The sequence below is a fragment of the Hemicordylus capensis genome, chromosome 6, assembly GCF_027244095.1.
Source record: "Hemicordylus capensis ecotype Gifberg chromosome 6, rHemCap1.1.pri, whole genome shotgun sequence".
In the NCBI taxonomy this organism is placed as follows: Eukaryota; Metazoa; Chordata; class Lepidosauria; order Squamata; family Cordylidae; genus Hemicordylus; species Hemicordylus capensis.
Window position 1 is genome coordinate 62694422 of NC_069662.1, and position 70049 is coordinate 62764470.

Below are 70049 nucleotides of genomic sequence, written 5' to 3' on the forward strand. Positions count from 1 at the left end.
GATTTCAGGTGAGTAATGCCAGAGTTGATGTGAGTTAATCAGCACTATTCTTTTTCAAGAATTATCCAAGTACTCTTCCTGTGTTGGCACAACTCATCAGGACATGATATCACTACCTCAGGAAGGAGTTATAAGAAGGTAGTAGAGGAGATTGTTGCTAATGAGTATGTTAATGGACATAGGGACATAGGAAACTGCCATATACTGAGTCAGACCATTGGTCTATCTAGCTCAGTATTGTCTTCACAGACTGGCAGTGGCTTCTCCAAGGTTGCAGGCAGGAATCTCTCTCAGCCCTATCTTGGAGAAGCCAGATAGGGAACTTGAAACCTTCTGCTCTTCTTCATCCCGAGGGGAAAATCTTGCAGTGCTCACACATCAAGTCTCCCATTCATATGGAACCAGGGCAGACCCTGCTTAGCTATGGGGACAAGTCATGCTTGCTACCACAAGACCAGCTGAAGGTGCAGCAAGCTAGCTTGTTTACATTTTAGTCACTCCCAGATATTCTAAAACACACAAGATAAACTTTGATGCGTTCATTTCTCCCTACACAGGTCTTTTAGATCTTTCTCACTCTTTGTTCAAGAAGATGTCCACTCCTCAAATCTGAATAGGACCATGTTCATCTTGTCTTTTGTCCCTGTTGTCCAGCTTTTCAAGGTGCAATCAGCATAATGCCTTTGGGCAAGATTTTTCCCATAAGAGACACACTCAATCCATGTGTCTCCTGGGTCCCCCATGTCTCTACCCCAGATTCACCAGGGGTTTCTTCCTTGGATCCATCAGCTGCTTTTCACTACATCTTGGCACTGGAACCCCCATCTTGCCTTGTCTCCTGTTCCTGCTCCTGCTTTCCTTTTTGCTTCCAGACTGGCCCTCTTCCCCTAACCCAGTCTGTGCAGCACTCCTGGCTGTGAGATTCTGGTCATTTTTGGATTTTCCCTGGCCCCCAGACCTCTGCCTGGGCCTTGGGTTCCTGCTCTGGCCTTTCTGCCTATCTTGGAGGAAAGAGCCCTTCAGTAATGACCAAGCTACAAGGGTTTTGCCACACCCCTCTGGAAGGATTGAGGTAGTATTTAACTCCTGCTTTCAAACCTCTCACTCTCTTTCCTCTTTCTCCTTCTAAAATCCAAAGCCTGTTTCTCTCTTTCATGCTTTAAGTGAACTTAATTCAGAAACTCGAGCCAAATTGCTTCCTTGTGAGTTGCAACATAGTTTTTTTAAGCTTAGTCTTGCTAATTAACCATTATTTTCTCTTCCTGTACCCCCTAAACCCCTTCAAAAGCCTCATTTTATTTTTGAACTTTAACCTGTCTGTTCAGTCTTTCCATGACCATAATTTTGAACAAACTTATACTGAAGGTGGGCTGCTTCATTCAAGCTCGCTAATTCCCCCCACACAAGCCACAAACATAGCAAGGGATATTTTTCCAATTCCCTGGGAGCAGTACTATTCCCACCCACCCCTCTCTCTCTATATATATATTTATTACATTTTTATATTGCCTTATCCATACAAAGGCTTTCTTAAACATAAATTGTTCCATTACCACCACCATTTAAAAAGATTTCCCATTACTCTCCCTGTTACTGAAATATTTCCAATATTTTCTCTCCCTTTATTCCTAGGACTTACTCTGGGATGAACATACAAGTGACATAATGACATACTGTCAGGAAGCTGCTAAAGACACAATTGAGGTTCAGTATGCCAGCCCAGCAGTCTATGTTCTGAACAAAGGCCAAGTTAAACACACAAGTCAATTTGCTATGGTGTTTCAGCTGGTCCACACAGCTAAGGAGCTCTCAAACAAATGGTACTCTGTTAATTGGCACACTTTCATCTAAGCTTGTGCTCTGCTAGTACACTGTTGTGCCAGAGCCTGATAGAAATGCTTTTACTAAATGAGACTGAGTACTTCAGTGCCACATGGTGGCAGTAGTCCTCTAACAATCTTTAAAAGCTCAGCATTGTGTGGTGTGGTGCTTTAGCTAGACTTCACTGTAGGGTACCTGTAAAGTAAAGTAAAGTGTGCCCTCGAATTGGTGTTGCCTCCCAGCGCCCTGTGGTTGTTTTTGGTAAACTGGAGGGGTTTACCATTGCCATCTCCTGTGCAGTGTGAGATGATGCCTTTCAGCATCTTCCTTTATTGCTTCTGCCCAATATAGGTGTTTCCCAAAGTGGTAACCTAATATTTCTCCATGATCAATCTAAGAATGCCTAAATAGTTACTAGTCATTTAGTAATGCCCTCGGGAGGCCCCTTTTTAATGCCAATAGCATGAACTCCCATTCAGGTGTAATAGATGAGGGACTTCTTAAAATGACTGGGAAACAATACTCCTAAAAAAAGAGAGGTCTGGCTAGATCTTACCTATCAGTCATGCTGACTACTTGTCACTTCCAGGTTCACAGGCAATTGCTTCTGAATATCAGTTGCTGAGAATAGGTGTGTAGCCTCACCGGCTGTCCAAATTTGGTACAGATCCATTGAGAAATTACCATCTTAACATTACTCTTTCTCATGAAAGCAACCTAAATTATCCTACCTATCCTTATTTTTTAAGTTTCCCTTTTACATGTCCCCAAAGTATGGTCCATAAGTCACCATTATAATGAGATAGTAAACTGAGGACACATGTTCAGAACATGATTTTACCATGATATGAGAATTTCAGAGGCTAAGGGGAACACCAGAACTTTTAAAAACACAGGATTATGCTTCAGCAAATCCCTGAATTTCTTTTGAAAAATTCTCTCTCTATATATATCTAGATATGCTCTCTAATCACAGAACAGTTGCCAACACCTGTTTCCTACCATTTAAAGGTCAATATTTAATTGCTGCCATCCATTTTACATCAGATCTGCACCTTATTTATTTGTTATTTCTCTGTGTAAACCGCCTTGAGCCGTTTTTGGAAGGGCAGTATAGAAACCAACCAACCAACCAACCAAACAAACAAACACTCTCATCAAGCCCAGCATAAAATAGCTTGGTCCTTGTTTTTGGACTGCTGCTCAGATCCTGAGGAGGAGGTTAAACACTGGAAACTTTGAGTCAAGCCTTGAGACTAGCCACCCTAGCTGCCAGGCCAGGACCTCACCCATCTCAGCAAAGTGAACTATTAGCAATTCATGCTGCCACAGTCCTCACTCCTTCCTCTTGCATCTGCTTAGCCTTTGGAGCAACAGTGTACTTAGTACTCCTCAGAGAGCCTGATCTGACTTTGAGGCCAGCTGTTAATCCTTATTCTCAGGTTCCCCATATTCTGGCAAGTTCTTAAGAATTTCTTTTTTGCTGGGGGAAAAGGGCTAAAGATAAAGGCTGCCTTATGGAATAGCAAGCACCTCCCATAGGAGGTTCCCAGACTGGGGAGCCTAACACATAATTAGGAGATTAGCTACATATAGATATAATATTAACGACACAGGAGTCAGGGATGTCTGTGGAGGAGTAAGCAGTTGGAGACAGCTGGACTATCTTTAATCACTTGCTTCTTCAGTCCAATATTTCATTTGGTTGCTGTGGACTGGCCTTAAAGAGGGAATAGTTGTGAATGAGAGTGATGGAAAATTTCCTCAGAGGGTGTTAGCCGTTTGGGCATAGGCACCTTGGAATTTCGAGGTTCTTCTGGAGAAAGCCAGGACCTCTCAGCTGTTCTGATCTTTTCCTCTGCTGCATGAGAATTTCCATGGTGCTAACTGGAAGGTTGGAGGCTTGCCATCTTCTCCTCCATGCTGACATCTCTCTGCTGTTTTGACTTGCTCTTTGGCTCACCCAAATTTTGCATTTCAACACGCTGCTGGGTGTTGCACCATAAACATCCCAATGAAGGACCTTCCATTAACAGCCTATCCTGCCAGACGATGTGACAGCTGCATATTTCAGCAACATTCTCAATGTGTTCATGATTTCATCCAAACTGGGTCTGGAGCCCACATTGTCTACCAAAGTTATCACCATGGGCCTTGGGACTTGCAGAGGTAGGTATCATGATGAGCTCTATTTGATTCATGAATTTTTCCAAGGAATGCTGGTTGCAAGGGTACTAAATTTGTGAAATCTGAGTGGATCTAACGCTGAAAAAATAGATGCTCTCGGCCACCCTTTCCTTGGATCCCAAACTGTTCTGGGTAAAAATTGTGAATTGCTGATGTGAAAGGGGGCTTCTGTTTCACCTACAGCATCAGGCCCAGGAGACATTCAGAAGAAGGTACACCTTTTTCTATAACTGCAGTCTTGTGATGAAAAAATCAGTTCCTGCCCAGTAGATATGTAGAGAGCTAGATAGCTCTCATTTGAGCTATTCCACAGTATTACAAACTGATCAGATCTGATAATATGAGTTTAATAGAAAGAAAGAGGATGTATTTGTGAGGTCACAGATGGAAAGATAGATGGAAAAGGCTTCTGGGCTAAAGAAGTAAGAAACAAGATTTACTGGAACAGGAGATGTCAGTAGGTGAAAGTGGGAGATTCAAAAGTTTAACTTTGTTAGGTCTGACCAGCATCAATACTTTGAATATTAAGCCTGAAGAAACAAAGGAGATCATTTTTATTTGTACGTGCAGTGCTTCAAGCTTTGTGAAAGTCCTGGAGCTTTATGGAATGAAGATGGGGGGGGAATGACTGTCATAGACATATGATATTCCCAGTGCTCAGATCCTTTAAAAGGGAGGTGCTAGGGCATCGGAAACTTGCCTAAAAGGGAAAAAGTTGGATCTAGTATGTTTCCCCCTATGTAGCTGAGGGGTGTGGGCTGTGCTTACTGAGTGCTGAAGGGAAAACACTCTGTACATGTTCAGAGGCGCTCCTTACTTTTTAAACATATTGCTAGTTGTAGTTTTGAAAGGAAGAAATAGGGTTGAGCCCTGACTCAGATTAAATGCTGGAGACTGCCTATGGATTACTGAACTGCAATATTCAGCATTGGCAATCACACTGGTGTTATTAGGACTGAGTTCTTAGCTGGCAAAGTTAAATCTGAAAATAATTATGGTTTAATGAAAGGAGCCTAATTCTAAATAGCAAATGACTAAAACAGTGAGGTTGGCGGGGGCGGGGGATTAGTATTATCACCTTTTAGGTGGATGTATTGATGCTTATTTATTAAAGTGGGTTTATTGGTCTGGTCCAGTAATGGAAATGTAAATATCCCACTGGGTAACATTTTTATCTTCACTAAAATAGATGGAGGAAGGGATGGAGGAGCATGAGTTTTTTAAAAGTGCAAAGAGCAAAAACCCTGAATTTCCCCAAGAAGATAAGAAGAAAATGCAAGCACAACTTTTGACCTGACTAAACGTTTGGCATTAGCCTTTCCTACTATTTTCTCAGTAATAAGTGCATATGTAAAACACAATGATTTGCAATTCATTGTAAAAACAAAGCACTGGTGTAATCTTGAATAATGAGAACATTATGGATTTTACATAATTAGGGAATGGTGTTGTACTGCTGCCTGTCAGGGCAATAAAACAAACAATGTACCAATACTCTTAAATACTGTCAACATTTCCAACAGAATTGTTGCCAGGGAGCCCAGGTTTTCTGAATGACTGGGCATAATAGACCCTGTATTCTTAGAAAGGAAACTGGTTGTATGAAAACTTTACAATACCTCCCCAAAATGGGCAAGTCTCTGGGTTAGACAATTAAAATACTTGTTATTGGGGCTGATGCAGGGAGGCACTGTGATATCAATCTGTTTACAGAGTGATGTTTGCCATCTGTAAGCAGAATACAATTCTCAAATTGTAAATCTTTCACAATAACACTAGATAAATCCTGATAGGGAGGGACTGTGATGTTTATCAATACAGGCAAACCTCGTTATCCATGGATCCAACCAGAGGCGTAGCCACCGTTGGGCGACTGGGTTCAAAGAACCCCGGCCGCCGCCCCTCAGGGGCCACACCTTACAGCCCTGACATGCCCCCGACATCTGATGTCAGATGCGGAGGGGACTGGTTTAGCTCCTGAACAGGGCTGTGCGGCACTGTTCAGGAGTTAAATGGCTAACGCTGCATTCACAGCATGGCCAGGAGCAGCTCTCCCTGCACTGCGAATGCAGCACTGGCCTGGATCTAACTCTCAAACTTGGCAGCACAGCCTTGTTTGGCAGCCAGACCACACACCCCATGTCTGATGTCAGGTGTGGGGTGTGTGGCTAGCCTCCGCATCTGATGTCAGATGTAGGGGTGGGGAGGGCAGGGCTGCGGTGGCGGCCAGACATGGACCACCTCAGGCCTGGCTCTGCTACTGGATCCAACATCCGTGGTTTTGCATATCCGTGGTCATGTAATTGACACCCAACCTTGGCATACACAGAGAAAAGGGGAGCCAACAAAGGGTTAATTCTGGGGTTTGGGATGGCTGGAAGTGACCTTGGAGGTCATTTCCATTTTAGGAAAAAGAGCCATTTTGTGGCTATGTTCAAAAACAAAACGGGAAAAAGCTGCATGTTTTCCAGCCTTTGGGACATTTGGGGGCATTGCTGGACACCTGAAGGCTTGCAGAGCATGGTAGGGCAATGATTTTTCAATTTCCAGGACCCTTTTTTGCTGGTTTTGCCCATTTTCCACACTTCCAGGGACCTAACCTCCACCCCCTAAGTCCCATTAACTCAATGCCTCATTATCACAGTTTCATTATCTGTACTAAATTGCAGGAATGGAACCCCTGTGGATAATGAGGCATACCTGTAGTGTGCATTTAGGGTACAATCCGCCTAGCAGAATTCCTGTGCACACCTCACTGAAATGAATGTGAGTCCCATCATGCCCATTTATTTCAACGAGGGGTATATGGGAGAATATCCTTGTGGGCAGTGCCTTTAGACTGGAGTGAACTTCATTCACCTTAATGGTTCAGCTGTACCTTGCTTGTGTGGACTTTGGGTGAGTCGTTATTTAATGACAGAAAAACTGTATCTTTAACAACTGTATGCCAGAGAGAAATTTTACAAAGCTTTTACAGAACTTCTGAAAATGTAGCAACCCTGTTAGTCTGTAAACCAATTTTCCTGAGGTCAATGATAGTGAAGAAGGTTCAGCAGAATTATCTTTTGGAGGTTGTATGTGCATGTGTGTGCATTAGTGTTGTTAACCAACCGGAACAACTACAACCTGGCTCAATTTTTTTGCTTCCAGGTTTGCTGCCAAAAAGGCAAAGGGGTGGTGGTGCTGTGTGTGTTCTCTGTACAACCTGGACTCTTTTTCTTTTAGTTGTACACCTTAGGTGAATAGGCAGCTTTCGTACTAGAATCTTCTGCTTACCTCATGAGCCAGAGGTCCTTCCAGATTTTTAAAATTTCAAGACCTGGTAACTCAGGTTGCATACATACCTGTACCACAGTCTGAAAAGCTCTTGTTCAATATTAGTCTCTGGGGTTACCAGTTTTTCTTTCTTTCCTGGAAGAGCTTTTGTGCCTTTTAACAGCAGCATTGCAGGAGGATTTTAGTAGATTAATTATTTTCCATCACTGTATATTCAGGCTGGGGAAAAGCTTCACTGCACTGGCTGAATTTCCACTTATCACCCAGCTATAAAAAGCATCAGATGTCACAGAGAGAGAGAGAAGTTGGCAAACCCAAAAGGAACAGTTGAATTAAGTTACAAGAAATATTTTGAGAACTGGTTTTCTGAGAACAGAGATCCAAATACAACTTACTGGAAAAAGAAGGAAAAAGTTGTAATCTCCATGGTAGTCTGTGTGGGATCAGAGACCATTGTATCCTGTAAAGTAAACTGTACTGTAATGTAAACTAAGCCTGTACCCAGCATATGGGTGTAGCTGGTAACGCAGTGCAACTTGTAGCAATTTAGCACTTAGTGGGTGCGTTTTTTAAAAAATAGTGTAAATTGCAGCAACAGGCAAGGGTTGTACAGCAGGAAAAGTAGCTAACAGGAGGATTCAAAATACAGCTGACCCCACACCCTTCTTTGGCTTACCTCATACAGTTACATAGCGCTTGCTTAAAAACATTAGACTTGTGATGAAATACTAAGTATGTGTATCAACTTGCTTGGTTTTTTTTTTTAAGAATTCCTTATGATTTTAGACAGAAAATGAGATTATGGTCTGTGTAATAAGGGATCTGAAATTCAAGGGTGCCAAAAGTAAGGCAGTCAAGGGACCATGACCAATTTCTACTTTTGAGAATCTCTTCACTGTAACATATTGGGGACACTGAAAAATTATTATGTAGTTGCTTCCTACTAAACTTCCCCTCCACTGGCAGGAACATTGATTGGACTCTGTTTCCAATCAATGTTTCTGTAAAAATAATACAAAGACAAATATGACAAATATTTAGATATCACTTTTCAAGAAAAGTTCCCAAAGCGGTTTGCATAGATAAATAAATAAAATGGCTCCCTGACCCCTCGCTCAGAATCTTAAAACAAAACAAAACAAAAAATGTAAGACAGACACCAGCAACAGCCACTGGAGGGATGCTGTGCTGGGGGTGGATAGGGACAGTTGCTCTCCCCCTGCCAAATAAAGTGAATCACCACTTTTAAAAGGTGCTTCTTTAAGCCCCTTAGCAAGGGTTAAAACAAAACATCATATTCATGTTTTTGGAGAAGGGAAGAGAAATATTGTACTTCAAAAACCAACTGGCAATTCCAAGCCATCCTAGAATTATAGCTCCACCTTGTGTTTGTGGAAATAGCAGAAAGTTTGAGCTGTGTTTTTTGGGGCGGGGCGGGGGGGTTATCTTAAAAAAACAACAACACAGAAAAAAACCCCAGTCATTTTCCATGCTAGAAACCAATCTGTTACCCTGTTTTAAATTACTGGCAAAACACAGAGACCTAGAAATTTGATCACCATCAGCAACTGTCACTGCCATGGATGTCATAAAAAATCCCAGGAGGGACCACTGTTATGTCCATACATAGGTAGGCAGCAGGAAATAGAGCACAGGGGTCAACACAACAGAGCAGAGCATGAGGCAATATACCAGGTGCAACAGAATCTGACGTTTGTTTTTTCAAAAGTAACAAAGTATCAGGCTCGGAGCATGACTGCCAGCATCCCGTGTCCAGCTACTGCGGCGGTGGCCCCGCTCACCCCGCCCTCTGCATCTGACGTCAGATGCATCAGATGCGTCATCTAATGTCTTCCCTGTAAGGCAGGGAAGAGCTGCTCCTGGCCACGCCGCGCAGAGGCCATTTAACTCCCCAACGAGGGCCATGCAGACTCCATTTGGGAACTAAACCAGCACCCCCGTGTCTGACATCAGATTAGGTGGGCGTGTCGAGGCTGCGAGGTGCGGCCCCTGATTGGTGGCGGCCCAGGTTCTTGGAACCCGTTTGCCCAGTTGTGGCTCTGCCCCTGCAAAGTGTGATGAGACTTGTAAATGTTCTTATCATTGTAGCCTGAAGTGCACCCTTTAAACTCTGTCAAACTCAAACTAGTCTTTAAAATTAGTTTAACTGACATAACATCCTTCAAGGAATGTTGTGCTTTTGGTGTGTTTGTGTCTGTGTGTATAAGAGAGAGCTGGAAATTCACAGTTAGCAACATCTGGGCTCTTTGCAGAACTATAGTTCCCATTACCAGGTTTCCTTGTGAGTAAGTATGAAATCAATATTATTAAATTATAGGGATTTTTTGTTTTAAAACAAACATACCCCTCACATCATGGCCAACTGTATAACTTATTTTATAACCAATATATAAAAAATCTGGGTTTTCTCTTCACACTAATTTACAAAGAGTTTAGTAGATGAACTTATCTATTTATTTAATTCTAAATGTATCTGTCACTAATCCCATGTATGTCAGCTCTTGGGAGAGCAGCTTTCTGGGGGATAGTGACAGGGATGGGAGACAGTGTTGTCGTCAGCAGGCTGGCCTGGCCCTGGCCCAGCCGCCGGTCGGCCGGAGGAGGCAGCAGCAGGCCGGCCTAGCCCAGCCACTGGAAGGAGGAGGTGGGAGGAGGCAGTGGCAGGCCAGCCTGTCCCCGTCCCAGCCACAGGTCAGCTGGTGGAGGCAGCAGTGGGCTGGGCTGGCCTGGCCCAGCCACCAGGACAAGGGGGTGGGAGGAGTTAGTGGGCCGGCTTTCTGGCTGGCCTGCAAGCCATAAAGTGTGGGATGGGGGGGAGGAGAGGAAGTGGGCTGGCCAGTCAGCTGGCTACAAAACACAGCCCCACCCCAAGAAGTGGGCGGTGGGGGTGGGGGTGGCTGGCCAGCCAGCCAGCCAGCCAGATAGCTAGAAAGCCAGGCATGCTGGCATGGTGGTGGTGGGTAACAACAGCAGTGGGTGGGCCAGCCGGAGGCGCAGATGCTCTGCACCTGGCCCAGCTACTTTATCTTTAATCTCCCTTTTCTAAGGTACTTTCTAGCCCTGCAGGGTAATATGAAAAACAGAAAAATGTCTGTCAACCCATCCTTATTATGATCTTTGACCTGCATAAAGTAGATTACATTAGAACAGCATCTGAACAGGCTATGCCTGGAACTGTGAGTAGAGAGACTAAAAGCTATATATTGTTAAAGAGCTATTGTACTGTTAAACTGTGGTGAGCTATCTAAAAACTGCCGTTAAAATGGGTAAAGAGTGTAGAATGGATAAAATGGGTGAGACCATGTACAGGCTTTAAGTGGTTAGAATCTTAGAATTTTTAAATCTTAAAAATAAATCTGTAAAACTCTAAAACACTATGGAGTTTAAAACTGTGTGACCATATGCTGTGTCAGGCCTGCTTAGTTCTTGTTGTCTGTCAGGACCTGACAAACTTTATGCAGTCACGCAGAACTTGGCAACATTATATGTGATAACAGGGTTGGAGTCGGAGCAGGAACAATTATGGCTATTTTTTCTTTTACTTTTTAAATTTAAAACTTAGAAAGAGAAATTTCATTCTCAGCTAAGTAAAACTGCCTTTAACGAGCAGGAATTTAGGGCAGCACTTCTCCTGTCATAGATGTACAGTGATCAGGGGGGGAAATACACTTGTTGGATTCTGCTTGTTATGTAGCAGTAAAAGGCACAAAACCTCTAGAGTGTATAGAAAATTAAAGAGTGTATAGAAAATTCCAGGGTTGGTGGCCATTTATAAAACATTTATCACTGAGTATATGTTATCAAAAACATGTGTCAGTACTTAATAATTAAATTAGCACATAGTAGAATAGGAATATAGGAAGCTGCCATATTCTGAGGCTATTCTCACGATTGGCCAAAATCGGGCTAAGGGCACCTAGCCGATTGTGGCAGACCGTGAGAACAACCGAGCTCACAGGCGAGCCTAGTTTCTCCAAAGCGGGTAACCTGCTAACTTACCCTTCCTCTTAGACGAGGTTAGCGAAGCGAGCACTCTGCTAACCCCGTCTTTTTGAACATGTATTGCTGCACTGTGGCTCCATGCTGCTGCAACATATGGGGAGACCCCCGCCGGGAGGCTGAAACAAGTCTCCCAGCCCTGGGGGTCTCTCCAGGATGCCCTGCACACTCATGCGGGGCATCCTGGAACTTCTGGGGGCTGCATGGCCCCCAATCGCCACAGCCCCTGCCAGCTCCATGATGGAGCCAGCAGTTGTGTGGGCGGCTGATCCGGCCACCCAGGGCTGCAGCCTGGATCATCTGCAGGGAGCGAGCCAAGCCCACTCTCCCTGATGACCTCATTTCAGCGAGTTTTACCAATCGTGAGACTCGCCTCACTGAGTCAGACTATAGGTCCATCTACAGTAGCTCAGTATTGTCTACACAGACTGGCAGCGGCTTCTCCAAGGTTGCAGGCAGGAATCTCTCTCAGCCCTATCTTGGAGAAGCCAGGGAGGGAACTTGGAACCTAGATACGTTGGTGGACCCTGCGTAGCTAAGGGGGGAAGTCATGCTTGCTACCACAAGACGAGCTCTCCACTCTTGATAGTGAAGAGCACTATCAAGAGTTCTGCGAACTGACCTTTTAAGCAATACGTTTAAATATGAGATAGACAATTGCTTGAAGTAATGATTTTTAATTGGCAGTTAAATTAATTATGTTGAATGTGTTCTTTACATTGGTAATTGTCTTGTGAGTACAGTAGTGTTGATATCTGGTATGTCAGCACAGTTTTTCAAAGTCTTTTTGTAGTTCAAGAAAGAATGCTATGTTAAATGTTGAAAACACAATGATGGGAGGGGCAGTGGACTGGAAAAGCAGTTGAGGAGAAGAGAAACCAATATCTATAAATTGTATGTATGGTATGGTGGAATATACCATTCATACAATTTATAGAAAAGTCTGAAAGTGGGACATTTTTCTCTCCCTTGCACTGGGGAGAAAGTGTACCCTCCAATGGTTATGGTATTTCGAGCCCATCCACCCCACAAGCTGAAATTGGATAGACACTGAGCTTTCCCAGATAGGCACCTTTACTGCAACAGGAAGCTAAGCCATTTTGAGCACTGCACCAAAGTGCTTCCTTTTTTTAGGATGCATATCCTAAACTGTGAATCGTTGGGAGCAAAGCAAAATAATTGCGTTGGCTGTATGAATGGCAAGACTAGTTGAAGGGATTTTGGGCCTACTACAAAATGAGGTTTGTGGGCCTCCCTCTTTTTTTGGCAGTAATACAGGCACTACCAAAAGTGGGGGGGGAGGGGGCAGGGGGTGGAAGACTTCTGCTACAACTCCTTCTGCCCCAGGGACAGCAAGCAGCCCATATAGCCACACTCACCCTGACAGCCATACCTCAAAGCCATGTCCACCCCAGCAGCCACACCTAGATGTCTTAGTGGATGTGCTGAATATGAGCCAGCAGTGTGATGCAGCTGCAAAAAAAGCTAATTCAGTCCTAGGCTGCACTAACAGAAGCACAGAGTCCAGCTCATGAGAAGCAATAGTTTCACTCTATTCTGTATTGGTCAGACATCATTTGGAATACTGTATCGATTTATAGACCTGACATTTTAAGGAGGAGCATGGGCAACTCAAGAAACTTTGCTGCCTGAAGCAAAGAAGAGGATGACCACATTTACTTTGTTAGCTCTAGACAGCAGGATTAAGTGTCAAACCTTTTCCTGGACTCTGCTACCAGGGGCATATCTAGGGTAGGGCAGGCAGGGCACGTGCCCCGGGCGCCACTTGAAGGGGGGTGCCATTTTTTAAAATAAAAAAAATTAAATGGCTGCCAGAAACAAAATGGCCACCACGCGTGCTCAAATGTCCTCTGTGAGGCCCTAGGCCACGCCAGGCCTCACAGAGCCATTTTGTTTTCAGCGGCCTTTAAAAAAAATATATATTTTAAAATGGCCATCGCACATACTCAAATGCTCCCTGTGAAGCCCTAGAGGCCAGCGAGGGGAGGGGGAACCTTTGCAGACCCTCCCCCACAGCCTTTAGGAAGCCCCCCAAAGGGGCTACATGTATTTTTTTTAAAAAAATATTATATGTCACTGTACACATATTCAGATATGTGACTTGTATGTGACCTTCAGACTTGTATTTTTCAGCTGATATTTTGGTAAAGTTATCTGAAAGATGGGTGTCAGATGTTCGGACAGGGGGCACAATTTCAGTGCTTGCCCTAGGCGCTGTTTTCCATAGATACGCCTCTGTCCGCTACTTAGAGGTTTCCTCATATCTGAATATCCCTGCAAACAGAAAAGTAGCATATCAGGGAGAAGAGTTCAGCCCAGCATTCTTTGTGACACATTATATTTGTATGTGTAGGGGAGAAGCTTTTCTAACTGTTTATATTTGCGTGGGTGAGGTGCAGGTAGAATTTTCAAATATGAACATTCAACCTACCCTAGCTTGAAGTGGTGCAATCTAGGAAAAGTATTACTGCTCTTAACAGTGCTGGGTTATTGGTCTTCTGCCGATTTACCACAAATTCAGTAGTCTTTTGTTGTTGTTAGTAAATGGAAATTGCCAATTCAGCTTGCCAATACACAGGCTTTGCCAATACATAGGTAGACTGCTTCCTGTGTGTTCAATATTCTCCAACACTGCATTGCTGAAAATAGGGACATACTTAGCTGCCTTTTACTGAGTCAGACCTTCTAACTCAGAATTGTCTACACAGATTAGCAAAGACTTATCCAAGATTACAGGGAGGTGTCTCTCTCAGCCCTATCTGGAGATGGCAGGGAAGGAACTTTTAATTTTCTGCATGCAAGCATGCAGGTGCTCTCCCCAGAGTGGCCCCATCCCCTGGGGGAATATCTTACAGTGCTCACATGTAGTCTCCCATTCAAATGCAAGCAAGGGTGGACCCTGCTTCTCAAAGGAGACATTCATGCTTGCTACCACAAGAGTGGGGAAATGACTTGACTAGCAAGCCAGAGGCTGCGACTTTGAATCCCCGCTGGTATGTTTCCCAGACTATGGGAAACAACTATATTGGGCAGCAGCAACATAGGAAGATGCTGAAAGGCATCATACTGCATGGGAGATGGCAATGGTAAACCCCTCCTGTCTTCTACCAAAGAAAACCACAGGGCTCTGTGGTTGCCAGGAGTCGAAATCGACTTGATGACACACTTTACTTTACTTACCACAAGACCAGCTCTCCTTCTATAAGCAGTTCTTGCTTACTATCTAACATAAAGCAAAAACAACTAAATTGTGTGACATCTTAACCTGCACTTTGGCATTGTAATAAGTTACACCATTATAACAAAACACCTCTTGCACGCAAGACATGAATTGTCTCTTCAAATCTGTCCACTCTCAGACAAATGGACAAATACCCTTCTCTCATAACACAAGCTCTACTCACATATTATGTTCAACACACGCACACAAGCCTGCTCAACTTAGGCCCCTCCAGCAGTTTTTGAACTATGACTCCCACAATCCCCAGCCACAGTGGCCAATAGCCAGGGATTATGGGAATTGTAGGCCAACATTTGCAGGAGGGCCGAAGTTGAGCAGCCCTATATGCACATACAGGTCTGTACAGTTAACACATTATGTTCAACACATGACAGTAATAAATTTCCTGTCCTGTGGCTTTGAGGTGGCTTGTACAAGGTTCACTTTTAAAATGAACTCATGTATAGGTTCTTCACACACAAGTTTATACATGTGTACAGACACCATGTGTAATGTTTGAACAGAGTTCCTGTATTGGAATATAAGTTTTTTTAGGGAAGAAAGCAGCAGGAGGTCTTACACCCCCCCCTTACCCCCCCAAAACCACAACACTGGAAAATTGGATAAAAACTCCTTTTCAGCAGGAAACAAGCACCAGGATGTTAGCAGAGTTAGCTTCTGAATAAACCACTCAGCTATAGTTCATAACATCTAGAAAACAGAAATGTAGCACATGTGTAACCCAAGACAGCCTGACTAGAGATGTTATTAGTTTTTATACCTGTGGAGGAACTGCCTCCACTGTGCTATAACATGTGATAGATAGCGCCTTTGTGGCACCACGTGTGGAGGAACGATTACTTATCCCACCAGCCCCATGATATCTATTGTTGACGGCTGCCACCAAGTAGACTTCTCTTTTATGTGGCAGGGTTTACTAAAACAGCCCTTCCAAGTTTGCAAAAATGCCAAAAAACAAAACCTCAGTAGAGTGGAAAGGCTTATAGGCATGGGACGGAGACAATCAACCAAGCTTGCCATTTTTAAAAAAACCAAAAGGATTTACTTTGGAAAGATAGTCAATTCAAAACATTAGTTTTTTGGTTTCCTTGTACAGCAAAATCTTTAGAAAACAAAACTGTTACCATTAGAGCATAAAAAAAGAAATAAAAGGGTGGGAAAATGCATCCACCCAAACTATTCTAAACTGATCCCTAACTCAGTCTTTTTCAGTTACCTCAGCCTTTTCAGAAATCTGGCTTGTCTTTGATGCAGTCTCAGGTCTTGGTCATTCTTACTGACTTGGGGTTCAATTCAGCCTGGTTCTTCAGTGATTTCAGCCTTTATCAGAGAGTCTTTTTAATCATTGCTACAGTTACAGCAGTGACTCTCCCAGTCTATGCTAGCAGTTATTGAGCTGGACTCAGCTCCTTCTCTTGGACTAGACTCTGCTCCTACAGTTCTCCAACATGTAGCTTCTTGACTGCACTGCTTGTCCTTCTTCTGACTCCACTGAAAAACTGAACTCCAGACACTTTTCCCCATTGAACTCAACCCTCTGAACACTCACTCTATATGCACAATTTTACTCTAAATTTTTTTTAACAATCGAATCAGTAAAACTTGCAGAATGCAAGCTGAATTTCCTGTTTTCAAATATGTGTGCATGCACCAAACCTACCACACTAAATTCACACCAATGTCCTCTTGTTTAACTTATTATTCTAAGCCAGATCTCTTAAGAGGTTTGCAGGGCTGACAGTTCAAATTTCAGGGCAGCAGAGAAGAGATTTTCAGGGTGTGTGTGTCAGGGGCATATCTAGGGTGGGGCAGGCAGGGCACGTGCCCCGGGCGCCACTTGAAGGGGGGCACAATTTTTTAAAATGAACATTTTTTCAAAAAAAAAAATGGCTGCCAAAAACAAAATGGCCACTGCACATGCTCAAATGGCCTCTGTGGAGGCCATTTTTAAATTTAATATAAGTCACTGTACACATATTCAGTTTGGCACTATGTACAGAGGGCTTGTGAATACTGAGCTGAAGCTTATGAGCTAGGATTGTATTCATTTGCTCTTCCTTTGCTTCTTGTGATAAGTGAGTTAAATGTGATGTCTTAATAATATGGCTATTAATGGTGAGTTTGTCTTTGAATCAGTGTGAAATCCTTAGTATGAAGGCCCACTGGGAGTTTCTTGCTCTCTTTCTCTCATTTTAACTGTCTTTCCGAAATACTAGAATATATTCCAAGCAGTGACACAGTTTACTCTGCATATCCTTTAATTATTTTCAGAGTATCTGGGAAAGGCAAATTCTCCGTTTATTTTTAAAACTGATGTAATACTGATGCTACAATGCATAGTAGAGAATTAGACAGGCACTTCTGTTTAGTTTTCACATAGTATTTGGGTATTTCATGAGCCCCAGCATGCTGAAATTGGTAGTTTTCCAGCATTTTTTGGTCTGGCTATGTCCACTGCTAAATAGTTTTTGAAATATTAAAAGATTAACAAGCTTGATTTGTATTTTTGAGCTGATATTATGGTAAAGTTATCTGAAAGATGGGTGTCAGATGTTTGGCCAGGGGGCACAATTTCAGTGCTTGCCCTAGGCACTATTTTCCCTAGATACGCCTCTGGTGTGTGTGTGTGTGTGTGTGTGTGTGTGTGTGTGTGTGTGTTGAGATTCAGGATAGTCCAACCCTATTGAATACATTCAAACTGAAATTAGATTATTTTAAATGATGTCTATTTTAGAAGCATTTCCTTGAACTATTTTTAAACATTTTTTAAAAAACATTCCATAATAAATACAGCAATGTTGTCTGCTTAGGACAAAGAAGCATCCTTTTTGGGGGGTAGGGGGAAGCAAACGGATTTGTGCCTTTCAGATGTATACCTCATACAGGTTTGATTAATTAACAGCAATAGCCATTCCATCAGTCAAACTGTGAACTGGACACAAATATAAGTACTCTTGAGGAATAATGGCATATAATCTAAAATAAGGTTTCTGATCTCCTTTCTCTCTCTAAGTGGCACCTCTGGAAGTTTTCCCTTCAAGAAATGGACACTGAATTGGGATTGGGGGTCTTACTGGGAGACTCTGGATCCTGTTTGTCCTCAGGCTCTGCTAATGGGGGGGCGATTGCAGGAGTGAGCTCTGGTGGTTCAATTTGTGGGACCTGCAAGTCTCTTGTTGGGGCTGGGGGTCTTGGCTGGGACTTGGGGCTTCCCAGATGGCAATAAGCTAGGGGATGTTCAAAGTTTTTGCACAAGTTCCATACACAATTTTAATGTAGCAAGCTTTTGCATTACTACCTAGTGTTATATTACCCTTCGTACTACTTCCTAGTGTTATATTACCCTCTGCACATAAGTCAAGCAGGACCTCACACAGTTTTCACAGCACCACCTGCCAGCTAGCTCTTACATTCCAAAAAGAACCCACACTTTTCTTTAGTTGTCACAAAGATAATAATGCAAAAAGATGCTGACTGTCATGTAGCTTTACAAAAATTGCATGAGGTGCAGTGCAGTGTTAAACAAGATGTTCTAGTAAGAACTAATCTGACTACTTTCCTTTCACTATAATCTTAACTGATAATTACTACCTTCACAAGTTAGCCCACTTCCATCCGAAATGTTCATGCATCCACCATCTTGAATTGGGGTGGATGACATCATCACAAAAAATTCCATTGAGGTTTCTCTATATGTCACTTCCAAATTTGGTGCAAATTGGTCCAGGCATTGAGAAGTTGATAGGGACACACACAGCTGGGTGATCTTATTAGCTTACTTAAGGAAAAGTAAGCTAACCCATAAGGCAAGTAGGCTAAAAGAATCGTGCATCTATCAGCTCAACCATTGCTAAGTGTTCTGGGCTGCTGCTGCCCCTCTATCTCAAATAAAGTCTCTACTAGGGCTATGGTGCCCACAAAGGCAAGGCACTTGGCCAAGAGGCCCCTGGAGCCAGCCTTGCTCCAGGGAAAGGCACCCCACTACTCTCAGTTCTCTGGGAGTTGTCGCTTTATTTGCGATGTATGTGAAAGGAAGACATAAATTTGGGACTTTTGTTCTGCTTATTTATATTGCATCAAATGGTTGTTTTTCCCCCTTGCCTTTTTTCAGAACTCGACAGTCAGCCAGAAAACCGAGAGACTTTGAAGGATGGAAGATTGCTCTCATTATCTTGGGCATTGCACTTGCAGCGGCAATCGCTATCATCCTCTTGGCTTTTTTTTCCCAATCTGGTAAATACTCGTATTGTCTACATGTTCATTTTGTACAGCCTATTCCTGAACATAAATCTGTGTTTTGGATACTTTAGGATATTTCATAGATGAAAATAGGAAAATTTACATATTTGTAGCACCTATTCTCACACCAGCATTCACTAAGACACTGTTCCCTCCATCCTGCTCTGTTCTCCTGTTCATTGGTGTGTGTGTTTTTAATTTTGCAGTCCGTAACCCACCCTGTGCTAGTTTCTGAAACCATGTGTGTTAAGTTTAGATCATAATAGTGTCCTTAAAAGAAAGAAAGAAATGTTCTAAATATTCAGTCTCACAATAGACCTGATTGTGTCTTGACAGATGATTAGGGGAGTATGGAAGTGAAGCTTTGCATTAGCATTTTGTGTCCAAAGATGTGCATGTTGATCAAGATGCATCAGGTCCCCACTCAGATATTTAACCTCTAGAGCGGGGTTTCTTAACCTTGGGCCCCCAGATGTTGTTGGGCTACAACTCCCATCGTCCCCAGGCATGGCCTTTGTGGCTGAGGACGATGGGAGTTGTAGTCCAACAACATCTGGGGGCCCAAGGTTAAGAAACCCTGCTCTAGATACTTAGGAGAGAGAGATGAAGCCAAAAGAAGAACTCTCATATTCGATGTTAGCAGCAGTTGTTTCCAACTTGTCCCACTTAGGGTAAACTTGCCACTTGGTGGAAGAGCAGTGCTTTGTATACAAAAATCCCAGGTTCCATCCCTGATATCTGCAGGTAGGGCTGGGAAAATCTCAGTCTGAAACCCTGGAGAGCTGCTTCAGAGCCAACCAAGAACTCACCCACGCAGCTGCCAAAGGCACAGATTGCTCGGTTCTTCCCAAGCTGTGACTCATCATAGCTGTGAGCAACCCCCATCATTCCCAATGGGTTGGGAATGATGCACAGATTTGGAGGCATGGAGCAGCCTCTGCCTTTGGCATCCACGTGGATGGGCTCTTGACTGACAAGGAAGCAGCGAGAATGCATCCCCCTTGGATGGGTGGATCAATGTCAGCCAGGCATTTTTTAACATCATCTAACATACTACTTTTGCATGACATGAATTTTTGAATTATTCAACTGTTTTTTTAGAACTGCAAATAATAATAATAATTAACAACAACAACAACAAACAGAGAAACTTCTGCCACACAATACACCAGATATAACTGTAGTGGAGAAGAAAGAAAAACAAGTGAAAATAATCGACATAGCAATACCTGGGGATAGCAGAATAGAAGAAAAAGAAATAGAAAAAATCACCAAATAAAAAGATCTACAAATTGAAATCGAAAGGCTGTGGCAGAAGAAGACCAAAATCATCCCAGTGGTAATTGGCGCCCTGGGTGCAGTTCCAAAATACCTTGAAGAGCACCTCAACACCATAGGGGCCACAGAAATCACCATCAGCCAATTACAAAAAGCAGCTTTACTGGGAACAGCCTATATGCTGCGACGATATCTATAACAATTGACAATAAAATTCAGCCATCCCAGGTCCTTGGGAAGGACTCAATGTCTGGATAAAACAAACCAGTCATCATCATCAGTTTTATTACGGCCATTGGCCAGCAAAAATGGTAGTAACAAATATACACAGTACGTCAATAAAACAATGCTAAAACACAATATGACAGATTACAATCAATAATAATAAATTATTTAAAAACAACAGACAGCTCTCGCAGTTAGGCACTTAATAGGGACCTCAACCTAATGGCAATATAGAAAAATTTAGCCACAACTGCTGCAGTCCCAGGGCTCGAATCCGCGAGGCAGTAATAAGTATAAAAGAGATCACACCTTCCGGGAAATTTAAGTAACAAAGGGGAAATGAGCTCTTCTCTAGCATCCCGATACAACGAGCAGTACAACAACACATGGGTGACAGTTTCCAGAAGGCCAACGCCACAAGGGCAGAAAATTGCAACAGGATTATCTTTTGCAAACCTCCGATCCAAAAGAGAAGAGGGCAACACATTGAACCGGGCCTGGGCAAATGCAGCCCGAAATTTGGAAAAATGTAGCGTTGTCAAATAACTAGCTCCTCTATCTCCCCAGGGTGGCAAAATCCCAAAATGTAAAGGGGAGCAAGTCCTATTGGCCGAAGACCTAAGTTCCTGCCGTTCAATATCGTGCAACCGGAGAAATAATATTTCCTTCACCTTATTATATTCCCAAGTGAGGAGTTCTGAAGGAGAAAGGCCCAGTTGAATAATTTTATTATTTACAAATGGTAGCCAAGGGTTAGGATAAGAATCCACCCATCGATGTTGGAAAAAAGAAAATTCCTGAATCTCAGAACAGAGTTTACTCCATCTAGCGAAAGTAAGCTCCCAGGCTTTACAGACAATAGAGAAAGACCCAGATTCCAAACATAGAGCAGAATAAGGCACACATCTAGGCACTGCAAAAATTGCTCTCAGAAAAATAGACTGTACTCTCTCCAGTTCAGCTGTTACACCCTGGATCCATAGCGAAACTCCAAAAAGTAGTTGGGCCATGATCTTAGCACGAAATACCTGGAGTGCCATGGGAACAAACTGGCCCCCTTTAGAGTAGTAAAATCGCAAAAAGGCACTGAGGGTATTGCGGGCTTTGTGAATTGAAGACAGCCTTTGAGTTTTCCAATTTAGATTATATTGAAATGATATGCCTAAATATTTATAGTTGTAAACCTGCTCAATGTGGTTCTGATTTATTACCCATTTATATAGTTTCCTGGATTTAGAGAAAACCAGGACCTTTGTTTTTTTGTAGTTAACTGTTAGTTTGTTATCATTGCAGTATCCGGCAAAAGCACGCAACAGGAAAATTAGAGAAGTCCTGGAAATAATAAAGTAGGAAATAACAGCAGTGTCAAAGAAGATTAGCAGATATGAAGCCAGAATTACACAACACAGGCAGAATCTCCAGTTCCAGTCAAATCAGAAACGTTTCTACCAAAGCATAAAAAGAGAAACTGCAAGAAACATAGAAACACCAAATAAAGAAGAAACAGTGCAATTCTGGGGGAAATTATGGGAAAATCCAATAGATTATAATTTAAAAAGCAGGCTGGGTGAAAGAGGTCAAAAAATGTAACCAACAAATGCAAGATCTAATAATAACACCAGAATTAATAAGTGAAAGAGCAATAAAAATTAAAAACGTTTCTGATTTGGCTGTAATTGGAGATTCTTCTCTAATTTTCCTTGAATCTAGATGGTATTTTTGGATCAGATACTGTTTGGTGTTTTCATTCATTTATTATTATTCATTTATTTGTTTATTATTATTCATTTATTATTATTTGTTTATTTTTTATTTCTTGTTTACACAGTCAGACAGGTGTTATTGACTGGTTTGTTTTATCCAGACATCGAGTCCTTCCCAAGGACCTGGGATGGCTGAATTTTATTGTCAGTTGTTATAGATATCGTCGCAGAATATAGGCTGTTCCCAGTAAAGCTGCTTTTTGTAATTGGCTGATGGTGATTTCTGTGGCTCCTATGGTGTTGAGGTGCTTTTGAAGTTGTTTTGGAACTTCACTCAGGGCGCCAATTACCACTGGGATTATTTGGGTCTTTTTCTGACACAGCCTTTCAATTTCAATTTGTAGATCTTTGTATTTGGTGATTTTTTCTATTTCTTTTTCTTCTATTCTGCTATCCCCTGGTATTGCTATGTTGATTATTTTGACTTGTTTTTCTTTCTTCTCAACTACAGTTATATCTGGTGTATTGTGTGGCAGATGTTTCTCTGTTTGTAGTCGGAAGGCCCATAATATTTTTACATCTTCATTTTCTTCAACTTTTTCAATTTTATGGTTCACCAATTCTTGGCTACAGGTAGCTTGTATTTTTTGCAGATGTTCCAGTGTATCATCCCTGCTACTTTGTCATGCCTTTGTTTGTAGTCAGTCTTTGCGATCTTTTTACAACAGCTGATTAGGTGGTCCACTGTTTCATCTGCTTCTTTACAAAGGCGGCACTTGCTGTTTGTTGTGGATTTTTCAACTTTTGCTCTTATTGCATTTGTTCTTAGTGCCTGTTCTTGCGCAGCCAGTACTAAACCCTCTGTTTCTTTCTTCAAGTTGCCATTCTTAAGCCATTACCAGGTCTTAGTGATGTCTAATTTTCCACTTATATTGTGCAAATATTGACCATGCAGGGGCTTATTTCTCCATTTTTCTGCTCAGTTCTTGACTTGTTCTTTCTTGTAGGCCTGCTTTGTTTCATTGGTGTTGAATAGTTTCTTGTTATTGACCACTTGAAGTGCATCTTCTTCACTGTCCTTGATATATTCTTCAAGGCCTCTTTTCTCCTCCTTTACTGTTTGATGGACTTGCAGCATTCCTCTTCCACCTGAGCTGCGAGGGAGGTATAACCTATCTACATCACTGTGGGGGTGCAGAGCATGATGGATGGTCATTATTTTCCTGGTCTTACGATCCAGCATCTCTAGCTCTGCCTGGGTCCAGTCTATTATTCCTGCAGTGTATCTGATAACAGGTATAGCCCAGGTGTTTATGGCTTGTATGGTGTTCCTGCCATTGAGTTTGGACTTGAGGATTTTTCTAACTCTCCTGATGTATTCACTTCCCATTTTTCTTTTAAATTCAGTGTGTGCAATGTTATCAGCCTGGAGAATGCCCAAGTATTTGTAATGTTCTTTCTCTTCCAGGTTCTTGATCTTGCTTCCATTGGGCAGTTCTATTCCTGTTTTTCTTATATTTCCTCTGTTCATTATTAATGCAGCACACTTGTCTAGTTCAAACTCCATTGCTATATCGCTACTGAATATACGGACAGTGTTTAGCATTGATTCCATTTCTGACTGGGACTTTCCATACAACTTCAGGTCGTCCATGAACAGCAGATAGTGGATTTTACTTGATGTTTTAGATGTTTGGTATCCGAGGCCTGTTTTGTTTAGTATTTGTGAAAGTGGGGTCATGGCGATTACAAACAACAGAGGGGATAGTGAGTCTCCTTGGAAAATGCCTCTTCTAATGCTAACCTGTCCAAGTGTCTTGCCATTGATTGTTAACTGTGTACTCCACGTGCTTATTGCTTTTTTTAAATAAATATCTGAATGTTTTTGCTGACACCAGTTGTTTCTAAACATTTTAGTATCCATGTGTGAGGCAATGAATCGAAGGCCTTCTTGTAGTCAATCCATGCAACACTTAGATTTGTTTTTCTTCTCTTGCAGTTTTCTAAAATCATTTTGTCAATCAGCAGCTGGTCTTTTGTGCCTCTGGTGTTCAGGCAATTTCCTTTCTGTTCAGCTGGAAGCTGTTTGTTGTTATTATTTCTTGTTTACACAGTCAGACAGGTGTTATTGACTGGTTTGTTTTATCCAGACGTTGAGTTCTTCCCAAGGACCTGGGATGCCTGAATTTTGTTATAGGTATAACCACAAAATGTAGGCTGTTCCCAGTAAAGTTGTTTTTTGTAGTTGGCTGATGGTGATTTCTGTGGCCTCTATGGTGTTGAGGTGCTCTTCAAGGTGTTTTGGAATTGCACCTAGTGCGCCAGTTAATACTGGGATTATTTTGGTCTTCTTTTGCCATAGCCTTTCAATTTTGATTTGTAGATCTTTTTATTTTGTTATTTTTTTCTGTTTCTTTTTCTTCTATTCTGCTGTCACCTGGTATTGCTACGTTGATTATTTTAACTTGTTTTTCTTTCTTCTTGACTACAGTTATATCTGGTGTATTGTGTGGCAGATGTTTGTCTGTTTGTAGTCAAAAGTCCCATAATATTTTTACATCTTCATTTTCTACAATGTTTTCAGTTTTGTGGTCCCACCAATTTTTGGCTACAGGTAGCTTGTATTTTTTTTTTGCAGATGTTCCAGTGTATCATTGCTGCTACCTTGTCATGCATTTGTTTGTAGTCAGTCTGTGCGATCTTGTTACAACAGCCGATTAGGTGGTCCACAGTTTCATCTGCTTCTTTACAGAGGCAGCACTTGCTAGTTGTAGTTGTTGTTAGAACTGCGCCTTTTATGTCTGGTTATATATGTCAGAAAAAGCCTTGACCTGACTGAAGGCAGCTTCCTATGTTCACGCAATTCAAGGTGCTGCTGATTTTAATATTTGAAATCTTGCACAGCTGGGAGCCCTTAAGCCTTAAAGGCTATCTTTCAGACCACTCACCAACTGTGGGTACATTAGCAAGCCTTACTGACTGGGCCATCTTTGCAGCAAATGATTGACAGGAATCAGGCTTTCCCCCATCCCCCCCTTTTTTTTGGTAATTGCCCCATATATGTGGTTCTCTTCCATGAAGAGATAAGGATAGCTATCTCTCCATCAAGAGACAGCATAGCTTTGCAGGATCAGGAGTGGCTCTTGCGAGATCTCAAGGTGAGATCTCATAAGACTTGCCCAAGCTGTCAGGCTTGATGTGGAAGAAGTCCTCGGGCTCTGACTGAGGCTTTGGGGTAGCAACACTAGGGCGGGCCTGGTGAATAGAACAAGCCCTGCCTGTAAGTCTTAAAGCTCCCCCAGCTTTGAAGCTCCACTTCAACCTCCTTTGGCAGTAGAAGGCCAATGGCTATACTGAGAGCAAGGTACATTATTGCATGTGAAAGGAGGCAGGTTGCCTTGCTGATTTTTTTGCTGCTTGTTTAGTAGCAAAGGGTGACACAGGAATGCTGGTGGTTCAAGTGGGGCAGCACTTAGCCTCTAGTCTAAAGGAAGTTTTAAAATAGCACGGATCAGAAAAGCAAGTTTGGAATAGTCAATGAATTACTATTGTCTGAACCTAAATATATTTGTACTCAGTTCCATTGAGTACAAATATATTTAGGTTCAGTAACCCTCAGTTACTCAGTTACAGACCCAGTGTGGCATAGTGGTTAGAGTGCTGGACTAGGACCGGGGAGACCCCAGTTCAAATCCCCATTCAGCCATAATACTTGCTGGGTGACTCTGGGGCAGTCACTTCTCTCTCAGCCTAGCCTACTTCACAGGGTTGTTGTGAGGAGAAATTTAAGTATGCAGTACACCTCTCTGGGCTCCTTGGAGGAAGAGCAGGATATAAAATGTAAATAATAATAGTAGTTCTACTAGTATTAGACAGGGAGGAATGTTCTCTCTCTCACTTTCTCCACTTTACGGATGATTTTATAAACCTCTCTCATGACTGTACTGCCACCCTATAGATATGACTTAATGGTGTCAGGGAGCATCATGAGACAGACTGACCTGTATTCTGGTGTAAAAGTGAGTCTGCGGTAATTGCACTTGAGATGAGCATGGGATATTTGGAGGCATGGATTCATTGGTGACCCTTGAGGAATATGGACTGTACTGCTAATGTTACAGCATTTTTATTTTAATATTCTTTCCCTTTTTTAATTTTTTTTTACAGAACAGAGGATATTCTACTACAACAGTAACTTCAAAATCAGTGGTATCCAGTACAGCCCTGCTTTGTCTCGGCAGTCCTCAGACAAGTTTAGAGATGTTGGAAACTGGATCGAAAAATTGGTATGTCTGTGCCTTCCCCTCACTCCTCAATCATGCAAGTTCTATAGAACAAGAATGATAGGTTGCTGCTTTCCCTAATTCCTGCTTCTCACATCAGTTGCCAGTTATGCTAGCATAAATCTCATGTCCCACAGATAAGATCTGTGGAATGTAATCAAATATGTGTCTAAACAGAGAAGAGAGCTAGAATATTGCCTCTCTTATTTGTGGTGTATATTTGAAGGAAGTGATTTGTTTTATGATGTCTTTGGACTACTTTTGACAAAAGAGAACTTCTCATCTTCACGTCCTTGGGGATCTGCTAAAAAACCCTTCCTTATTTCCCCCTCTTATTGGTCTCCCCCATTACATTTAATAACAGAACAGGCATACAGAAAATCTTCATAGTAGGTAGATTGTCACTGTTACTTTTTCCTGATGTGACAGAAGTCTCCCTCAGTCACTTGCTTTCACTTTGTTCCCCTCCCTGAGCATTTTTCACACAGCAGCTTCACCACAAGTTTACTGTGAGTTCCAAGCAGCCCCCCCAAAATGACACAAAAAAGTGGATTTCTTTATCATGCTACACTCTAACATGCAATGAAAAACCCGAATCATGTGTGAAGTGCTCCCCAATAGCTTGAAGGACTTCAGGGTGAATCTGGCAGATATGTAAATGCACACCTCCATTTTGGAGGAGATGCGAACTAAAAGCCCTGTGTAAAAAACACCCAGGCAAGACGAAGTTTGGTCCTTTCATTTCATTCCCCAGTATTTTTCTAGTGCATCCATTGTTGTGAGGGGAATAATATAACATAATCACTTAGGGGGCCTTTGAACACTGCACAAAATCTTGGTAGCAGCTGAACTCTGCACAACTTTCCTCAACCCTTGCAGTGAGCACTCCCCTCAACCCCATGCAAGTGCCTACTTCCTTTCTCAGTTAGGATATGCTGAGATTGGTTGCAGTGTTCAAACCCACCAATCTCAACATATTCCAATCTATTTGGCTTCAGAAAGCCTGAGCCCCAAAACTCACTTGAACCCCAGAACTCATAGAACGATAGAGTGATGGGTGAACTCATCTGATTTCATTCAGGATTGGGCAAAAAGTTGAAAAATACCATTTTTCTTCCAATCCTAATTCTGAAATTTGGACTAGGACTGGGGAGACCCTAGTTCAAACCCCCATTCACCCATGAAACTCAAAGAGAGGAGCCCCTTTCTCTTCCTGGTCTGCCAGGGCCAATCACAGTAAGCTCTGTGGTGCTTGCATTGCCAGATGGATGCTGCTATTTATTTGTTTGTTTGTTCTTTTTTAATTATTATTTCTATACAGCCCTTCCAAAAATGGCTCAGGGCAGTTTACACACAGAGATAATAAATAAATAAGATGGACCCCTGTCCCCAAAGGGCTCACAATCTAAAAAGTAACTTAAGATAGACACCAGCAACAGTCACTGGAAGTACTATGCTGGGGGTGGGTAGGGCCAGTTGCTCTCCCCCTGCTAAATAAAGAGAATCACTACATTAAAAGGTGCCTCTTTGCCAAGTTAGCAGGGGCTAACAGTGCTATGGAGTCAACTGCTCTCTCATGAGAGTGAAAGGTCATGGAGACATGCCTGCAGGCCAGATGGCAGATGCCACCCAGACTGGTTGCTTGACACAAGCAGGCCGCGGGAACGGGTACCCCAGCAACACCTAGCCCTGTTGTGGTGACTGGGGGAAGAAGCAGTCCAAGCAGTTCCTCTGCCAGTCCAGTCATCCATTGGCACATATCCATGTTTGGTTTTCCTTGGTATGGCCACCCTGTTGTCCTGGGATCACTGATCATTGTGATTACCCATGGTGGCCAATCTGCATACACCACAATACTGGTCCAAACCTGGGAAATTTGAATGAGAGTGAAGATCTATCCCTGGTCCTGGTGTTTTCCTAGTCTGCCCACCTGGGACCGCCTGGACACATAGAGTGGTCACTGTTTCTTGGGAGTATGAAAGGGTTGCCTGGAGACGAGAGGATCATGGTGTACAAGTTCTTTTATTGGGGGATTTTATAGGGAGAACAGGGGCCCCACACAAGGAGGGAGGTGACGCACCCTTGATCTGGATGGCCTACATCATTAAAGTGCAGTCTGATGGAGGCCCGGAGCTCACTGAGCCTCTGGTCCTCCCCAGTGGAATAGTCCTCTCATAAGAGGGCTAATCCCCAAGCAGCAAGTCAACGTGGGGTCAGGAGTGTGCTTGGGTGTTCTTGGACTGCTTTGCACAGGTCTGCCATCACAGCATCATCCTTAATGACAGTAGTGCTTTTTTCTGTGCAAAATATTGCTGCTTTAGTGCTAGAGACAAGCAGTATCTCTACAACAGAAATGCAGCCTTGAAGAAAGAGTAGGAAGGCATGCAGATGTCACTCACACAAATTAGATAAGCAAATTTTCACTTGTCATATACAAAACTGATTATCCTTGGACATATAAAAATGCTCTTGACAGTTCTGCTTCAACTAGATTGTCTTCTGAATTGCTTTTACATGAGCCTTTGATGCATCCAATTGCTGCTTGAGCTTGACCACAGATTATTATGATAGCTTAATGTTTAGGTTACAAGGCTTAAGACTGATTGTATCATCTATGCGATAACTAATCCAGTTTCCATCTTCACTTAATAGCTTTGTTTAGAGACCAGCATATCTGTTTAGTCACTTCAACAAGCAACTGTTCAATTTCCTGTTCTTCTCTAAACATTAGTCATTCACTGAAGAAGAGGCTGGCTAGGGTCAATGGGACAGAGGAGACAGAAAATTGTACATGGTTTGTGTTTTTAAGGTCCCAGGTTCAATTTCCAGATAAAGAATTGCAGACCGCAAGTCCTGATGAAAATCTGAACCTGAGACCCTGAAGGGTCATTTGCCAGAATACTGAGTTAGATGGACCAACGGCTTGACAATATAAGGCAGCCACACAGCTATGCATTTTTATTGACTGATGAGCTTCCCAACCCAGCCCTCCTCTGGATTCCAGCATATTGTATACTAGTAGGGAAGGGGTTCTGCCAGCACCCAAGTTCACTTCCATTAAGGACACACTCCTTCAGCCATACTCCTCTCTGGGAGTCCTGGTTGTCACAGAAGCATCCTCCTCCTCATTGGTGCTATTGGCTGACTTAGTCCAGTACACTCTCTGCAGTCTTGTGAGAGGGTGTCCCCCTATTTTATTTATTTGAAATATTTATGTCCCGCTCCTCCAGCACATGGCTTCTTGGGGCAGCTTATAATAAAAGCAAAAAAGCATCAAATCCATGTTAAAAGAATAAAAGAGCAAAAGACAACAAAACACAATGAATCATGCTCAAACAAGAGAGCAGATAACATAAAACAGGGAACATCAGGCAGGATTAAAATTAGATGACCATCACAGACAGTCTTTAAAAGCTTCTTTTAAAAAGGAAGCTTTCAAAGGTTTTTTTTTTTAACTAAGCAAAGAGGGAGACTAACAGTGGTGGGTGGGGGCACACTTCTGAGAACACCCTATCCCTGGTCCCCACCAGTTGGATTTGTGTTAATGGTAGGACTGAGAGAAGGTCTTGAGAGGACGATCTGAGGGCCCTCGCAGATTCATATGGGGGAATGCAGTCCAAAAGGTACCCTGGTCGCAAACCATGTTGGGCTTTAAAGGTCTTTGAACTAGCACTTTGAATCTGGCCTGGAAGTGAACTGGCAACCAATACAGCTGCCGCAGGTCAGGATAGGTGTAATACTTGTGTAGTGAACAGTGCCCACAAGCATCTTTGCAGCAGCATTCTGGACCAACAGAAGCTTCCAAACAGTGATAGGAACAACATAGGAACATAGGAAGCTGCCATATACTGAGTCAGACCATAAGTCTGGGGTGTAGCCACTATTGTGCAAACGGGTTCAAAGAACCCGGGCCAGCAATGGTAGGGGCCACTGAAGCCCCCAAGGGGGTGTGGCTCGGGCTCCAGAAAAGCCCCAGAAAAGCCCCATGACTGCCCATGCCTGGGCTACTAAGAGCCCCGAGCAAGCGCTTCCCTGTCCTTTCCAGGCATCATTTGCTACCTGAAGGCATCTACAGGTGAAACTCGGAAAATTAGAATATCGTGCAAAAGTCCATTAATTTCAGTAATGCAAATTAAAAGGTGAAACTGATATATGAGACAGATGCATTACATGCAAAGCGAGATAAGTCAAGCCTTAATTTGTTATAATTGTGATGATCATGGCGTACAGCTCATGAAAACCCCAAATCCACAATCTCAGAAGATCAGAATATTACATGGAACCAAGAAGACAAGGATTGAAGAATAGAACAATATCAGACCTCTGAAAAGTATACAGTGTACTGTGCTTGATTGGCCAGCAAACTCGCCTGACCTGACCCCATAGAGAATCTATGGGGCATTGCCAAAAGAAGGATGAGAGACATGAGACCAAACAATGCAGAATTGCTGAAGGCCGCTAATGAAGCATCCTGGTCTTCCATAATACCTCATCAGTGCCACAGGCTGATAGCATCCATGCCACGCCGCATTGAGGCAGTAATTGCTGCAAAAGGGGCCCAAACCAAGTACTGAATACATATGCATGCTTATACTTTTCAGAGGTCCGATATTGTTCTATTCTTCAATCCTTGTCTTCTTGGTTCCATGTAATATTCTAATTTTCTGAGATTGTGGATTTGGGGTTTTCATGAGCTGTACGCCATGATCATCACAATTATAACAAATTAAGGCTTGACTTATCTCGCTTTGCAGGTAATGCATCTGTCTCATATATCAGTTTCACCTTTTAATTTGCATTACTGAAATTAATGGACTTTTGCACAATATTCTAATTTTCCGAGTTTCACCTGTATTTCCCTCTCTCTCTCTCCAGAGGGGGAGTGAAAATGAGAATAGGTGCTTTCAGGCAGCAAGCGTGAAATGACACGGAAGCACTCACTTGGGCTCTTTGGAGCCCGAGATCACACCCCCTTTGCATGTGATGTCACATGCAAAGGGGGCATGGCCTCAAGCTCAGAAGAGCCTGAGCAGCACTTCCTTGTCATGGAAAGCACTTGCTGCCTGAAAGCATGTATTCTCCCTTTCTCTCCCCCTCTGAGAGAGGAAAATAAATGCTTTCAGGCAGCAAATGCCTGAAAAATGCTGCCTGAAAAGGACAGGGAAGCTTCAGCGCTCACTGGCTCCACTGGCTCCACTCCTGCCATAGGTCCATCTAGTTCAGTATTATTGTCACAGATAATACTGGCAGTGACTTCTCCAAGGCTGGAGGCAGGAGTCTCTCTCAGCCCTATCTTGGAGATGCCAGGGAGGGAATTTGGAACCTTATTCTCTTCCCTGAGTGGTTCCATCCCATGAGGGGAATATCTTACAGTGCTCACACATTAGGTCTCCCATTCATATTAAACCAGGACAGATCCTGCTTAGCTAAGGGGACAAGTCATGCTTGCTACCACAAGATCAGCTCTCCTCTCCGAGTCTTCAGAGGCAACCCCACATAAAGCACATTGCAGTTATCCAATCTGGATGTGACAAATACATGACTGACGAGGGCAGTTCCGGTTTCTCTGAGGAGAGTCACAGCTGGTGTACCAGCCAAAACTGGTAGGAGCCACTCCCGGACACCTCAGGGTCAATGCTGAATCCAGGAGAACCCCCAAGCTATGGACTTGATCTTTTGGGGGTGGAGTGGTGCAAACCCATCCAAGTCCAGATTTGCTTCACTTCTCGGATCACCAGTTAGTTTTACCAACCCAAAGCACCTCCATATTATCTGGCTGAGGTTTCAGTTTGTTGACTCCCATACAACCCAGAACCTCAAGGCTCTGGTTCAGGACATCAGCTGCCTCCTTGGCATCATCAGATTTAAATGACAGGTAGAGCTGGGTGTTGTCCAAATCTGCGGATGACCTCTCCCAGTGGTTTCATGTAGATGTTAAATAGCATGGGAGACAGGTTAGAACCACTATTTTGCAGTGGCTCCAGTCTTTCTTGGAGGGCTGTTCCCAGAAGGCACTGGGAGTTGCATGTTCCATCCTTCCAATGGCCAAAGGTTGGAACATGTGTCTCCCAGCACCACCTTCTGGGAACAGCCCTCCAAGAAAGACTGGAGCCACTGCAAAATAGTGCCTCCAAGTCCCACCGAGAGAGGACTTCTATGAATACAACAAACATTTATATACTGCTTTTCAACAAAAGTTCCCAAAGTAGTTTACAGAGATATATATAAAATAAATAAATAAATAAGAAAGATTAATTAATTAGTTAAATAAAATGGCTTATCTGAGATTAAGGCTCAAACTACACATAATGGCAGCACATCTGTATGTGTAATCCTGATGTGCCTCTGGATTATGTAAAATGTATGTTTTCTCAGTTTTAAAAAGTAAAAGGAGCATGTGGGTGAGAAGTGTGGAATCCTCCCCTCAGGCGTTCTTCTGCCAGCTGGGGCTCCAAAATCCAAAGTGATCTTTGCTGATGGAAAACTGGTATAAGGGAGAGACTACCACTAGATAAGCTGTCAAAATGCCCTCTACCAAGAAATCCCCTTTGTTAAAAAAAACCAGGGTCCAGCCCTCCCATGTATGATTAGTACAGATTCAGGTTAATATACACTGCCCTCACCTTATGTGATTTGAGCCTAGGGCTCCTGTACTTTTAATAGCCAAGTAGAAGAAGTCTACAGTTGGGTGGTGGAGCACAAGCTCTGTGTGCAGAATGTCTCAGGTTCAATCCATGGCATCTTCAGGTAGGACTGTGCAAGACCCCTGTCTGAAACTCTGGAGAGCCACTGCTAATCAGGGCAGATAATACTGAGGAGATGGGTCAAAGGTCTGAGCCACTTAATATGTCCATAGGTGAATTTTGACCAGTGCACCTTGTGATTAAGGGGTGAGCTGTTGAAATTCCCTCTTCTGTACAACTAGTTCAGAAGCTTTGTCATCCTTTTCGTCTAATCACCCTATCATTACCACATCCTGTGGTAATGAATTCAACAAGCTAATTATGCATTGTGGAAAGAAATAGTTCCACTTGTTTGTCTGGAATCCACTGTCAGTTAGGGTCACTGGATGACCCCCCAAGTGTGTGCCATTGCTCCCAGCTGGTTACTGGCTCATACAATCAACCAGAGATCCAGAAAGCTCCTTTTAGATCCTTTCCTTTGTAAGTGAGGGAGAGGAAAGATAGAGTTACCAACAGTCCCTTATTACAAGAGACGTCCCTTTGTTTCAGTCCAAAATTATCTGTCCCTTATGGGATGCCATTTGTCCCTTATTTTCAGCTAATGGGAAGAACCGATGGCTCAGATCAAACCAGTTATCTCCACATTTATTTATTTGGTTGGTTGGTTTCTATACCACCCTTCCAAAAATGGCTCAGGGCAGTACAGAGAAATAATAAATAAATAAAATGGATCCCTGTCCCCAAAGGGATCACAATCTAAAAAGAAACATAAGATAGACACCAGCAACAGTCACTGGAGGTACCATGCTGTGGGTGGATAGGGCCAGTTACTTCCCCCCTGCTAAAAGAGAGAGAGAGAGAGAGAGAGAGAGAGAGAGAGAGAGAGAGAGAGAGAGAGAGAGAGAGAGAATCACCACTTTAAAACGTGCCTCTTTGCCAAGTTAGCAGGGGCTAATAATGGAATAATGGATGAGCTCCAACTCCTTTCCTCCCTGCCAGAGAACTCTGTGGTCTTGGTGGGCTGTAGGTTTGGGGTCCCAAACAATCCCATACTGGGGACATTAACAAAAACATGAACATTAACAGTCATCAGTGATTGGCTAACTTAGCACTATCCAGGTATCAGGATCATGAAAATCATGCAAGTGATGACTACTAGATAGTGCTCATGTGCTTTTTATGTAGAAAACAAATTTATCTCAATAATCCTTACAAACAGTCCTGTAAAATTAATCCCATAGGTATGTCATTTCTGTGGGGAGAGCTTCAAAGGCATGCTGTTGAATAAATTCAAGATTAATTTGCTAGAAGTCTAGGTATTTTTTAAAATTCTGATTCTTTTAGTTCCTTTATACTGCATAATTTAGCACAAGTTAAATACACACACACACACACCCTTTTTTTTTAAAGCAAGGAGTTCTCTGCCTTTGATATACAACACTTATACATACCTTTACAATGCCTAGTACATAGCTCCATTTAATTGTTTCTAACAGTGGTCAGTACCAGTCAGTTGTGCAGAGCTGAACCACATTCCCTGCTTTCACATACCCCCAAATGGTACTCCATTTAGGGGCTCCTTGGCTTGCAGCTGATGTCCTTAGCCGCTACTTTACACCAACTCTCACCATAGTGTGGTTTTGTCTGTTTGTTTTGGTTTAAAGAATATATCCAGATGTTTCTTTTTTGTCCATGATCTGGATTAACTAATACAATTTAGGGAATAATACTATGCTGAGTTTCATATGCAACAGACTTCCCCATATGGTGCTGCTCCATGCTGATAAAACTGCTGCCTTTTCTGCAGCATGAGCCACAGTGAGAAATGGAATACGTTCTTCATCTGTCCGTCATGTGTTGGCTTTAAGTTGATCCAGGCCCTGCTCTGTTTCTTGAATCAAATGTCTTGGGTACAACCTCTGGTGGGAGCTGACTGTGGCTCAAGCAGGAAGCATGTCACTTGAATGCTTTCTTTGGGAGCAGCAGCAGAGCACATACTCCGAGTTGCCAGGCTTCCCAAATCAATACCTAAACACAGAGTGTGAATAATGCTTTCGGCTTCCATATTGTGTCAAAGGTATGCAGGAATATCAGGATTCCTGTCAGGAGGATGATTAGCCAGGTGTACAAATCAGCCTTCTAGTGACTTACTGGAAAATCTGGAAATCAGGATCCTTAGGTGGAGCTCAGATAAGAGTAGATGATGAAAAAATTTCCCATTTCTTAGTCATTAGAGTTCCATGAGTTACTCAGGCAGTCTTCTCAAATTCCTACAGTGCTTGGATAGCATTGTGTTGCATATGTCAATATTCCTGTCCTGGATAAATATTTCTTTCTTTTCTGAATTCCTTGTTCTCTGAAGGTGTAGAAGGAATGCTGTAAAACTGGCTGTATAGTCTCTGTGAGATGCTTGCGTTAGAGGAGACTCCATGTGTTGTTTCCCCGAGGGCTGGCTCGTGCCAGTACATCACTTCTTTCTCTCCTCTTAATGACTGATGGCTGAATATCTGATCTTACTCTGCTGAAAAGGCACTGAAGTCTGAGATGAGATTATATGCTTCAAGTTAACTGTTGGCCCCATTCTTTCTTCACAGCTTTGAAGTTAAAGCATGGTATATATTATTGCAGCCATTTGTATTAAACCAGTAATTGCCTTCCCTGTTTAAAACCCTGGTAATGTCCAGAACTTATTCTGGACATAATTGTGTGCATGTGTGTGTGTTGATCCCTTCTGTGGAAGCAAAGGGAATGAGTTGAGCTGTTCTTGATATAGGTTAGGGAGTTCATGAAATAATATGAAGGTTTTTTTATTTTTTATATATTACATTTCTATACTGCCCAAAACTTGCATCTCTGGCCTGTTTACAATTAAAACATCAAATCACTTAAAATCATTTAAAACATTAAAAAATTTAAAACATTTAAAACCCAGTATCATTTTAGAACCATAGATCTAATTAATAGCTAGGGTGAATAAATGTGTCCTCAGTGCCTTTTAAAAAGCTGTCAGAGATGGGGAGGCTCTTATCCCAACAGGGAGCGCATTCCAAAGTCCAGGGGCTGCAAAGGAGAAGGCCCATTCCCAAGTAGCTGCCAGGAGTGTTGGCGGCACCCCTAGACAAATCTCTCCAGACGATCTTAACAGGCGGTGGGGCTCATGGTGAAGAAGACATTCTCTTAAATACCTAGGGCCTAAGCTGTTTAGGGCTTTATAGGTAACTAGTATTTTTAAGCCCGTTATGATAACGGGCACTAGCTTTCTCTCACGCCTTTAAGTGTTGTTGTTGTTGTTTTTAAACCTTTCTGAGGCCGGGACCGGGGGCGGAGCGGAGGCCATAGAAATCATTTTTAAAAATGCTGCCGCCGCCGTCGCCAACCTACCACCCTCCCTCCCAACTGCCAAGTCCACCTTACCCCAGCCCGTGTCAGTCGGGCAAAGATAGTCCTTAATTTCAGAGGCAGAGAGGAGCTTGCAAATAGAGTTCCTCTCTGTGCAAAGGCTCTGCCGGAACTGACAGTATGAACGTAAAGGACGCAGTAGGCGTCCTTTGAGCCCAAAACGCCATTTCGGGAAGAGGCTTTGCAGAGAGGGGAGCTCTGCTTGCGAGCTCCTCTCTGCCTCTGAAATTAAGGACTATCCTCGCCCAACTGACACGGGCTGGGGTAAGGTGGACTCGGCAGTTGGGAGGGAGGGTGGTAGGTCGGCGGCGGCGGCAACGGCAGCATTTTTTCTCCCTCCCGCCTGGCTCCGGCGCCGCCACCAGGCCTCGGCGGCAGCTCTGCCGCCACCTCGGCCGGCTTCCCCTGCCGCCTCTTCCCCCCGCCCGGCTTCGGCGGCGTGGCCAGGCCTCAGCCGCGCCGCGTCCTCTGGCCGAGGCAGCGGCATCACCACCGCCTCGGCCAGTTCCCCCCGCCGCCACATACCCGGCTTTTTCGGGACGGCCGCTTCTGGCCGCCCAAGATGGCCGCCGGGTGTTGGCAGTCGTGTCTCCCTTGCTCTGTTCTGGGCATGCGCTTCGCACATGCCCAGAACAGCCCAGGGAGGCACAAACACACGCCTTGGTGTCCGTCCACGGATGGACACCAAGGCTTTTATTAGAGAGGATAACCAGCACCTTGTAGTTTGCCTGGAAATGTATTGGGAGCTAGTGTAGTTCCTTTGATATGGGAGTAATATGGTCTCTCCGAGATGACCCAGAGACCAACCTGGCTGCCACATTCTGGACCAATTGTAGTTTCCAGACTCTATACAAGGGCAGCCCCACATAGAGCGCACTACAATAATCCAGTCTGGAGGTTACTAGCAGATGTACCACTGTTTTGAGGTCGTTCATCTCAAGAAATGGATGCAGCTGGTGTATCAGCCGAAGCTGATAGAAGGCACTTCTGGCCACTGCCTCAACCTGGGACACTAGGGAGAGGCTTGGATCTAGAAACACCCCTAGACTGCGTACCTTCTGGAGAAGTGTGATTCTGCACAATGAGTACCTCCATTTTATCTGGATTCAGTCTGTTTGTTATCCCTCATCCAGCCCATCACCAACTCCAGGCAGGCATTTAGGGAGGTTGTGCCCTCTCCCGATGATGCTGACATGGAGAAATAGATTTGAGTGTCGTCAGCATACTGATAGCACCCTGCACCAAATCTCCTGATGATCTCTCCCTGCTAACTTGGCAAGGAGGCACCTTTTACTGTGGTGATTCTCTTTATTTAGCAGGGGGAGAGTAACTGGCCCTATTCACCCCACACACAGTACTTCCAGTGACTGTTGCTGGTGTGTGTCTTATGTTTCTTTTTAGAATGTGAGCCCTTTGGGGACAGAGAGCCATCTTATTTGTTTGTTCTTTCTCTTTGTAAACCGGCCTGAGCCATTTTTGGAAGGGCGGTATAGAAATCAAAATTATTATTATTATTATTATTATTAATAATAATAATAATAATAAGGGCCACAAAAATCACCATCAGCCAATTACAAAAAGCAGCTTTACTGGGAACAGCCCTATATTCTGCGATGATATCTATAACAACAGAAACAACATTGACAATAGAATTCAGCCATCCCAGGTCCTTGGGAAGGACTCGATGTCTGGATAAAACAAACCAGTCAATAACATCTGTCTGACTGTGTAAATAAATAATAATAATAGATGTTAAACAACCTTGGAGACAATATGGAGCCCTGAGGCACACCATACAAAAGTTCAGGTTTTGAAGAAGAGCATTCTCCAAGGAATAACATCTGGAACCTGTCACAAACTGGAAGTGATCCAACCTAATCACATAAGAGGAGTTGCTAGACACCTCTACATCAGACACTGAAGTAATTGTGGAGATGAAGTCTAAGTCGGCCCGAATATGAGAGATTTTTCCCACAAAGAACACATCACAGAGGGTAATCAATGGTTCCAAATACTGCTTCAAGGGGAAAGGGGTGCACATTAGCCCCTTCACAACCCTGAACAACTCTGCTGGATGTGAACTTGGGAACGCAATATGGGAGGAAAAGAATCGCTCTCTATGTAATAATCTGTCGGATTCGAGTCAAGTCTTCCTCCACTTGCACTCTAGTCATCTACCTCGCGCTTCAGCCTCTGTAGTTCTTCTGTGTACCAAGGGGCCAGTTTTGAAGTGGGTCAGAGAGGTTACTTAGGGGCCATCGTATCCACTGCCCATTTCAATTCTCCATCAGAGTGTCGACAGGGTCACCAGCAGAGCCAACACTAAATCCCTCCAAGGCTTCCTGGAATCCTATAGTAACCGAGAAGGTTACTGGATCCAGTAACCTTCTCGGACGGACCATCCTAATGGGCCCTCCGCCCCTGCTGAAGTGGGACGTGGCCATAAGTCCTACCTTAACCAGATGGTGGTCCGTCCATGACAATGGGGAAATTACCGGAGTCCTCACCCACAGAACACCACCCTATTCAGAGTGAAAGACCAGATCAAGCATGTGGCCAGCAATATGTGTTGGTCCTGAGACCATTTGGGATAGGCCCATAGTTGTCATGGCCACTATGAACTCCCAAGCCTCCCTGGACAAATTGGTCCCAAAGTGGACATTGAAGACCCTGAGCACCACAAGCCTGGGAGACTCTAATGCCAAGCTCAAGACCAAGCCCATCAGCTCAGTTAGGGACTCCGCTGGGCAGCGAGGCAATCGGTATACCAACAGAAGTCCCAGTGTATCCCTGGTCCCCAAACGTAGGTACACACATTCAAGATGGTTAGACACTTCAACAGGTATCCTGGCAAGGGAGATATTGTTCTTATAGATCACAGCCACTCCACATCCCCACCCATGCCCCCTCCCCTGCTTCTCAACAGAGTACCCTGGAGGGAGAAGTTGGGACCAGACTGCGCCACCAGCCTCCCCAAACCAAGTCTCTGTAATACACAGCAGATCAGCCCCTTCATCCAGAATCAGATCATGGATGATTTCAGGTTTATTCTGGGCTGACCTGGCATTACAAAGGAGCAAGACAAGGCTCTGTGGGTGGTTGGCATTGCTTTCCAAGACCAAAGAGCTGGCAGGACAGCCAGAAGGAGAAACAGCAATTATGATTCTGATCTCCCTTCCCCTACAACGGACTGCTGACCTGTCAACATTACTTCTTCTATTCCCCACCACCATTGGAATAGCTGCCCCATAGACATTGGGTACATCCCCTGTCTCCACATCTCCAGATACATTAAAACTCAACTCAGCCAGGATTTTAGACAGAAGCCGAATTAAAATACCCACCCACCTTCACACTCCATGAGGACTCCTGAGCCAATCAGCCTGACCTTCACCCTCATTATCCCCCCAAGTGGTTCCCCCAAAGGGGCGACCCCCTTTGGAATCACCCCTTCAGTGGTGACCCTGCTGGTGGTGGGCCCGCCATCACAGGCAACGTTCCTATAAATGTTCCTAAAAAGCCCAGAGCTAGGCAGCTGACCCCAGGAACTGCCGAGTCACCCACCCCTTGCTATAGTCCTGCACACACTCCCCAGATGTTACCCCGAGGCAGCAGGCTACAGTCTCACAGGGGGAAGCAGAAGCAGGCAGGTGGTAGCAGAAGGAGCCAACAGCACACATTTGGTCTCTCACCCTGAGTGGCACTGAAGGGGAAGCAGATGATGATCTTCTCACTCCTCTGCCAGGCCCTCCCGTCCTTCCCAGGGAGAGAGAAGCTGTCTCGCTTCTTCCCTCCATCCTTGTGGTGGAAGAAGGCATGCATATGGCCAGCCAGATGACAATCAATATCATTAAATCTAAAGCAAGTTGTAAAGAAGGATACAAAAAGTGTGCAACAAAACAGCAATTTAAAATTAAGTCAATAAGTCTAAATTGAAACACACTAAAATAAATAGACCCTCTTTAATATACCTATACAATACTGCATTCTGAATTAGCTACTGCCAAAAAAGAATTATTTAGCTGTAGATATTTGCCTGGAAACACACACTGATTATCAATGAAAAGTAGAACAGTATATTAGAAAAAAAATTTATTGGGAAAGGATTAAAAAAAAATCCTTGTGATACTCTTCTATTGTGATACTCTTCTATATCAGTGATTATTGCCACACCACAAGTAAAACTATAGTTCTTGTCATACTACCTGGGCAAGGATTTGTTAAAATTAAAAAAGGACAAAAGAGAGCAAAATATTATTATTATTATTATTATTATTATTATTATTATTATTACATTTATATCCCGCTCTTCCTCCAAGGAGCCCAGAGCGGTGTACTACATACTTGAGTTTCTCTTTCGCAACAACCCTGTGAAGTAGGTTAGGCTGAGAGAGAAGTGACTGGCCCAGAGTCACCCAGCTAGTTTCATGGCTGAATGGGGATTTGAACTCTGGTCTCCCTGGTCCTAGTCCAGCACCCTAACCACCACGCTGGCCATGTCATAGCCACATAGCACATAGCACATAGTCACCAGACTATGTGCCTTCTGCACATGGGCATAGCATCCATTGAACAAGGGGGGACAAATATCCCCAGGCCTGGAGGGTCAGGGGGCCCACAAGGCTCTCCCTGGCTTGGGGATGGGGTGTGTCCTGCCGCCGCCCTTTCCTCCGGGCGCTATGCGAGGCCAGACCCCTCCTCCTTGGTGCGCCCTGCTGGGCTCGGTGGAAGTTGCTGAATGAGCGGGGCCCATCACACTTTGCTAATTGCCTCACCCCCTTGCATCTGACATCAGATGCAGGGGGCGTGGCTTGGGATGCTGGGATCTGTGCACACCTCCTGCCTGCACTTTGTTTCCCAGCCCCAGGAAGCTCATTACACCCCTGCTTCGGCAGCTTGGATATAGACAAAGAAACAATTGGGAGAGAACATGACTGAGACATATGTGTGGGTAGGAAGATGTGAATGGCACATGTTAGGATGGTTCATATGATTCTCCAGAGAGTAGGACAAGTGTCCTACCCAAGTTCAGGAGCTGTGCACACTCCCATTTTGTGATTGTGCACACTCCCATTTTGTGATGGTGTGCTTGTAAAAAGCAAGGTAGGAGTCAGGGAGAGTGATCACCTGCATAGCTCCTGCTGGGTAGGAGGGCTTTCCCTCCTACCTCATTAAACAGACAGGTATAGCTCCTGAGTAGTACAGAGCCCTTCTACCCAGCATGAGCTTCAGATGATCACTCCCCCTGCCTTGTACCTTCGCTTTTTAAAAGCTGATGATCACAAAACAAGTGCATGCACAGCTCCCAAATTTGGGTTGGACACCCCCGTGTGATCATATGATCACATGATCGTGTGAACCAGCCTAGTAATTTTGTTCTCTAGTTATATTATGAAGAAAGTGTAAGACTATTGTCTGCCTCCCATTCATATTTTTGTTTAAAGAAAGAAAATTAACCAATTGTGTACTTCTAAACAATTTGGAATGTCCCTTTCATGTGGCTTAGAGTGGCTCCTGTTTCTTTGCAACACTGAATACAAAGCAGCAACAATCATAGGGAGGGGAGGAGGGAGGGAGAGAAGGCTGAGGAGGAAAGAAGGCTTCTTTCCCTAAAACTGCAATAAACATCAATAAAAAAAATAAAAGGGGAGCTGAAAAATCATGACATTGATCAAACTGGCCTTAAGAGGATTCAATGAGATGAGAACTGGAAGAAAAGTCTGCTCAGGTGCGGAAGTAAGGGGACACACAGGGCACAGTCTTGGGAGCTTACCCTTCCATGCATCATCATCTATACAAGCACTCTCTACAAGCTGTGTTATGGCCTGTCTATATAGTCTCTATCTTTTGCAAGGTTTCCCACTTCCGTGGTCAAGTTAGAATAAATGCCATTTGAAAAGACACTGGTGTTTCATGGATTGTCTTGCAGATTGTGCAATGAAGCTATGGGATATGAAGTACATTGTCTAATCCTCCTGCAACATCACCAGTTAGAATCAATGTTCATGTTAGAATAAACTACTGTCTGGAAAGACCATACACATTATGAACATTTGAATGTCATCACTGAAGGACACATCAGAAAAAGTATTATTATTATAATATGCCAATGATGATGAGTGTGATTTTTGGTCCTGGAAGTTTGCTGTGTGCATTGGAAGATTGGCCATTCCATTAGTCTGACCAGAGTCTGGTAGAGTTCTGTCCATAAGGCTGGCATAGATCAGAGAGCTGATTCCCTACCACCCCCCTTCCTTGCAGGAAAGTCACATTGGTTATTAAAGTTGACTGAATTGTGCGTACTATTGGATCAAAATAAACTTGAAAACAAACATAAAACTATGTGTGTGATATTTTCATTATTGATGTGTAAAGATCTATTGCTTTGGTGTAAGTAGGTAGAAATGAAGTGGCTTGTAATTTATGAAGCTTGTCCATCAGGCAAGACTGCTTCTAGATAGATAGATAGACTTTATTACAGTCTTTGACCAGTACAGAAGCAAGAAGGGGGGGGCACAAAATCAGGTCCGTACAATAAAGTAAGGGTCCAACTGTGCACTGTACCTTTGGTATGATATTAGGATATAATAGCCAAGGCACTCCTCTGTGCTACTTGTGAAGAACAATCTAAGTGTGCATCTCTCTGACCAGAAGAATGGAAGGTTGTTCCTAGATAGTTAAAACAGTGTACCTGATCTATTTTGTTGCCACTGATATACCAACTATTGTCCTTAACTCTCCTGGCAAAGGTCATTATTTTTGTCTTTTGATCATTTGTAGCAGCTTTTCCTGCTCACAGAATTGCGCAAAAGATTTTGGGGCTCTTCTTAGCCCTACTACAGACCATGAAAAAATAACCATATCATCAGCGTACAAAAGAAGTGAGACATGCCTATGTGCTAATTTAGGCAGCTGGAACTCTTTTTTATCAAGATGTTGTACTACTGAGTTGATATAGTATTTAAATAGTAATGGGGCAAGCACACACCCTTGTTTGACTCCTCGCTTTGTAGGGATTGAATCAGTTAATTGACCCTGAATGCCACATCTAACTCTCAGTTTGGTATTATTATGCAGCTTATATATCAGCAATAGGAGTCATTTATCAATATTAGTTAACAATAGATTCTTCCATAACCTCTCTCTAGGGATGGAATCAAAAGCAGACTTTAGATACAAAGGCCGAATGAAGTCGGATCTTAAAACCATGTGCATATTTCTCCACTAGACGTTGCAAAATCATCACTTGATCTATTGTAGATCTTCCTGGCCTAAATCCTGCTTTCTCTTCAGCTAGAATGTTAGTTTCTATCCAGTTACAGAACTTCACAAATAGGTGCTTTGTGTAAAGCTTGCTGATCACATTCAAAAGACTGATTGGGTGGTAGTTGGCAGGATCTTTCCTTTGACAATTTTTATAGACTGGGACAATAATTGCTATACCTCAGTCTTCTGGGATATGGGTGGATTTCTCAATATATGTGAAGAGTGCTTCCAATACTGGTGTCCACCAGTCAATATTGGATTGGAATACCTCAGCAGGAATGAAATCATTACCAGGGGCCTTTTTCTTTTTTAGCTGTCCAGTTAATTGCTTCATCTCCCCAATAGATACTGGTGACCCGTTTGATAGTGTCTGCATGGATGGCTCTGCCTCTAGGGACATATGGTTCATTGATTCACTTTGTTGCGCATATAATGAATGGAAGTGAGCTTCCCGTACAGCCGCTGATATATGGCATTCCAATTTGCTGCCTGATCTTTGTGTCACACTATACCAAAATGTGCAAGAATCTCTGGATTTTACAGCCTCTATCAGTTGCTGCCAGCTTTCTTTAGTTGCTTTCCTTTCTTAATCTAAAAGTAATCACTTATATTGGGTTGTCTTTTTTAACAACAGGGCTTGTGCATTTGTGGCGTTCAGTTTCTTTATAATGCCTGTAGAAGCTGAGGTCGTCTTTTTTGGCCTGTATGCACTCCTGGTCAAACCATTATTTCAATCTTGGACCCCCTGATTGCCTAGTCCTCACTTCTTTATTTATCAGGAGCCCCTGCAGTTCAATAGTAAGACTCTTAACGTTTTCTAGCTTATTATCATTGTCACTTATTATATTTACCTTGATTTGCTGTAACCTATATGAGTGAATTAGCTGGGTAACTACTTTGCTCACTTCTGCCATCCAAGCTTAAAGTTACTGGGAGGTGGCCACTCTCTGGGTGGCCCAATATCACCTGGAAAGAAGTCACTAGATGATTCACGTTATGTGAGACAATAATATAATCAATTCTACTAATCCCAGCCCCCCAATAAATATATTCTGCAGAGATATCACCATCTATTGTCCCATTGAGAATGTTCAAGTTTAATAGGCCAACTGAGCCAGGCAAAATCCAGCAAAATTTGAGACATCGTCCTTAAATTTATGCTTCGGCATGATGTTCATTTCACATAAATCAGGGGAACAATGGTGGTATTGTGCATATAAAGCCATATCATCAGACCCCATTCTCGCATTTAAGTCTCCCCCAATTAGCACATATGCTGTGGGAAATTCAGCCAACATACTATCAATATATATTTTTTTAAGTTGTGCCAGTTACTCAGTTCAGTTCAAGGTTTATTACAATCTATGACCAGCACAACAAGGAAATAACTCTTACATTGGACTTTTAGCTGCTGCAGGGGCAGGTAGGCATTAATAAGTAGCAAATTGCTAGTACCTAGATGAATGTGAATAGCCATTGTCTTTTGATCACATGTTGGAAGAGTCTGAACTAGAGGATGTAAGGATGTAGATACCATTATGCCCAACCCCCCGCTAGCTCTACCTCTCCTTTGACTGAGTGTGGCATTTACTGTATAAGTATTAAACCCATGACAATAAAAATCCTCTGTAATCCAGGTTTCTTGCAACAGAACTATATCATACTTAATTAAGGTATTCATAAAACTGGGATCATATCTCTTATTGCCCCATCCAGCAGTATTCCAGCAGATAAGCTGTAGGGGGTGCCAGGTCATAGAATGTCAATCCAATGGAAGGGAAGGGTATACACAACCCAGTTTCACAGGTGAGGTATCAGCATCCTTGACAGGAGAGCAATTAAGGACTACTGTCTCCTTGCTCTCTAATTTGGTACAGACAATCTGTGAAGTGATGACCTCTGCTTCTGATTTACTTCCTTCTCTGGCAGTTTCACCAGAGAAGCACTTCAGGCCATCTCTGGCTCTATAGATGCTTTCTCCACCTGAGGATACTACTGAGGGGGGAAGTGGCCATTAGGCAGTCCTAAATACTCACCTTATGAGACAGTTTTGCTGTAAAAATGCTTATAACAATGTTCTGACCTACATATTGGAGCTTTCCCTTTGAGTGCATAATAAAGCAAACATATTGCTTAACTGACTTCTTTATACAAGTGTTCCAAGGAGCATAAATTTATTTTGGTACCTCAGAGCTGTATTTTGAGCTCATGTACATGATCTTAGTTCCCATTAATTTAAGAGAAAGTTCTATTAAGATACACACCTGAGGGTAGATGTTCATCCTTGCTTAATAATAAACATGACTTAGGAACACCCAGACTATTAGGTTGCCATTCAGAATCATTAGGAGAGGAGAGCTGGTCTTGTGGTAGCAAGCATGACTTGTCCCCTTAGCTAAGCAAGGTCTGCCCTGGTTGCATCTGAATGGGAGACTAGAAGTGTGAGCACTGTAAGATATTCCCCTCAGGGGATGGAGCTGCTCTGGGAAGAACAGAAGGTTTCAAGTTCCCTCCCTGGCTTTTCCAAGATAGGGCTGAGAGAGATTCCTGCCTGCAACCTTGGAGAAGCTGCTGCCAGTCTGTGAAGACAATACTGATCTAGATAGACCAATGGTCTGACTCAGTATATGGCAGCTTCCTATGTTCCTATTATCTTAGGATTGGAGAATGAAATATATTTGTTAGCGTGTGTGTGCGTGTGCATGCGTGCCCACACATCTATCTATCTATCTATCTATCTGCCAAACTACACAACAGGAGCAAATTTTGATAGAATCTCCTAATATGTCCTTCTAATTAAATGCAGCTGTGGGGATGCTCATTTGATTGTAGCAGCCATCCAGCATAAGAAATGTTTAAACTTCTTCCAGCATTTCCCCAGTCAAAACTGCATCCTCCAGAGTAATGTGTCACTTGGCCCTGAGTTGTTAGCATGCCAGACTGGGAGTGAGGAGACTGTAGAATCCAAGGGAAAGAGTTGTGGTATGCAAGGACAAGGCAGTGGAATGGAATCAGGAATACTGATCATTTAATGAAATAGATACTACTAGCTGAACTCACACAGAGCATCTCTGCGCTGGTCTACTCAGCCTTATGCTCCCCCCGCTTGCCCATTCTCCCCCCCCCCGCTTGCAAGACACCTGTTCCTCCCCCCACCATTCACTGGACACCCATTCTTCCCTCGCCCACTTGCTGGTCGCCTGTTCCTCCCCACCACTTGCCAGTTGCCTGTCCCCACCCCCCCACCCCACCCACTCACCAATCACCCATTGGTTGGTCCCTCCGCTCGCTCCAGAGAAGGAGGCTGCGCTGTCTTCTTGCCTCTCTGCGCAGGTGCAGAGCAGCCTCATTGGGTCCCAGTGTGGCCCAACCTGTCATTTGGCTAGCAGGTGGGCCTGGAGAGGGAGGCTGTGCCGACCTCTCTGCTGCCTCCTCAGCCGGTCTCATAGAAGTGGCAGCTGGGCTGCCTGGGAACTCAGCACCCTCCCCCTGGCTGCCACTTACTCTCCCCCCTGCCCGCCCGCAGTTTTCTCTCTCCGGCCAGCCATCTGGCCAGCTGCTGCCAATGTCTGCCACTTCCTCTCCCCCACCACCCACCTCAAACTGTTTTTTGCGGCAGCCCGCTGCTTTCTTTCCTTTCCCGGCCGCCACTTTCTTTCCACCCCAACACTGCTTTCTCTTCCCCCTTTCTCTCCCTGCCCACCTGCCTGCCTGTTAGCCTTATCTTCGCTATTGCAGCTGTCGCTTTCCTCTCCCCCTCCCAGCAGCTCTCTTGTGAACTCTTGTGAGAGTGGCCACGCATGGGATTAGCCGTAGGTACATCTTAGCGAATTATATATATAGATGTACAGAGAGGCAAATGCACACTGATTTTCTGTGCCCTTGCTGCTGGCTGTTTGTTAGTCCTACCTCTACTCCAGGACTGGAATACAAGTAACTCAAGCCCCATTCAAGAACTGGCCTGGATCAAGGAATGGGTTAAGCAAAAACACCACAGAGACCTGGATTAAAATTCCTATATAGCCATGAAACTCACTGAGTGACCTTGGACAGTCACTACCTTTCAGCCTAACTTGCCTCACAGGGTTGCTTTGGGAATAAAATGGTGTACGTTTGTGGGGTGGGGGGATAATCTTGATGCTCACCATCCTCAAAGGAAGAGGGGGATAGAAATGTAGAAGCTAAAATAAATAAATGGCTCCTTAGACTATACATACAATCCTTTGAATCTATGGAGAGGCAAGCTGGTCTTGTGGTAGCAAGCATGACTTGTCCCCTTAGCTAAGCATGGTCTGCCTTGGTTGCATATGAAAGCGAGACTAGAAGTGTGAGCTCTGTAAGATATTCCCCTCAAGGGATGGAGCCGCTCAGAAGGTTTCAAGTTCCCTCCCTGGCTTCTCCAAGATAGGACAAGATTTATTTATTTTTTTAATAGGACAAGATTTTTTTATTGAACCAACAAACTACCAAAGCATACAGTACGTTGCCAAAGCACAATTATATACAAAGTGGTTGTTTGTACATGATATATCTACAAAGATTTACACACAAGGATTTGGAAACCAACAAGGTTATGAAGTATATGCAGGTAGTACTGTAACTCAGGGGTGGGGGATTACAAGGCACATCAGGTAATCAGGGGGGTTACGTCCAATGTCCATTTCCATAATTTGTCCCATTGCTGTTTAGAAGAGATACTCTTGTCTTTTTGCACCTAACCATACAAACTTTTCCAGAAGAGATTTACTGTCTCATCTGCGTGAACCTCTTGGTCGCGTCTTCCCTCCTTATTCCTATGCACGAGCATTGCATAAATGACATATAGGTTTACTAAGCTGATTACCAGAAGGGGAACGTTGCAATTCCCTAGTATGAGGGCACTCGTTCCATCCTGTTTCCTTTAAGGTTTCTTTCTGGGACCTCGAAAAGAGGTTCTATCGCTCAAACCCAAGGTTAGTTCTTCCCAAGTCTGTTTTTCCAAATCAGGCCACTCTAACAGCTTGCTTACTCCCGGCCACACTCTTTTGGCTACCACACACTCTTTTAAGAAATGTGAATGGGTTTCCCTGAATGTTTTACCTAGCTCACTAGCTTTCTGTTTTCAGGTGATTTTAGGACACTCTTGCTCGTCCTCTGGGAGCCATGGCTTAGCCGCATTAAGTGGTAGTACTTGGTGGTATAAGCGCCACCTTGTTTCCCATAAATGGAAAGGGACTTTTTTCTCCTTAAAGAGAGCGATAGGGTGATCGGGTTGCAACAAGTACTGTGAAGTGCGGTGTTTGTAGTGTTTATGTTCTAAATAAGGTTTTAAGAAACCCACTTCTAGAATCTCTCCATAAATTGTTTTCCTTAGGGTCTGTTTGATATGGGAAGCTTTAATCAGAGCTGGAGGTTTCAGCTGGGGTGTGCTATCCTTCTCCTTTTCCAAGAGGGTCTTCTCCAGGTCAGAATCCAGGTGAGTCCTGACACAGAGGCACCCTCAACTCTGGACAGCACCAATATAATGCCTCTCTTCCTCTTCTCTTGCATTTCTCAAACCCTAGTTGTCCATCATATATCTTTGCTAGCATTCCAGGTCATAGCAATTGAAGGACCACAGTTCTAACACCCTTAAAAGTACACTATGAGAACTAACCTCTACCATGGTGAGTTCAGCTGCACAATAACAATAAGGACTTGAAATTCTCTCTGTGGGTCACCCCATAGAGATAGCCCAAATGACTGTACAGTTTATATAGTCTCTATACAATTTGCTAAAATGTCTTTCTCAAACCTCTGATGGAATGCGGCTGTCCAGATGTGTCAGGCCATTGCTGGTGTGATCCACAGATATGTGCCAGAATAGGGCCAGGTCATTGGTTCTGACTGCTTGGATGAGATGTGACAAGGGGTCTTTCATGATTTCTCTTTTCTTGTGTTGAAGGAGTTGTTTATATGCCTCTTCTGTTTAAGGAGGTCCTGCACAGATGTTGATCCTGCATTGGCTTTGTAGGCATTGTAGTTGGCAATTAGCTTCTCTCCCTCCCCCCCACCTTCAACGCATTCAGAATCAAACCATGGTTTAGAGTGACACAGGTGCTGCTTGAGCCAAGGAGTATTCTCATGAGTTGGGTGCTTTTGTAATTTTTGCATAAGGTAGCTGTAGCTCTCTATGACTGAGTTGGAGGATTCTGCCAAGAGCAGAGCGAGGCAGATTGTTGGAAGTGTTCTGAGGTGAGTTGTTCTGTTATTGCTTTGTCCAGTTCTGGGGGCCATTTGATGAGGCAGGTTCTTCCCGCTGGTAGAATTTGTGGTTGTTATAAAGCCACGTTATGGGGGGGATGAACAATGGGTTTTAGGCATAGGGATACTGGGAGGTGGTTACTGTCAAATTGGGGGATGTCCTTAAAATGGTCTGTGAGTTGGAGAAGGTTTCCAGAGACAATTGCGTAACCAATGACACTCATTTTGGTCCCAGCCCAGACCAAAGGTAAATTTGGCGGGGTGATCATTTTGGAGGGAGCCATTTAGGATATAAAGGTTGAGTCTATTAGCAATTTGGGCCAGACAGAGTCCTGCAAAGTTTGGCTTTTTGTTCTTTGAGTGGTATGTGAGGGGGAGTACATCTGCTTCCAGCTTAGATTGGCAGCACTGATAGAGTGCGTAAAGACTATATTTCTTTTTATATTGTGAGCCCTGCAGGGACAAGGAACCATCTTATTTGTTTAATATCCATTTTTCTATGTAAACCACTTAGGGAACTTTTGTTGAAAAGCAGTATATACATGTTCTTCCTAGTAGTAATAGTAAAAATTTGAAATTGACTCAGCAAATGAAATGGTTAACTCTTGGAATTTTGTTTCTGCAAAACCTGTAATTATTAGAGAATTCTTAAAAAGAAAGAAAGAAAAAGAATATGCAATCCAATCCAGTGAAGTGGCTTAGTGACTAAATGTATGGCTTTGCCTGCCATTATATGACAGGAAATATATATAACACCTTGGTGGATAGAGATACTGCACACATTGATATGATAACCATATGATGAACTGCTGTGGTATGTGATTTAGAATACACCTGCGATTGCCTCAGCAGCAATTGAACTTTATTTTCAACCTAGTCATCTTTCCATCTAAGATTCCAAAGTCCTGAGCACTTGCTCAGATTGCTATTAAACAACAATGACAATACAAAAACTTTCTATAACAGAAAACATTATGCCTTACTCTCCTCCTGTGCTTTTCTTGAATACCTTTCTATCATAGCCTCCATAAATGAATTGTCTCACCATTTATAGTCTTGCAGTATTTTGTAAACTAGGGAGGTACTCACATGCCCTTTTTACAAACACATGAAAAGCAAGTTCAATCAGGACATCCTGGGAGTTTATAACAGGAAAAGGAAACTAAATTTTGGTTAGAATAAACTGCAGTCTTGTGTGTCTTGTTTGTGCAGTCTGCACACACACACAATTGACATCCTACAATTACATTAAGTCTTCCCTTAAAACTTATTTATTTATTTATTTAAGCATATTTTACACCACCCAAAACTTATGTCTCTGGGCGGTTTACAACAAAACAAAAACAGAAAAAGTAAAACATTAGTTAAAACAAAAACAAAAAAGTTAAAAACATTACAACAATTTAAATTTTTTAAAACAATGTTTTTAAACAGCATTAAAACTATTATACCAATATTAATTAAAAGCCTGGGTGAACAGATGCATCTTTAAAGACTTTTAAAAAGCTGTCAGAGATGGGGAGGCACTAGGGAGTGCATTCCAAAGCCTTGGGGCAGCAGTGGAGAAGGCCTATCCCTGAGTAGCCACCAGATGAGCCGGTGGCAACTGCAGACAGACCTCTCCTGTTGATCTCAATGGGCACTGGGGTTCATGACGAAGAAGACGTTCTCTTAAATACCTAGGGCTCAAGCTGTTTAGGGCCTTATAGGTTATAACCAACACCTTGTATTTTGCCCGGAAACATATCATCAGCCAGTGTAGCTCCTTCAATATGGGAGTTATATGGTCTCTCCTCCAGCACCCAGAGACCAACCTGGCTGCTGCATTCTGGACCAACTGCAGTTTCTAGACTATGTACAAAGGCAGCCGCACATAGAGCTCATTGCAGTAATCCAGTCTGGAGGTTACCTGCAGATGTACCCCTGTTTTTAGGTTGTTCATCTCAAGAAACGGACACAGCTGGCATATCAGCCAGAGCTGATAGAAGGCACTTCTGGCCACTGCCTCAACCTGGGATACCAGGGAGAGGCTTGGAGCCAGAAGCACCCCTTGACTGTGTACCTGTTCCTTCTGGGGAAGTGTGACACATCCAGAACAGGCAGATCAAAATTGTCTCTTGCGTTTGAACCCCCACTTCTTTGCTGCACGTATTGCCTGAGCGTAGGTCTTAAAATGAGCTCTATGTCACAATCTGTTGGATTCAAGCCGAGTCTTTCTCCACCTGTGCTCCAGTTGTCTACCTCGCCGCTTCAGCCCCTGTAGTTCTTCTGTATACCAAGGGGCCAGTTCTGAAGTGGGTCGGAGAGGATGCTTAAGAGCAATCATTTCTACTGCCCCATAAAGTTTGCTGTTACAATTCTCCACCAGGGCATCAACAGGATCACTGGCAGAGCCAACACTAAATCCCTCCAAGGCTTCTTGAAATCCTATTGCAGATTGGACTCCGGCTCTCGGGCTCCGCCTCACCATGCACCCACACAAGCGCCGCCGTGTTGGAGTCCAGAGCTTGGATCAGGAGGAGGAAGTGCTCCTGCATCCCAATGTGCCCCATGCCAGCAGTTGAGCAGCTGCTCTCAGTAGAGCAGCCACTCCACTCAGCACGGCCTCTTCTTCCCCTCAGCTTGCTGCCCCAAATGGCAGCGGGCCGGGGGGGGAGCCCAGTCGGTGATCACACAGTCGATCGCGTGCTGAGGTAGACTGAACCTTCAGTAAAACGCCGGATACAAAAGGCGGACTACCCTCAACTGGAGCAGCCAGGAGCAGAGGGCTCCCGTACTCCAGATGACATGAGCAGCTGGGTAACCCAGGCAGCTTGTGTTGTGAGAATGCCCTCATTATGTTGTTGTACAAGTCTGTATACTTGTATGTGTTTTTGTGTGCACAACTGTACCAGTATTCATTTAAAAAGTGAACTATAGTAAATTAATGAAAATTAGTGAAAAGTAAATATTGTAAATTAATAGTTTGCTTTAGCCTTGTAGCCACTAGGGGTTTCCACAGTCATCAGGGCCAATAGCCAGTCCAATGCATCCTGACACCAGAGGCCTCAGAATGGAAAGGGGAGGGCATGTCTGTCACCTGTGATACTTCTCCCACTCTGCCATCAGCCCTCTCCTCTCTGGGAGCAGTACCTAGAACTGTCTCCTTCTCACTCTGCCACTGCTATCTGCCAAATATAATGCAGCATGTTTGCGCACCCAAGAGGGGATCTTGTAATATCTTAAGAGAGTTCTGTACCCTTGTGAGGTGGGTATGTTCTCCCAATTGTTTTAGCAGCTAAGCTGTGTCCTGCCTGCCTGCCTGCTGGTGTGACCAAATGGCCATGCTCTTTTTGGTCCCATGACAGAGGGTCTGTGGTAGGATCTTCAGCCGTTCCTCAGGTGCTTTGGGACATGGTGGGAGAGGCACAATGCCTCTCAATACCAGTTGCAGGGGAGCAAGCGCAGGAGAGAGGGCATGCACATACTTCTTGCCTGTGGGCTCTCCAGAGGTATCTGGTGGCCACTGTGTGAAACAGGATGCTGGACTAGATGGGCCTTGTGCCTGATCCAGGAGGGCTGTTCTTAAGTTCTTATGAGAGAACTCCAGAGTGGATGAGTGGTACCCCCGATCATTGCCCAGAGACAGTGATATTGCAGAAACTATAGCAATTGGAAAGAAAAGGGTGGAGGGTTTGGGGGTGGGTTTTTTTCTTTTCTTTTCTTTTCGCAAAAATAACTTTTGCCTATCAAGCAAAGGCTGTTTTCAGAGGGTGGTTTTATTTTATTTTATTTTTTTAAAGATGTCTACCGTATGGGCAGGTCATTGTTTCTGAGGTTAGAGTACTGTGGAAAGACAGGATACTATAAACTAATCTGCATTCTTAATAATTGGTAGAGAAGGATTCCTAAAATATTTTTGTACACAAATTATGTGAGAGGAATTTTCAGTATGGCAGGTATTCAACTTGGGAGAAGAGAGTTGAAGCCTGTGGTGGCTGACCTTGAGACCAATAAGACTTTCAAAATAAGTGATTTAATCCACATACATGGTTTAAATGATTGGCTCCACCTCCACTAAAGTTACAGGGACTACTTCAGAGCAAGCAAATTAAGGATTATACCTCTAACTATAAGTGAGAAATATTTATTTACATTTTATATCCTGCTCTTCCTCCAAGGAGCCCAGAGCGGTGTACTACATACTTAAGTTTCTCCTCACAACAACCCTGTGAAGTAGGTTAGGCACCTAATATAGCTCTCCTCATGTCAGTCTAATGAGCATGGGATTCTGGATGACAAACTGGGTAACTACTTGAGATGCAAACCTTTACTTTGCACTTCTGCAGCTAAATTGGAGCCAAGGGAACTAGATATAAGATGCAGCTGTAAGTTATGGCCGAATTCAGACATAACACAACCTCCGGTTCTGCTCCCCCCACCCCATCGAACTCACTTACCTGTCTGAATTCTGATGTAAGCGCTGGCCTCCTCTATGAGACTGCAGAGAGAAGGGGTGGCTGTCTGCTAGGCTTCTTCCTTTGACTGATGGACAACCTTGGCAGCCAATCAGGATGGAGAGAGGGAGGAGCTTCTTTCCCTCAACTCCAGTTCCAAGGAAGGCTGTCTCCAGTTCTGCATGTGGACATAATAGAGGCAGCTGCAAACCAGAGGCCTGAACAGCGAAACTCAATTCAAACCAGAGGTTCAAATTGGAGTTTGGTGCATGAACCCTCGGTTTGAGTTAGGGTCCAGACTGCAGTTTCATGCATTCGAACCCCAGCCATGTATAACTCTGGTTTTGTGCGATGTCCGAATGCGATTTAAGTGTTTGTGTGCTAATACACACACACACACACACACACACCTCACCACACTGCAACTATCATTGTTACAGCCAACAGCCTTAATATGAGTAGGTGTTCCTGAGTTTTCTTGCTCAAAAATGCTTTTCTTTTCTTCCAACAGATGTATGAGACATTTCACAATTCCATTTTAAGGCATAAATACAAAGGCTCAAGGCTTGTCAGAGTGAGGTATGTACAATCACAATCGAAAGACGTGTCAAAATCTTCCCTCTCAGGCAATGGGTAGTAGATTCAGATACAGTAGATACAATCACAAAATGGTGATTGACTGTGATGTATGTTTAATTCATTATTAAGCCAGTTGTCTGCCTTGTTACAGATGAACATTTGACCACATGTTTCATCACATGTGTTCCTGAAGCGGTGATAAAATTCTCTTTACCAATTAGGTATAGATGACCAAAGTATCCCAGGCTGGGGTAATTTGGTCATCCTACTATCATCTTGTCCTCCTACATGGTAAGGAGAATTTGATCATGCATCAGATGCAGATGTGTGATAAAGTGTGCAATAAATGTTTGGCAAACTGGTCACCTGTATCCAACCTAGGCAGCTCAATGTTCAGATGAAAACGATTTCTGGTTCTGGTGCTTTTTTATGGCCCCATACCAGCAGACTCATAGGAGGACCATGATGTCCCCATGCTGTGCAACTGGCAGCCTAAGGAATTTTTGAAACTACTTTGAAACAAAGCATCATATTTTGTGTTGTTGCACAAATTGGAGAGATAGGGCACTTTTCAGTAATACACTATGGATACCTGTATTTATTCGAATATTTTTATTATTTATTTTAACATTATGAATAGAAGATGACCCTGAATTTAAGATGTCCCCCTTAATAATGTGGGTTAAATACAGGTTATACTATTTACCCCAAAGGAAGAGGACTCTAAATTTAAAATGACCCCCCCTCCCCATTTCCTAGTCTTTGATTCAGCTAAATACAGTACAAGTTTATGAACAGGAAGGATAACTTCAGATTTATCTGCAATGCAATGCTGGAAAATGGTGTGTGTGTGTGTGTGTGTGTGTGTGTGTGTGTGTGTGTGTGAGAGAGAGAGAGAGAGAGAGAGAGAGAGAGAGAGAGAGAGAGAGAGAGAGAGAGAGAGAGAGAGATGTGCAGGTTAGTTTTACATCAACTCCTTTTAATATAAAAATCAATCCCAATAATAAAAATCAACCCCACTAATCTATACGTGATTAGGACAGACACATGAATAATCTATGACTACTGCTATCACATCTTGTTTGTCTGTAAAGCCACATAACAAACTGAACACATACAGTAGGTGATATTCGAGCCAGGGACTTAACAGTTCACAGTCACTGTGGGGTATGTTACTCCTATTCTCAGTTCAATCTGTATGAGCCAAATGAAATCATGGTGTCATGAAATACTATGCTCAATATTTGGCTTTACATGGTACATGTTTAAGGTGCTTAAGGTGCATGTTTAAGATGCAAAAATGTATTCAAGTTATTTCTGATACTAGTTCTGTGTAAACAAGTACTGTATGAAGGCAACAAGACACATGTCTATAAACGTCTGTATTACACAGGCTGGCTTGCTAGGAAACTGGGATTGACTAGGACTCCTTAAATGGATTCTCTGTGATAAATGTGACTTTGCCTTTCTGTGACACATGAAGCAATCATTATTTGCTGTCAGATCCTTAAGGAACTGAGGATGTAGCTGAGCATGTACTCCCCCCGCCCACCACCACCAAATGTAATGAAATTGGATACTATATTTTAACTTGCAGCTCTGTGTTTAAAATCTGACTTGTCAGATGTGTATAAACTCTGGCATTCTTGCATGTTCAGCATCACTCTCCCTCACAGACAAGCTGATACAAGGAACATGCTTTCCTTCCAACTTTCTTCTTTTTAAAGAGGCAGCCCAGGGGCCATTGACACAGCACCTTCCATAAGCCCTTAATAGCTATACGTGACAGGTCCTTTCCATTCCATGTCACCCTGAGGTGACACAATTGCAGGCATATTATCTTTAATCTGGAAATGAGAACAATTTCATTCGCATTACCAGAATTAAGTGTGGACATTAAGGGCTTTAGCAGTTGTCATCTGAATGTATGCTGGGCTGTACTTTTTCAGTGCACTATTTGCATTAGTTTCTCTTTCTGTTATGGCAGTGTCCCTCAGCTCTTTGAACTTGCTTTGGGCCTCCCTTCTAAGCATACAGTGCTGAGAAAAGATTTGTGAACCCCAAGCAGAATAATGAGAATCACACTGCAAGGTATTACTAGAGATGGAAGTTTGAAGCAATGTACAAATTTGATAAATAAATCAATAATCATGATACCTTTGCGCAACTGAAGCCATACTTTCCCACACAAGGATGTTTGTTGTTGTATCTTTCTGTTGGGTGAATATTCAAAATATGCCTTTCTCTCTTATCAGGGTTTAGTTTAGGAGCTAATCATGTTTTGAATAAGAATTGTGCTAACATACAGATCATCCTAGGGGGTTCATAAGCTTTTTCTCACCACTCTATTCCACCTTCTGAGACCCTGCTACAAGGGCCCATCTTCAGGTTTCAAGGGGTCCTGGACAAAGTGCCTTTCCTGGGCCCAGAGGTGCTCTTACCCCTGGAATTTGAGGCCAAGGTCCAGGGCCTCCACATCTCCAGGGGCCCCCCAAATCCGTTTTTGTCTGTCCTAGGTGGTGTGGTTTGTGCCCACAAGAACCTATGTGTTAAAAAAAGATGCTCAACTTGCAGTGGAGGGGCCTCCAAAGGCCTTTAAGTCCAGGCTCCAAAATTACCTCGGTGCACCTCTGCCTGGGCCCCTCCTCCCTTGGTGGACCCCAACAGAGTTTCTCTGCCAACCACTACATGAAAGTGAAGGGGGGCGGTCTCAGAGATCAACAGTAGGTCCTTCTGAGGGCTTTGGACAACTGCCCAGTAATGTTGGCCTTGATGCCAGCCCAGCTCCAATCCCACACCAATAATTTGGCAGATGAGCAGGAAGCTGGCATTCTGTTGCTGTGCCCGAGAATCTGTTGCTGTGCCCAAGAATAATGACAAATGGATATTGTAGATTGTTTTAACAGAAATGCTCACTCCTATCACACCTGCTGTCTTGCTTGCTGTCAGGGCCTGACTGGCTGCTCTGTGCATTGCCTGAAAACCAGGAAAGAACTGAGCCTTCTTTCCTAAGAAAAAGAAAGTGAGAGAAAGAGGAACAAACAGATGTTGCTTGTCTTCCAGCAGCAACAAATCTCTCTTAGCTTGCTAGCATTTGACCCACCTAAGTTGACCCACAGTTTGAGAACATAACTGTCATGGTGTGTGTGTTGTGTGTGTGTGTGAGAGAGAGAGAGAGAGAGGGAGGGAGGGAGGGAGAGGGAGAAGGCAGCCAGTGTGTTTAACACTTTTCTTACCAGCTGTTTGTCTCCTCAAAATCCCCTCCTCAAAATCCTACCTCTTTGTCTTTCTTTTCTTCCCAAGAGATAAAAGATACATTGGTCAGGACTTGATTGGAGAGCTGGTCTTGTGGTAGCAAGTTTGACTTGTCCCCTTTGCTAAGCAGGGTCCATCCTGGTTGCATATGCATGGGAGACTACATGCATGAGCACTGTAAGATATGTCCCTTAGGGGATGGAGCCACTCTGGGAAGAGCAGAAGGTTCCAAGTTCCCTCCCTGGCATCTCCAAGATAGGGCTGAGAGAGATTCCTGCCTGCAACCTTGGAGAAGCCGCTGCCAGTCTGTATAGACAATACTGAGCTAGATGAACCAATGGTCTGACTTGGTATAAGGCAGCTTCCTATATTTGTTCCTATTGTATCAAACATATTTAAAGATGGATGCTGAGGATTCTTTCTCAGAGATCTTTAGCTCCTCTTACTGAACTAAATTTATCAGAGATTCCTGAGGAAATGGAATAAATATTAAAACAATTTAAATCTGTAATGTCCTAACATGCTCTTAGACTGCTTTCAGTCAGCATCCTTGAATGGATTTTAGACTTGTAAAATCATATTTGTTAAGAAAGAGTAACCTTCAAAACACAAGTGGAATAAAAGATACAGTCTTCTTTATTGTACCACTGTCTATTTGGGTTTTTCTTTTTGCTTTTATCCTAAATTGTTTTTGCCTAGTACAAGTTGCTTTCTGCAATAAGCACATATAGTTAAAACAAAGTGTTAGTGCAATAGACTAACTGTACCATACTGGTAAACAACAAATGAGAAATTTAGTGCCAAGAAAGGGTGTATTATTCTGCTGATTGCACCTCTTGCACTAGCTCTTTCCTATACAGTTGTGTTTGTGTTATTTAGGATGACAGGATGTACATTGGTGATGTTTGAAGAGGTGTGGCTGCAGGAATTGGCTCAATTTGAGAGGTAGCAGGATCGTTGCCTGTATTCTCCAGTTCATTTTAGAGAGCCAGCATAGCATAGTGGTTAAAGTGTTGGACTAGGACCAGGAAGACCCAAGTTCAAATCCCCATTTAACCTTGGAACTCACTGGGTGACTCTGGGCCAGTCATTTTTCTCTCAGTCTAACCCACCTCACACAGGGTTGTTGTGAGGATAAAAATAAGCATGTACACTGCTCTGAGCTCCTTGGAGGAAGAGCGGGATATAAATCTAAAAAAATGAAATAAATAAATAAATTTTTGTGTGTGGTACAGCACAGGAAGAAAGGTTGAGGGGTGGGGACATTTTGGAAAGTGTAGAGTAACATCCATGATAAAGCCACCTAGATAATGACTTAAGTGTAAATTGAGTATAATATTTTATTTTAAAAGCTTGGTGTCTGTTTTAATAGCCTTTGAAAGTACAGATTTGGAGCTACATTTTAAGCTTTTGGAATCAGAGGTGTCTTTTTTTGATTTATACATCCATGTACTAGGGATGTGCATGGAACTGGCTGGCCCATTTTGGTTCGAATCAGAACCAGACTCGAACCTGACCGGGCCAGTTCAGTCCGGCACCCACTTGAACCCCCCTGGTTCAGTTCGGTTCGGTCCGAGGGGGGTTGCGGACCTTTTTTCTTTTTTCTTTTTTTAAAACTAAAAAAAAATTGGTACCTCTACTCCCTTCAGGGGAGTTCCTTGAGATGGCAGGGTGTGTGTGTCCGCTGAGGTTCCCCTCCCACTGCCGGCCTCAATGCAGCCTGAACCAGCCCATTCAGGACTTCCCCCTCAATGCGGTGGCCATTTTGGAGGCTGCCGCACCTGCGCAATTGGCCTCTGAGAGGCCTGGCATGACCCAGGCCTCTCAGAGGCCAATTGCGCAGGCATGGCAGCCTCCAAAATGGCTGCCATGCCGAGGGGGAAGTCTCGAATGAGCCGAAGAGCCGGCTGAATGAGCCAGTTTGGGCTGCATTGAGGCTGGTGGGGGGAGGGGGAACCTCCGCGGACACACATACCCCATGCCGCCTCAAGGAACTCCCCTGAAGGGAGTAAAGGTACATTTAAAATAAATAAATAAACATTTACGAACCCTCAAACAGTTGGGGGGTGTACGGTCTGAGGTTGTGCTGAACAGGGGGTGGTTTGGTTTGACCCCAGACCATCGAACCGAACCGGCTCAACATCAAACCTGTTCGACGTCGAGCCGCTTTGCACATCCCTTCCATGTACATCACTGAGTACATGTCTCTCAGCACTTGATGACTCTCTCAGCAGAGTTTGCGAACTGTCTCAATTGAAAAGTATTCTGCCAATGGTCCAATGAACCCTCATGGTTTCAATATCTACAAATTAGTACTATAGTGCTGAAAGAAATACAGATGCAAGGTGGCAAACTTGAGACTTAACAGAATTCATAGTATTCTGTTTTAGTATTGTATTAATTTAGTATTAATTACTAAAAATATCTATCATTTACTGGGATTGATATATAAGTTGCTATTGAAATATGATTCAGAAACAGAACAAGTAAAAGACTGTATGATCAAGTGGATGCAAAATTTAAACAGAACAATTGATATGCAACAATGCGAATACCAATGGAAAGTGAACATTAAATTTACAGCAAATAGCATTTTAAGGGAAAATTGGTACAAAATGTCTTTTAGATGGTATATTACTCCCACAATGATTACAAAGATGGATAGTAATTACTCTGGAGATTGTTGGAAGTGTAAGAGCCATGCAGGGACATTTTATCATATGTGGTAGATATGTAGCAAAGTGCAACAATTCTGACGAAAAATTCACCGTAAGATGCAAGAAATTTTAATCATAATTTTCCCATATTCTCCAGTGGGGTTTTTTTTTGTTAAACATGACTAAATCCTATATTCATACTAAGTATTTGGAGGTGTCTTTGTATATGATTAGTGCAGCCAGGCTCTTATATGCTGCTAAATGGAGTCAATAAATAATCCCCACGGTAGATGAGTGGTTATTAAAATTATGGGAATATGCCTCTATGGCTAAGGATACTGCTTGTTTATGGAATATTTCAGATGAAACATTTATTTTTATTTGGGAGCCTTTCATAATTTACAATTCTGCACGGGGTCAACACACTCAGCCAAGATTTGGTTTTTCTTTCTAGAATACACGGTTAAAGTGGTATTTCGGAGGGGGGGCGTTATGTTTGTTTGTTAATTTGTTTGTTACAATTCTTGGCAAGGGCGGTTTCGTGTGGGTGGGTGTGTTTTAGAAGGTGGAGAACAGAGGGCTGCTGAACCTCCTGACTTATGTATGTAATTATGGGATGTAATTATGGTATGTAATTAAGAACTGCTAATTGTAAAGTTACTTTTATCTTTTTTCTTTCTTTCTTTCTTTCTTTCTATGTTTTTTTTCTATTTCTGTTACCTTGTTGAAAAATAATAACAAGATAATTAATAAGAAAAAAGAAAGGTATTCTGTCTGGACTAGTTGCCGTTGGGTGGTTTCGACATTCTTTGAGGTTATTCTTCTGTGGGGGTCTTATTCACCCATCTAGTTCATCACTAGATGCTGTGTGAACTGATTTTGTGTCACTAGCAGAATTTGAATGCTACTTCAGTGATGGTAGTTCACCAAAAATCTTGCTCTGTAGGCAGCAAGAAAGATACATATTTGATTAATCATCATCATCAAAATTAAATAATTATAATTATAATTAATTTTGATGATGATGATGATAGGAACATAGGAAACTGCCATATGCTGAGTCAGACCATTGGTCTATCTAGCTCAGTATTGTCTTCACAGATTGGCAGTGGCTTCTCCAAGGTTGCAGGCAGGAATCTCTCTCAGCCCTATCTTAGAGATGCCAGGGAGGGAACCTGAAACCTTCTGCTCTTCCCAGAGCAGCTTCATCCCCTGAGGGGAATATCTTGCAGTGCTCACACATCAAGTCTCCCATTCAGATGCAACCAGGGCAGACTCTGCTTAGCTATGGGGACAAGTCATGCTTGCTACCACAAGACCAGCTCTCCTCTCCTAAATTATCATCATGATGATAATTTAATAATAATAAATAGTTAAAAACCACCTGTACATGATTAATGCTCACTCATCTTGATTTGGAACAGACTGGCTGTTAATGAACCAATTTTTAAAATTATTGGAGAAAAGTTCAGGTTGATTCTGTAAGTTCTGCAAAACTCAAACAACCTAGCCTGGGGGAGCATTTCCATCATTACCAGCTCTCTCTTCTGCCAGCTTCTCTCCTCTGCTTCTTTCTTGCACTTTCTCCAGTTTACTAAGTTGCAAGGAGCAGACAAAAAATATTTCCAAGCCATTTCTCACTCACAGCAATACACACTTTGAAGCATGTCTGATATACCTGCATTGCCAACAGGAATTCTGGAAAGCATCATTTTTTCATTCCTCCGTGAAAATAAGTTAGAAGAAATAAAAGCTGAAGTCCCCTGAGTTCATTTCCATAGATACTTACAGGTTTTCACTGCAGAGAGTAAGGAAGAACTTAGAAACTTCTTATTCCTCACCCCCACCCTGCTACTGTACAATACATTTGGGAAAGACTGTTCAAGCAGGGGCGTAACTGTAATAGGGCAAGGGGAGACAGTTGTCTGGGGGCCCACTGCCGGGGGGGGGCAGAGGCAAGTCACATGACTGACTCCCCCAGCCGTGCACCCGCCCAGGCTTCCTTCATTTGTATTCATCCTCCGAAATTGATGGGAGTGTTAAGACCTGGAGCTACCAGAACAGCATGTCTTTCTCTAGTACCATTCAATGACTTGCATTGTCCACAATTTACAAAACTTTTGAGCTGAGCTTCAGTGGGGGGGGGGGGCATTTTAAAATCTTGTCTCTGGGCCCACTCCAACCTTGCTACGCCCCTGTGTTCACGGATGGAAATTGACAGATGAGAAGGCTGGTGCTAAGTCACTATGAGCTAAGCTGAAATTTGAAGGGGAGGGGAGGCTGGACACAGTTCATAATGGCCCAAGGATTTCCAAACTCCCAGAATTTGTTTGCAACCTTCCTCACTTTAGGAAATACTGTTTTTCCACTGTTCATGGTGGCGTGAGTTGCCTCGGTCTGTGTGGAGGCTTGTTGTTTCCTGTGTATTTTCTCTTGCTAGTTTGCATCACTGCAATTGCTTCCATCAAGGTGTGTAAACAGAGGCACACTCATTGCTTTCCTGCCTGAATCATTCAGCACTGGCAAAAATAGAGATGGTGGTTTCACACATTTGCATGGAGCCATTGTGATGTCACCAGTGTTGTGCTGCAACCACCTTGGGTGGAGTGAAGATGTGAAGTAGAGAGGACACATAGAACAAAATCCTCTAACCAACAGTGCTGTTGTAGAAGCACCATTTGTTTTGACAGCTATTGCTCACAGCCCTCAGGAATGTATGGCAGCCGTGTTCAGTGGATTGCAGCTACTCTCTTCTATGGCATTTGACCAGGGTGGCCAAGAGGGGGAAGGCAAAACCCATTAAAAGGGCTGCTATATCAGATCTGGCAGCGATGTACAGAGATTATTTTCCTCTGGCTATTTCCTACTGTATGAGGAAGTTCATTGCTGCTATTGATATGAACAAGCTGGCAAACCCCTCTGTAATATTTGGGTCTGCTTTCTGAACCTAAAAGCCAATGGAGGCCTGTGTCTGGGAGTTTGTTTTTGCAAGAGACAACTAGGATGTGAGCTTTTGATTTTGCTGAACTGAAGTAACCAAATGAAATTATTTGTATCTACCCATGGCCAAATAAACTTGTTTTTGCACTGTGCTTGTCAAGTGATAAGCATGAAGCATAGCTTGGGTACGTGCTTAACTAGTGAGAGCCATAACATATGTTAAATACTGAGAATCATATTTAGAAACTGCAGATTTAGATAAAGAAATGCCTATGTGTTTATGAGGAGCATCCTAGATAAACAAAAATGCTGACCATCTTGCATGCTATCTTTTGAGTGACATTTTATCTCTCTTTCTAATTAACAATTTCACTCTGGACTGACAGGCGCCAACATGGTCTCTAGCTGACCCCCAGGCCAGGTCAAGGTGCCTTGGGTAGTAGGCTACTTTAATCTGAGATGACAGAGGCTGGACAAAAGCTATAAAAGAAGCATGTCACTCGAGTAGAGGGCATTGTGCCAGGCTTCTACCCATCAATGTAGGAGAGGAGAGCTGGTCTTGTGGTAGCAAGTGTGACTTGTCCCCATAGCTAAGCAGGGTCTGCCCTGGTTGCATCCAAATGGGAGACTTGATGTGTGAGCACTGCAAGATATTCCCTACAGGGGACAGAGCCGCTCTGGGAAGAGCAGAAGGTTTCAAGTTCCCTCCCTGGCTTCTCCAAGATAGGGCTGAGAGAGATTCCTGCCTGCAACCTTGGAGAAGCCACTGCCAATCTGTGAAGACAATACTGAGCTAGATAGACCAATGGTCTGACTCAGTATATGGCAGTTTCCTATGTTCCTATGTTCCTAATGTAACCCTTATCCAGTAAAAGCAATTGGTGCTAGCTGATTGCTGGGGGGTCTAGCCGGTCTTTTGGAATCGGAAGAATTCCCATTGTGGCATCTCTGCCAAGGCACCAGGGCAGGGGAGAGCCACTGCATTCTCAAGGCCTCCACTCCTGCACCACAGTGGACACCGTCCGGGCCTCGGTAATTATATAAACAACTTTGCCTGAAGTACCAGCATTTTCCGAATTAATATACCTGTCCAGCTTCCTAGGGAGTCTCTGTCTCCTGCCCTCAGCTTGAACTTTGACTCTCTCTCTCTCTCTCTCTCTCTCTCTCTCTCTCTCTCTCTCTTTCCCTCTCTCTCTGTCTTCTCAGCCTCTTTTCTCCAGTGAAGCCTTCTGCTTCAGCCATCTTATGCCAGCTGACCAGATACGGCCTCTGTCCCTCTCTCCTTTTTCCGCCCCGCTCCCTCCATTTAAGCAGCTTTACTGAACATTCCTCTCACTTCTCTCCCTCCCTCGAAACTGTCAGTTCTGCATTAGCATTTTCTGCTCTCTGCCTAAACAGCCTGAAAATGGTTAGTAACAAACTTGGAGATAACAGTCTGGCGGCTGTTGTAGCTGCCATTAATGAGAAGGAATTGGATTTGAAACTGCTCAGCATTTTGTGGATTACCTGCTTAAAAGTCAAAAGAAATGCCTTCTTCTGTTAAGAACTGAAATAGCCTAGCATTAGACCGTTATGATTTAACTGTTATAAAAAGTATTGGACTAAAGTTGAGGAAAACACTGATTGAACTATGTGCCTATCATCAGAACTGAGCTGTGAGGTTGTTTTTGCTTGTAACTAAGCAACCAAAAAATCAGCCATACATGACGCACAGAAGCTGAATTCTTCAGCTTGTTTATTCCAATAACATCACTACCTGCTTCTAGTGAGGTCAGAACTGATTTCTAGTTAGCACCTCTACGTTTTACTAAAAGGTGAAAATGACTTTAGGAATGCTTCTAACGGTCTTAAACATTATACTACAATCTGAGAAAAATGCAATTGATAGCTATCTGCTTACATCTTTACATTGTAATCATTAGCTTTAATATAGACCATTAAAACTCACAGTTGTGTGTGTATTAGGGATGTGCAGACCGGTCCAGAGGTTTGTGGGTTTGTGGGTTTGGTCCGGAGGTTCCGGGGTTCGGGATCAAACCAAACACACACACACCAGTTCCGTCTGGACCAGAACTGAACCTCTGGACACATTTGTGATTTAATTTTTTTTAAAAAATAAAATAAAATAACCCTCTAGCCCCTTCGGGGGGCTTCTTGTAGGCTGCTGGGGGGGGGATCTGAGAAGGTTCCCCCTCCCCCTGCCGGCCTCTTAAATAACTGCTGCAGCCTGGAAAAGGCTTGTATTTGGCCTGTTTGGGCCTCTGTAAGTGCGAGCGGTGGCCATTTTGGTCACCACACATGCATAAATGGCCCCTGTTGGGGTGGGGGGGACCTTCATGGATCCCCTGTGGCCTACAGGAAGCCCCCTGAAGGGGCTAGAGGTATTATTTATTTATTAAAAATAAAAAAAATCATGAACTTGTCCGGACCGGGGGTGGGGTGATCAATGGGGGCCGGACTGGACTTGGTTGGTCACGTTTGAGTTCAGTCTGGACTTGAACTGAACTGGGCCAGCTGGTTCTATGCACACCCCGTGTGTGTGTGATCTTCTCTTCCTTCCCCCACCAAATCACATGTGATATCAGATAGTGAATCCAAAAGAGTAGTCTCTGTTGATTACTAGTTGAGAGGGGCTAGACCAGCCTGCTCCTAACACGGAAAGGAAAGGAAAGGAAAGGTTGTGCTGTCGAGTTGGTGTCGACTCCTGGTGACCACACCACAGAGCCATGTGGTTTTCTTGGTAGAAAAGCCCCTGGTGGCGCAGTGGTAAAACTGCCGCCCTGTAACCAGAAGGTTACAAGTTCGATCCTGACCAGGGGCTCAAGGTTGACTCAGCCTTCCATCCTTCCGAGGTCGGTAAAATGAGTACCCAGAATGTTGGGGGCAATATGCTAAAATCATTGTAAACCGCTTAGAGAGCTCTGGCTATAGAGCGGTATATAAATGTAAGTGCTATTGCTATTGCTAGAATACAGGAGTGGTTTACCATTGCCTTGTCCCGCACAGTATGAGATGATGCCTTTCAGCTCCTTCCTATATCACTGCTGCCCAATATAGCAGTTTCCCATATTCTGGGAAACACACCAGTGGGGACGCGAACCAACAGCAATAGGTAAATTCAAGCACGGCCCCAGAATACACACAAACACACACTTTATTGGTCTGCCCCAGGCACTTAATGGATTTGGTTGGATTCCAGAGGGTGCTTGGGGAATTTCCCAGTAATCTTGTGGGCAGCTCTCCAGTGTGACTTGTTGAGGTTTGGAACATCGAGGCCACAAGGGCACTGGATGAAATTGCTCCTAAACAGCCCTTTAAAGTCTGTGGGTCTCGTGCCCCTTGGTTTTCAGAGGAGCTAAGGGGTCAAAACAGAAAGAGGTCAAAAGACGCCTAGAGCGACACTAGAGGAAAACTGGGAGCAAAGACGATCAAACACGGTTGCATTCCTATGTTCAGTAGTACCATGGCAATGAGAGTGGCGAAGTCTGCTTATTTCTCTGCTGTCATTGCATCGGCAGAATCCTGTCTGGCAGCATTATTTCAGATCACCCATACCCTTTTGGGGAAATGGGGAAAGGAAGACCTTCCGATGGGCCGCTGTGACTTTTTGCCAAATTCTTTGCCAAAAAGGTCATTTGTCTCTGCTCTGAGTTGGCCTCTGATTGTGCTTTGTCTATTGAGGTGACAGAGGTAAGGTCTTGTGATGTCATTTGGGATACGTTTGAGCTTGTAGAGGTTGATGATGTGGATAGGTTCTCTGTGGTATGGGCAGAGGCGTAACTATAGGGGGGGCAGGGGGGGCACGTGCCCCGGGCGCCATCTTTTTTGGTCACATGGGGGGCGCCGCCATGACAAAAAATTTCTTTTTAATTTTTTAAAATTTTTTTTGTTAATACAAATGTTTCCTGCTCAGTGCAGCAGCGCTGCAGCAGTCAAGGGAGCGCGTCGGCGCCCCCTCCCCCACGAGCGGTCCCTTCCACGCCGCCCGCACCCCCCCCATTGCTTTGCTGGTGCCTGGCGGCCAGTCAGTGGCCTGGCTTGGCAGCGACGGTGGGCGCTTGTGAGGAAAAACCTAAGTATAATGTAGTATGTTGGGGGCGCGGGGGGGGCGCCATTTCAATGCTTGCCCCGGGCGCCGTTTTCCCTAGTTACGCCTCTGGGTATGGGATTGGTGTCTTGTTCGCTTGATCCTTGCCCCTCCTGGTTGATTTGTTCGGCCAGTGTGTGTGTGTGGGGGGGGGGGTCTTGGGTCCAGGAGTTAGTGAGTTCATCACTCAGGGAGGGAGAGGTTCCTCTAACTATGAAAGAAGCAGTGGTCCATCCTCTCCTGAAGTCTTCTTCCCTGGATCCAGAGATACTAGATAATTTTTGACCTATCTCCAACCTTCCCTTTTTGGGGAAGGTTTCGGAGAAACTCATTACTGCTCAGCTACAAAGAATCCTAGATGAAGTGGATTTCCCTGACCCTTTTTGGTCAGGGTTTAGGCCACTGCACAGCACGGAAATGACACTGGTCACTCTGGTGGATTAGCTCTATCGGAGCCTTGATGAGGGAAGCGTGTCTCTCTTGGTTCTATTAGATCTCTCAGCAGCTTTTGATACCATTGACTATGGTATCCTTCTGGATCATCTGCGGGGATTGGTAACTGGGGGCACAGTTTTGTTTTGGTTCCATTCCTATCTTAGTGGATGGTAGTGGTGTGCAAACAGGTTCGACTTCGTACGTGTTCAACATCAAACTAGTTCGGTTTGTACATTCAGGGTCGAACAGAACCACCCCCTGTTCAGTCCAACTTTGGACCAAAACCAGTTGGGGGTTTGTGATCCCCCTAATTTTTTTTTCATTTATCCCCTCTAGGGGACTTCCTTTAGGTGGCGGAGGGGTCCGTGGGGGTTCCCCCTCCCTCTGCCGGCCTCCTTGCCACTCTAAGCGGCCGTTCGGTTGGCTCTTCGGCCCATTCAGACCTTCCCCTTCTGGTGCACTGGCCATTTTGGAAGCCACCGCCCCTGCACAATGGGCCTCTGCATGGCCTGGGATTATGGAAATCAGATGGTCAATAAATTTGCTAAATAAATAAATAAATAAATAAATATTGATGAGAACTGTGCTTTGTATGGGTGCATCATAAAGAAATCGACCAAGTGCATTTGTAGCAAAGAATTGGGGATGCTGCACCTGTAGAATTTCTGCCTGGACATTTGCTACATTTTTTGATGTGATGGGGAACACTGTGCCATTGGATGTGTCAGTCAGAAATTCATTAGGTGTTTATGTATGGGTAACCTGCACATATTTAATTTATTCCTGAATGCATTACTGTTGAGCTAAAAGACCAAGACACAGAGGCGTAACTATAGGGGGGGCAGGGGGGGCACGTGCCCCGGGCGCCATCTTTTCTGGTCACATGGGGGGCACCGCCATGACAATTTTTTAAAAAAATTTTTTTGTTAATACAAATGTTTCCTGCTCAGTGCAGCAGCGCTGCAGCAGTCAAGGGAGTGCGTCGGCTCCCCCTCCCCCACGAGCGGTCCCTTTCGCACCGCCCGCGCCCCCCCCCATTGCTTTGCTGGCGCCTGGCGGCCAGTCAGTGGCCTGGCTTGGCGGCGGCGGCGGGCGCTTGTGAGGAAAAACCTAAGTATAATGTAGTATGGTGGGGGGGGGGCGCCATTTCAGTGCTTGCCCCGGGCGCCGTTTTCCCTAGTTACGCCTCTGCCAAGACAAAGTGTGGGTAGATAGAATGAGCCTAATGTGTAAATGAATATGAATTCATTTCATATCAGTGAGACTGTCCACAGTCTTGACTGCTTACACAATGTGGAAGTTAAGGTGGGAGCCTTAAGTAATTATTTCCATGCCTTTTGGTGCATGAGTGAAAATTATACATGCTTTAACTGAAGGTTTTCTGTGGGGTGTTTTTTTAACATGAATTACAATGCTTTTTGGAACAGGAAATCATTATAGGTGAATGCTTTGTGTGTGTGGAGATGGGAGAAATATATTACAATGTTAGAGCATTTTAGGACATTGAAACCACTTCACCTGTATGATCTTGCTGAATAGGCACAGAATTGTGTTCTGCAACATTACCCAAGTTTTACAAGATACTTTTATTTGTCAGAATTAAATAACTATAGAAGGTGTGGCTAGCCTGAGGTCAATCTGTTGGTAGAAATTCCTGGAACATCGCTATTGGTAGACCTACTTGCCATGAACGTTCAGTGAGAACATCTAGGCAGAAGCAGTATACTTCTGAAAACCGGATTCTGGGAACATACAATGAGAAAAATGTTACAACAACCCTGCAGTGTGGTCCATTT

The 70049-nt window shown here is 43.7% G+C and overlaps 1 protein-coding gene across 1 annotated transcript; it reads left to right on the top strand.

Annotated features, from left to right (window-relative positions):
* Nucleotides 1–3459: 3459 nt before the first annotated feature.
* LOC128331339 (transmembrane protease serine 11G-like) lies at nucleotides 3460–56936 on the top strand. Its single transcript, XM_053264681.1, has 5 exons — nucleotides 3460–3990; nucleotides 18678–18799; nucleotides 26179–26297; nucleotides 54812–54879; nucleotides 56867–56936. Exons 1-5 carry the CDS (start codon nucleotides 3836–3838, stop codon nucleotides 56934–56936), a joined length of 534 nt encoding a protein of 177 aa, XP_053120656.1. The 5' UTR covers nucleotides 3460–3835.
* The last annotated feature ends 13113 nt before the right edge of the window (nucleotides 56937–70049 follow it).

What these genes read in the sequence shown, in the direction of transcription:
- LOC128331339 (XM_053264681.1), top strand. Translation starts at nt 3,836, where the DNA reads ATGAAGGACCTTCCATTAACAGCCTATCCTGCCAGACGATGTGACAGC. An exon ending in GGCTTTTTTTTCCCAATCTG is followed by an intron (nt 18,800 to 26,178) that starts GTAAATACTCGT and finishes TTTTTTTTACAG; the next exon opens with AACAGAGGATATTCTACTAC. An exon ending in GAAACTGGATCGAAAAATTG is followed by an intron (nt 26,298 to 54,811) that starts GTATGTCTGTGC and finishes TTCTTCCAACAG; the next exon opens with ATGTATGAGACATTTCACAA.